We start from the raw sequence: 72089 nt of genomic DNA, 5'->3' as shown, positions 1-72089 counted from the left end.
GAGATGAGAATCACTACCATATGTCAGCAACAGACCAGAAAAGAAATATCTAGCTATAAATTCAATTGGATCAGCCTGACAGTTCCACCCAAAATAGCTCAGGAGTGAAGGAAATCCTAACCTTTTACAGTACAGGCAAAAGCAAGGACCTTTCAAAGAGACTTTTCCCAGCAAAAGCTCAGCATAACCACAGCGTCAGTGAGGCTGAGAGAAGATGGCAGTGGGCATTCAGCAAACGACGTTGTGTGGCACAGGACTGAGCTAATTATCCTCTCTGTGACGTGTTGTCATTGTTGGTCCATGCAAGGTCCTGCTCTTGTTGTATTTTATGTATTTATTCTTTCAGTCTCATTCCTCATTCTCACACACATGCCCTCAGGTTTTCTTCCTCCCTCAGCGCTATGTTTTTAAGTTATCTGTGTAACTGTGTGCAACTGGTCAGATGCTTCTGATGACTGCACGGGATTCCACAAGTTGCACCCTTGACATGTGATTAGCCGTTCTCCAGGGGTGCGCATCTGGATGACGCCCTCGTCCCCACTCCCACAAATAACGCTGTGATGAGCATGTCTGAATGCAACCACCTCAAAGACCTCCATGAGAACTCCCTGGGACACAGAGCCAAGAGTGGAACTTCTGGTCGTAATGTATGTAGATTTCTAATTTGGTCAAGAACTGCCGTTATTTCTCCCTAGAAGAGCTGTAGCAATCTATACCCCATACCCCCTCCAGTGATGTATGATGGTACCTATTCTCCCACAGGCTGTACTTTCCACTCTTTTGATGCTTGCCAAAGTGCTAAGTGCAAAATGACTTTCCTTTTATTATATTTTATTTTTAGTATTTATTATTTTATTATTTTTATTATTTTTATTTTATTTTATTTCTTTTATTTTGCACTTACTAATTACTAATTACTAATGATTTGGAGCATATGTTTATATATCTGATATAGTCATTTGCTTCCTTCTGTGAATTGCTACTTCTTTTCCCTTTGCATTTTTTTCTACTAGAGTATCATTTGCAGGAGTTCCTTGTAGTTTAACACTGCAAATATTTTCTCCCAGTTTATCATCTGTTTACTTTGTCCACATTTTCTTCACTGGACAGAAATCCTTAATTTTTTTTTAAGATTTTATTTAATTATTTGACAGAGAGAGAGAGAGATCACAGATAGGCAGAGAGGCAGGCAGAGGGGAAGGGAGAAGCAGGCTCCCTGCTGAGCAGAGAGCCCATATGGGGCTCAATCCCAGGACCCTAAGATCATGACCTGAGCCGAAGGCAGAGGCTTAACCCATTGAGCCACCCAGGCACCCCAGAAATCCTTAATTTTTATATAATCAATCTTCTCTCTCTCCCTCTCTCTCCCCCCTACCCTCTGTTTTTGTTTTTGCTTTGGAGATTTATTTAAGAAGTCCCATTCCCTGTGGACTCAAATCTCCAGCATTATCTTAGTTTAATTTTATAGCTTTATCTTTCACATTTAGTTATTTTATATACCTGCAGTCTCCTTCTGAACATGATACTTGGTAGGGACACAGTTTTCTTTTTCTCCACATAGTGAGTTGTTTTTCCAGTACCCTCTCTCTTTTTCCCATTGATTTCTGGGGCCATTTGATCATACATTAAATTCTCATGCATACAAAGTCTGTTTCTAAATTCTCTGTTCCATTCCATTGATCTATTTATTCTTACACCAGTATCACATATATTTTTCTTGCTATGGCTTTGTAGTCTGTCTTAATATCTGAATGGATAACTCTTCTCTTTGTTCTTCCTTTTCAAAATTAAGATATTGGCAATAATAGGGAAATTTCTTCCCTATTAATTTTGGAGTAAAGTTATTGAGTATTTAAAAATATTCAGATTGATTCTGGATTGGAGTTACATTTTGTAATTATTTTAAACAATTGTTTCATCAATTTAATAATTGATGTAAACTAATTTAGGGGTAACAACATTTTAATAAAATTTAGTCATCCAGGCTAAAAAAAAAAAAAAAAAAAAAGAATCACTACCCTAGACAATAGGGAGGGATTGAGGGATCTGGGACAAGAAAGTGGCATGACAGAGGTGTTTGATGAAGATTCATCTACTAGGGGGCAAAAGGGAGATCAACAGAACAGAACAAATGAGGTCAACAGGACAAAACAAAATTGCTACATTCTTCCATGCATGAGATAATAAAAACCACAAACATTAGGAATAGTACAAAGGGCATAGAAGGGGTGGGCATGGAATGCACTGAGCAGGAGGAATCCCCAAACTTGGTGCCTGAGTGCTTGTTGGAGAAGAAGCGGGGAGGGAGAAATAACTCCCATGTCTCTAACCCAAGGAACTAGAAGAACAGCAGCAGTAACCACTAACACGTCTCAGTCACTGTAGCCTGGCTGCTTCCACAACCATGCCCAGTCACCTTCTTTCATATGTCTTTCTTTACAAAAGGTAGAAACCAGAAATGGTCATTACTAGAAATGTTAGGGCACGTGGGTGGTTCAGTCGGTTAAGCATCTGCCTTAAGCTTGGATCATGATCTCAGGGTCCTGGGATTGAGTCCCACAGTGGGCTCTCTGCTCAGTGGGGAGCCTGCTTCTCCCTCTCCCTCTGCCCCCCACCCGCTCATGCTCTCTCTCACTCTCCTTCTCTCTTGCTCTCTCAAATTAATAAATAGAATCTTTAAAAAAAAGTAAGAAAGAAAGAAAGAACTGTCAAGTCTGAAGCATAGAATATAAAGGATACTATTTAGAATAAGGAGTCATTGGCATTGAAATAAGATTTGATTTAGAAGCTACAGAAGTTCCACATTCTCCTCTTCAATCTATAAAATGAGTTGAACAGAAGCAGCTACGTAGCAATTCTAGTTTAGCCCAAATAATGATGTTTGGAGAGAATGCCCTTGACTATCCAAAGACTGGCTCCCTTAGTGTGGCATCTGAGTGCTGGTTGATGAGTGCATAGTTGAAAGGAATGCTGCGAGGTGGGGTCCGGGGCTGTTCTTAACTTCTCACTGCCAGGCAAGATCGTTGGCTGTACACAGCAATTCCCCAGTGTAGGCCAGCGCAGAACATGACCTCAATCTTCCAGCTAGCTGCCAGTTTGCAGGCTGTGCTGACCCAGCAAAATTACCTGGAAACTGGAGGAGGGCTTCCAGGGCCACTGACTATGTCCTGTCACCTTCAACATCAGGGCAGCATGTCCTTAGAAAGAGAATGAATGTTTTTTACCTTCCTACCACTGAGGCTCAGAGGAAAAGGGCAGATATTCCTGAGGACCAAAGTGGGAGAAGGTAGGGGATTAGGTGACATTCATTCCAAAAAATAAAGAGAAAGGTAATAAGAGATTGCATTTGTTGACCACTGGCCCTGTGCTGAGTGAGTGACTTTCTTCTACGCATTATCTTACTCAAAGCTAGCTAATCTCTGTCTGGTCTGCTTCTATTTTAACAGAATCACAAAGTGTCTAAAGAAAATTGTTAATCACCGAAGGTACCTTGGCACTTGTCAATTTGTGCTTTGTTTTTATTTTTGTTTTCCATCTTTTCTCAAAGGCCTAACAGGTCAGCTGGAACAATCTACTGATGCCTGTGACACTGCGATAATTCTTGTGCAAGGCTGACAAGGAGGACAATAGATCAGCCCTGCAGAAGACAGACTGGCCTGCCTGGAGAACAGAGTGGTCACATGTATGAAATAGATACATCTATGAACTGTCAATCACCAACGTTGAAAGATTCATATTTACAGAGTCCTAGAAATGGAGCTGACTTCATCCCTACTGATCCTTCTAAATGTTCTGCTGCATTGAAAAAAGACTGAAGAAGGGAACGAGGTCTATTATACAATCCAGGTATTGGTCAGAATGTTTTGTCCTTTCCTTGGTGATGAGCTCCAATTAGCCCAAATCTGATCTGGACATGCTGATCTTCATCACAAATTACAGATAACATGGGAACAATTTCACTGCCGTTAAATGCTTAAATGATGTGACAATCACTTAAGCAACTAGAGTATACATATTAAAGCTTTAATTTACCATCCTTTTGCCAAAGCATTTCCGTTAGAATTTAATTTAACATTTCTCTGGACTCACACTCCAAGTCCAATCATCACAGTTAATCCCAGTCTCCCTAATCAAGGACGCATGTCTTCACTTATTCTCCCTAAAAGTAATGGGGATAATAAGTAGACGAATGTCATTACTGTTCATGACTGTGGTCAGTGGCTCTCAGGTTCTCGGTCTGGGACCATTGCCCTCTGGGAGACTATTTGAAAGTTAAACAACCCTATGTTTAACTGCAAACAACAACAATAAGAAAGAGAAGATTTTATTAAGAGATGATGATGAGACAGGCTGAATCACTATTGGAGTCAGGAGTCCAAGGCCCCTCATGCCTCATGACTGGCAGCTGAAAAGGGCTCCCTCTGCCAAGCCCATTGGCCAGAGGTCAAGGGGTCACATTCATGGCACACTGCCTTAGAGAAGTGGCTTGCCCAGCATTAGTGGCTAACTTCAGGCGGACTGGAATAACACTTGCACATGCGATCTGATCTAGTATCTGAAAGTACACAGACAGGAAAGTAGTCAGCAAGTCCTCTCACAAGTCTGCAAAAGTTGGGTGTTCAGGGTTTTTCTTGTCCCAAACAAGAATGAAGAAGAGAATTCCTTCCTAGACATCAAACTCCTTGAGGATAAAGATATAATGGAATATCGGCACACAGTAAAAGATTAATAAATGGATGTTGGAACTGAAACTAACTTATATGTCCTATGATGGAATGTGTATAACTATTTGACAAAGTAAGTACTCTTGTCCCCATTTTACTATGAAGAAACTGAGAAAGGTAAGTTTGATAACTTGTTAAAAAGGAATAAAGCCAGGACTCAAACTCAGATCTTTCTGGCTACAAAGTTAATGTTCCTTCCATTACATCAGGCTGCTGCATACCACCTGCCTTGCTAAATTAAGAACCCTCCTGAATCTTTTCAAATTATAAAATTTACAAGACTGTTCTATAAATGTAAAACCCCTTCCATCCCATCATCTTATTCCCTGTAGATGATCACATTCATTCTTTTATTAAATATGTAGAGGTGATTCCTCATTAACGTCACTTCTTTGTCTCTTACCCATCCTCCCTTCCCTCACTAGAGTCACACCTAGAGAAGGGACCCTCCAGTTCCGGGTAACAAACTTCCATGCTAGAACCACGATCCAATCTGTTCATAACCTCGTGGAGAAGCATCCACTCCTGGGAAAAGCTGCTGTGACTCAAAGCCTAGACTTGCCATATTTTGGCAGCTGCATCCATCTTAGGGTGGACCTGGTCCCTCTGATTCCTGCTGAGATCCCTAGGAATACTCAGAGCTGTAAAAAAATCATCACTAGTGTTCAGATTGGCAGCTCCAAAGAGTTCACGATTGAGGCGCCTGGGTGGCTCAGTGGGTTAAAGCCTCTGCCTTTGGCTCAGGACATGATCCGGGATCAAGCCCCCGCTCTCTGCTCAGCGAGGAGCCTGCTTCCTTCTCTCTCTCTCTCTGCCTGCCTCTCTGCCTACTTGTGATCTCTATCTGTCAAATAAATAAATAAAATCTTTTAAAAACAATGAAATGAAATAAAATAAAATAAAAATAACTGGAGTGAATTCAAGTGGTCTTAAAACTTTTGAGGGGCTTAGGGCTCCGCGTTCAGTACAGTGTCAGCACAGGACCCAATGGAAGTGGGAAGGCTAGAACTGTCACACTACCCTTATGATGCTGAAAATCCAGTTTGAATTATCTTCTCACCAGAGTGACTACAGTGTGGACTCTGGGTATTTTTAACACATGCTGCTGCTAAGCCACATGTTCCCCACCATAAGCTCCTGCAACTGTGTCTCTTGGTCCTAAGTACAAGACTATTAAGTTACTAATACTAAATTTCTCTTACTGGTTTTGTCTGTCACCTCTGGCTGTCAAAATCATTTCTGGGTTCTGATTCTGTTTTCTGGTATTGGAAAATGCCTCCCATATTTGAGAAAATTGTCCTCTCTACTTATCCAAGTCACTGATCAAATATATATAGATATGGAATATATGTATCCATATATATAGAACAAGAGCAGACCATGGGGAGAACGCACCACTAAAAACCATAATTTCATTAATCCATTTGGCTGTAATCAATCAACAAGAAATTGATCCCCTTAATTGTTCTTAATTCTAGACAATCCAAGATTCTGTGGGAGAACATGACAAATGCTGTGCTGAATTCTCAATATGCTAAAAGCATATTCCTGTTTTCTCCAATAATCTGTAACAATCCACTCATTCACAGCACTGAGCTGGAACAAGACAATCAAATCCCTGAATTCAGGGAATTTAGTCAGTGAACAACAGAGTTCACAGTTAGTTATCAGATGATAATTATAAGGCCAAAATTTTAGTAATTAAATTTTATGGTGTCTAAGATTTCCTTCAAAATAATCAGAGGATGGTATATAGTTCAAACAAGCCTGAAATTGAGTCAATTGTTAAAATTCAGTGATATAAACACAGGGATCCGTTATACTATTCTCTCAACCTTTTTCTAAGTTTGAATTTTCATTAATATTTTTAAATTGTAATTATGATAAATACCGTGGGAAACTATGAAATATTAAGAAAATTTATAACAGTGAGGACCTATTTCTAATCTGATAAGGCAGACAAAGTTTCTCTGAAGTAGTGACTTTTAAATTTAAATTTGAAGAATAAGTAGAAATTATCTAAATTGGATGGGAGAGGAAAAAAACCTTCCAAATAGAGAGAACATCATGTGAAAGCATCTTAATGCGAGAAAGAACAGAGAATGTTCAAGGAGCTGAAAGAAACCTCAAGTGGCTACAGTACACAGAGTAAAGAGAGTTGCTTGATTTAAAATGAAGTGGTCAAGGGGCGCCTGGGTGGCTCAGTGGGTTAAAGCCTCTGCCTTCGGCTCAGGTCATGATCTCAGGGTCCTGGGATCGAGCCCCACATCGGGCTCTCTGCTGAGCAGGGAGCCTGTTTCCTCCTCTCTCTCTCTCTCTGCCTGCCTCTCTGCCTGCTTGTGATTTCTCTCTCTGTGTGTCAAATAAATAAAATCTTTAAAAAGAAAAAATGAAGTGGTCAAGTAAACAGATGCCAGGCCATGAAGATCATTTGAAGATTTTTTTTAACCCTAAGAACAATGAAAACTTACTGAACAGTTCTAGAACAAGGAGTGAGTAACATGACTATATGGACACTTCTAGAAGATCAATGTATGCATATATATGCTACCACTTATCTAATAGATGAACCTAGAAATCTTATCTATATTTGCACACATACATGCATATATATGTATATATGTCAGTATACATATTATTTCAAAGCTAAGTATATATAATACATATTTATTTTTTAATGGGAGAATAAATTTTTAAAAATGGTTATCTACATGGGGAGGGAGAGAACAGGGTGATGGAGGAAACAAGTTTAAAACCTAAGACTTTTTAGGGACACCAGGGTGGCTCAGTGGGTTAAGCCTCTGCCTTTGGCTCAGGTCATGATCCCAGGGTCCTGGGATCGAGCCCCACCTCAGGCTCTCTATTCAGCAGGGAGGGTGTCGGCTTCCCCCTCTCTCTCTTCCTGCCTCTCTGCCTACTTGTGATCTCTCTCTCTCTCTGTGTCAAATAAATAAATAAAATCTTAAAAAGAAAAAAAACTATTAAAAAAAAAGAAACTGACTTTTTAAATACATTTTATTTTATTAATTTAACCTTGATATTATGTAAATGTATTTCATAACTATAAAATAAAATTTAATTTAAAAACCAATCTCTAAAAATTGAAAGCAAAATAAAATAAATTTATCTACGTACTGAGTTTGTGGCATGACCACACAGAAAAGAACATTTGCAAGTGCTTTAAAATGTATTTTAACTATATATCATTAGTACAATATACTGGAAAGAAAACAGAATTGAAGCAAAATTTAAAGTCTTAAACAGTTCTCAGTAATTATTTTGTTAGTGGTTGTTTTGGTATTGTTACATTGAGACTCTTGTGTGTATGTTGTGGAATAAAGCAACTGAATTATTATGTTGGTGAGATGCCAATGGGAACTGGGATTTTTGAGGCATGGAGAAAATATATACAGTAGTAAAACACATGAGATTAATGAAAAGCCTGTGTCCTAAATTTAAACTGCAAACATGCTGATGTATTTTTTATTATTAACATGTAATATATTATTTGCTTCAGGAATACAGGTCTGTGATTCATCAGTCTCATACAACACACAGTGCTCACCACCACTCATAATGTATTTTATCTTACAAAAAGAGGTATTAAATTTTCCTGGTCTTGAACTTGACAATACTTGAAAAAATAATAAACTCTATAGCAGAGTGCTCCTGGTGCCCAGATTATGGTCACTAGATACCATTTTCCACTAAAAGAAGCAAGGGCTTCTGATAGTAATGGTTATTCCAGGTCTAAGACAATGAAGATACAAGATGAGCCTGGAATATCTTGTTACCAAAGCTGTCAAAGACTACCAGAGTCATATCAAAAGTGCACAAGAACCACCCTGGGGACAACTGGGTGGCTCAATCTGTTAAGTGACTGACTCTTGATTTCAGCTCAGGTCATGATCTCAGGGTCCTAGGATCAAGCCCTGCATCAGGTTCTCTGCTCAGCAGAGAATATATGCTTCTGTCCCTCTCCCTCTTCCTCCGCCCCTCTCCCTGTTCAACCCCCCTCTCTCTCTCCAAAATAAATACACAAATCTTTAAAACACACACACACACACACACAAAGATTTCATAAATAAATAAATGGTTCAGGAGCCATTCTGAAAAGAAGGGTGCTGGTCAAAGATGGACAATTTGAGTTTCAATAAGAATAACTTCAGCGGATTGGAATACATCACACATTTCAAATCCATTAAGTTTATAATGATAACAGAAAATAATTAAAAAAATGAAAAATAGCTCACCAGTCACTGAAGGATGTTAGGAAGACAGCTCATTATTTTGAAACTGACAGAAAAATAAAAGAGAAAAAAATCAAGCATTTATCCTGTCTTTCCTATATAATTTGTATCTCAGGGTAACTAAATAGTTAATGAGTACAAAAATGTTTCTCTTACAGAAGTATTCTAACTAATAAAAAAGGAGGAATTATAGAAATTAAATATCATTTTTGCAACCCTAATGAATTAATGGATCTAAGAAATTATCATGAATCACAAACCTATTCTATAAAACACTCTATATAATAAATATCCTGATTTATTCAATCAACAAACTAAAAAAAAATGGGGGAGAGGATCAAGTTATATGGATTAAAGCAGAACAAAGGAACATATTGACCATTTGTATGTATGGATCTTAGTTGAACATTGATTTGAATACATTTTTTTTAAATGGGGCAAGTAGAAAAATTTAACTACTAGCTGGATATCTGACTATATCATTTTTAAATGTATTAATGGCATTCTGGTTATGTTTTTCAAAACAGAGAAATATATACATATGAAATGATGTGATATCTGGAATTTGCTTCACAATAATCAGATGAGTAAGAAAGGAAGATAAAGGTGAAATAAAACTGTTTTGAGTTGATAACTGTTGCCACAGATAATGGCATCATAGAGATTGATCATGCCATTCTCTCCACTTTTATGTGTTTGAAATTTTCCATAATAAAGATTTTTTTCAAAGGCACTTTAGCTGTTTTGTGGAGAACATAAACAAATGAAAGAGGTTAGTTAGGAGACTACATATAATGATATTCTAAGTAATAGGAAGTTCCTGGTGGTTCAAATTATTTCCAACTGCTGAAGTACAAGTCTTCAAACTGAAATTGACAAGTGCCCAATAAGATGACTTTTTTAAGACCCATATTCAAACTCACCATGGTGAAACTGTAGAACACCAAATAAAAGAGTAAAAAACACTTCGCTTACAAAGGAGGAAAAATCAGATTGAAGTTAGACTTCTCATTAGCCATCCGGATGCTAGAAGACAGACTTCTCAAGGAAATTTTTAATCTAGAATTATATACCCAACAAAATTAGCATTCAGTATGAGTGGGGGGTGGTGGTGATGAGAACCATTTTCACATATTCAGGAACTTAGAAAAGCTAACAACATCAGATTATTACAGAATGCATTACCTGGAGGCCAAGTCTAACAAAATGAAGAATACAAACATGGATATATGAAAAAATGGTGAGCAAAAAACCAGTAAAATATTAAAAAGTATAAACTTAATGATTTATTAATTGTTTCTTAAATGACAATCTGGAAATAAAAATCTTAAGTAAATTCAATATCAGAGATAGCAGAAAAGGATGGAAAAATTAAGACAGGGCTTGCTAGAACCATTATCTTGTTAAGGGGGAAATGTAGATAATTATTAATCCTGGGTTCCAAGAAAAAAATAAAAATTTAAGTATATATGTTAAAGAATTAAGGGTAACCATTATAAGAATAGAAAAACAATACTCGGGCGCCTGGGTGGCTCAGTGGGTTAAGCCTCTGCCTTCAGCTCAGGTCATGATCTCAGGGTCCTGGGATCGAGTCCCACATCGGGCTCTCTGCTCAGCAGGGAGCCTGCTTCCTCCTCTCTCTCTGTCTGCCTCTCTGCCTACTTGCGATCTCTGTCTGTCAAATAAATGAATAAAATCTTTAAAAAAAAAAAAAAAAGAAAAACAATACTCAATCCTCAAATAACTAAAAAAAAAAATTGAACAAAGAAAGCATATTAACTCAGAAGAGACAAAAAAGAGACACAAAGAAGGAAAGAAACAATAAGATAACATTAAATAAGCAGAAAATATAAATGATGTCAGGGAAAGTACAAATCAATTAGTAACAGCAATAATGTGAATGGGTTACATTATCATAATAAAATTCAAGGATTTTAGGGTGAGTTAAAAAAATTAATCCAGTTCTATTCTACTCACAGGAGACACATCTAAAACAAAATCATGTAAAAAGACAAAAAGTAGGGGTGCCTGGGTGGCTCAGTCTTTAAGCGGCTGCCTTAGGCTCAGGTCATGATCCCAGGGTCCTGGGATGGAGCCCTGCATCAGGCTCCCTGCTCTGCAGGAAGCCTGCTTCTATCTCTGCCCACTCCCCCTGCTTGTATTCCCTCTCTCACTGACTCTCTCTCTGTCAAATAAATAAATAAAATCTTTTAAAAAAAGAAAAAAAGTAATGGAAATGACAGCTAACTACAGCAGGTAAACTTGGACCAGATCCTTTACCAGAGAAAAGGTTATTTTCTTTGCTAAATAATATTAATGAAAACACTGGTGAAACATCAATAAAATCTGCAGATTAGAGAATAATTTTTATACCAATGTTAATTTCCTAATTTTGATAATTGTACTTTTTGTCCTTGTTTTTTAAGAAATAAATAAAGAATTATTTAGGCATAAAAGGGCATCATGTCCACAACATAGTCTTCCAAATTTCAGGGGGAAGAAGTATTTGTCTTTATCCCACACATGCAAGGATAAAGCAATGGTAAAATACTAATTAGCATTTGGGGATTCTGGGTAAAGAGTATACAGTTGACCTTTAAACAACTCAAAGGCTGGGATACTGAACCCTTGTGCACTTGAAAATCTGTGTGTAACTTTTGACTCCCCGAAGACTCAACTACTAATAGCCTATGTTGACCAGAAGCCTTACCAATAACATAAGTAGTTGATTAACGCATTATGTGTTTTGTACATTGCATGTATTATATACTGTATTCTTACAATAGAGTAGGTGACAGAAAAGAAAATATTATAAGAAAATTATAGGAGAAAATACATTTAGTGTACTGTGCTATATATATATGTATACATAATAAAATTTACATATAAGTGAACCCATGCCATTCAAACCCATATTACTCAAGGGTCAACTGTGTGGAAATTTTTTTAATTCTTTTACAACTTATCTGCAAGTCTAAAAATATTTCAAAGTAAATGTTTTAAAAGGATTAAAGAATAAAATGCTATCAAAGAGAAAGCAGATACACCACTATTAAAGTCAGACAAAATAACACTCAAAGCAAAAAACATCAAACTTAATAAAAAAGAGCTACTACATAATCATTTGAAAATTCTAAGAAGAAATTATGTCACCAATCTTTTTGTACTTAGTGGTATAACTTTTAAAAACTAAAAATGTGGGGCGCCTGGGTGGCTCAGTCGTCAAGCATCTGCCTTCGGCTCAGGTCATAATCCCAGGGTCCTAGGAACAAGCCCCACATCAGGCTCCCTGCTCAGCAGGAAGCCTGCTTCTCCCTCTCCCACTCCCCCTGCTATATTCCCTCTCTCACTGTATCTCTCTCTGTCAAATAAATAAATAAAATCTTAAAAAAAACCTAATCAACAAAAATATAAAGGAATAGACAAATCCCAATTAGCTGAGGACTTTTAATTGATCTATCTCAGAAATTATTATATAAAATATGTAACTTTAGAAGTATGAATATGAATGGGGTGCCTGGGTGGCTCAGTAGGTTAAGTATCCGACTCTTGATTTCAGCTCAGGTCATGATCTCAGGGTTCTGAGATCAAGCCCCACATCAGGCTCTACTCTCAGCATGGAATCTACTTAAGATTCTCTCCCTCTCCCTCTCCCTCTCCCTCTGCTCTGCTCCCACTCTTGCTCTTGTTGTCTCTCAGATAAATAAATAAATCTTTTTTTTTTTTTCAAGTATGAATATGGGGCACCTGGGTTTGGCTCAGGTCATGATCCCAGGGTCCTGGGATCTGGGATCAAGCCCTGCATTGGGCTCCCTGCTCAGGGAAGAGACTGCTTTTCAATCTCACTCTGTCTCTCCCTGCCTGCTTGTGCTCTCTCTCTCTCTCTCTCTGTCAAATAAATAAATAAATCTTTTTAAAAATTAAAAATATGAATATAAAGAATTTGAATAAAAATAATTAAATTTGAATAAAAATAATAATAAAAACAACAATGAGAAAACTATACAAAACATAGAATACAATATCTCATATGGAGTACAGCAAAACAGAACACTCAAGGTACAGTTATAAGAAAATAAAAAAGCCTAAAAATAAGTGAATTTGGTATATAATTTTAAAAGCTAGAAAACAATAAGACAAATCTAAAATATAAAAGATAAAGAACTAAATAAACATAAATGTTGAACTTACGGAAATGGAAAATAAAAATCTATGATAGAGCAGATCAACAAAATAAAAACAAAAGTTTGTCTTTTAAAGAAAATAATTAAATAACAACACTTAATAGGTTTGATTAAGAAAAAGAAAAAACACAAAAACATAAGAAAAGCATAGGGAGAAGTGGGATTAATATTATTATTACTATTATGAGAGAATATAAGAGGCAAGAGGCAAAGAAGCATTACTCATGGTTAAGAACACTCACTCGGGGGCACCTGGATGACTCAGTCAGCTTCTGACTCTTGATCTCAGCTAAGGTCTTGATCTCAGGGTTGTGAGTTCAAACCCTGCACTGGGCTCCACAGTAGGAATGGAGCCTACTAAAAAAAAAAAAAAAAAAAAAAAAACAAGGGGCGCCTGGGTGGCTCAGTGGGTTAAAGCCTCTGCCTTTGGCTTGAGTCATGGTCTCAAGGTCCTGGGATCAAGGCCAGCATCAGGCTCTCTGCTCGGCGGGGAGCCTGCCTTCCTCCTCTCTCTCTGCCTGCCTTCTCTGCCTACTTGTGATCTCTCTCTCTGTCAAATAAATGAATAAAAACTTTTTTTTTTTAAGTAAATAAAGAAATAAAAATAAAAACAAAACAAAAAACCCCACACACTCACTCTGAATCTCAGCCTGAGTCAGAATCTTGCCACCTACTAACTGTGCAATCAAGGGCAAGTTGCTTAACCTCACCGGAACTGTTCCTCATCTAAAAAATGGGAATATAATAATATTTACTTCAAATGTTTATTGTGACAATTGAGTTTAAAAATGTAGAGTGCAAAAAAAAATAAAAATAAAAAATAAAAATGTAGAACGCATAAACATATGCGCTCTAGAGCTCATGAACATATGCCTGGCACACAAAAAGTGTTCAATATATGCTGGCTATAATTATTACTAAAAATAAAACTGTGTGAATATCCTTAAATATACATATTTTGTCATTTGTCCAATTATATTATTTTATTAATTACACAAAGAAGAAATCAATATACTATCAAGTATTCACAAGTTTAGAAATGTGAGGAAAAAATCAAAATAAAGAAGAAAAATTGGCCTTGGGAAATATAAAGACAAGTGATTTCTTTTTCAATCAGTTTTTCCTCCTTTTTTCAAGGATGAAAAAAGCTTTTTTTTTTTTTAATATTTAATTTATTTATTTGACAGACATGGATCACAGGTAGACAGAGAGGCAGGCAGAAAGAGAGGAAGGGAAGCAGGCTCTCCACTGAGCAGAAAGCCCGATGCGGGACTCAATCCCAGGACCCTGAGATCATGACCTGAGCCGAAGGCAGAGGCTTTAACCCACTGAGCTACCCAGGAGCCCCTGAAAAAAGCTTTTAGAGTTATAATCATATTCTTAGGGAGATTTCAGAAAATATTGGGTCCATAAAATAAAAGGATGCTAAGAAAAGAAAAGGAAAAAAGAAGAGAAAATGAAAGAAAAGAAATAAGAAAAGGAAAGGAAAGAAAATAAAAAAGAAAAGAAAAGAAAAAGATGCTGTGAGAAGAAAACAATTTGTGAATAAGAAATCACTTTGGAAATTAAACTACACTGAAATTTAGTAGTGAGTTAGAAGGTACATTGAGGAAAATCTCCCAGGAGCAAGAACAAAAGGCAATATAGAAAAAATATGAGATGTGTAAAAGAGAGAGAGAGAGTCAATCTGAGAAGCCTCACATTTGGGCGCCTGGGTGGCTCAGTGGGTTAAAGCCTCTACCTTCGGCTCAGGTCATGATCTCAGGGTCCTGGGATAGAGCCTCACATCGGGCTCTCTGCTCAGCAGGGAGCCTGCTTCCTCCTCTCTCTCTGCCTGCCTCTCTGCCTACTTGTGATTTCTGTCTGTCAAATAAATAAATAAAATTTTAAAAAAAGAAGCCTCACATTTGATTGATTGATAAGGCTCTGGGAAAAAAAGAGAAAAAAACGGAGGACAGAAGATTATCAAAGATCCTATATAAAAAGAGCGACATTGGTCTTCATTTTGAAAAGTCCCACCAAGTATCTTACAAAATGAATAAAAAAAGACATAGGCCTACACACATCTCTATGAAATTTCAGAATGCCAAGATGAAGAAAAGATCCTAAAATCTTCCAGAGTGTGAGAAAGTATGCACCCACTTGCTTAACAGCAGCCCAACCTTCTAAAAGTCAACAGGGCAAGCCCTTCAAATTTTTGAGAGAAAATTATTTTCAATTGAAACTTTCAATTAAATATAAGAGGAGAAAATAGGGGCGCCTGGGTGGCTCAGTGGGTTAAAGCCTCTGCCTTCGGCTCAGATCCTGATGCCAGGCTCCTGGGATCAAGCCCCGTATCAGGCTCTCTGCTCAGCAGGGAGCCTGCTTCCTCCTCTCTCTGTGCCTGCCTCTCTGCCTACTTGTGATCTCTGTCTGTCAAATAAATAAATAAATTAAATAATTTAAAATATATATATATATATATATATATATATATAAGAGAAGAAAATAAGGATGTCAGCAAGCATGCAAGGACTCAGAAAATTTAACCACTTCATATATAAAGGTAACTTCTTTGCAAGTTACTTTCAGGTGTTCTCCAGCAAGACGAGGAAGTAATAAAGCAAAGAGGAAAATAAGAGGAATATTAAAAAGGGAAATCCTGAAATGATCACCCTGCAGTAATCCTAGAAATCAACTAGTCCAGACTGGAGCAAGAACATGGAGGCCTCTGGGAAGGAGTCAGTTGTTTGCTATGGCCAACTCCTACCAGCTCACAAGAGCTCACTGTAACTTTCAGGAATATTATAAGCCAGTTATTTAACATAACATTATTAAAAATTAATTTATATAGGGGCACCTGGGTGGCTCAGTTGTTTAAGGGACCAACTCTTGGTTTCAACCAAGGTCATGATCTCAGAGTCATGAGATCAAGCCCCATGTCAGGCTCCGAGCTCAGCAAGGAGTCTGCTTGAGATTCTCTCTCCTTCCCTCTGCCCCATTTCCTGCTCATGTGCTCTTTCCCCCTTCTCCCTCTCTCTCTAAAATAAATAATATCTTTTAAAAAGTTAACTTATATAAATTTACAGTTAAATTATATTTTAAAATAAAGATAACAAAGATCCAAAACTCCTCAATTCCTAATTATTTTTACTATTATCTATGCTTTTGGAAGTTATTTATATCTATTTTATCTGTTTGATAAAAACAATATGTAATAGTGCACTCTTTTATATCCCTTCCCAATTCCATATTCAGTGCCATCATGTCAGTAGCTTAAATGAACCACAATGGAAATATTTACACCATGGAAACTGGCAAATCAGGTCTGTCTTTATTGTTTTTGTTGTCTGTCTAGAATTTATAAGTGGTGCATAAAATGTTAAAAACACAGACTAAACTTAAAAGTGTGTCATATCTATCTGTAGCTGTTACATTACAAATAGCACAAAAATTGTCAAATCATGGTTGAGTTGCACCCATAGGTTGGTTACGGATGCATGCATTTGACAAAAATCAGCATCTTATGAGAATCAGTTGCCTATATGGAATTTACAATAAAGAGTATTTTCTGGGGCACCTGGGTGGCTCAGTCAATTAAGCATCTGCCTTTGGCTCAGGTTATGTTCCCAGGGTCCTGGGATGGAGCCTGGTATCGGGATCCCCGCTCAGTGGAGGGTCTGCTTCTCCCTCTCCCTCTGCACCACCCCCAACCTCTCTCTCTCTCTCCAATAAATAAATAAAATCTTTTTTTAAAGAGTATTTTTATTTTATTATAATTTATAAACTGTGTGCTATGCATCTCTTTCTTAAGTAAAATCCATAAATAAATATATATATGTAATATATATGGGAAAACTGGGGATCAAAGAAATTAGAGAATTGCCAAGGACACATGCTCTAATACTACCACTTCAAAGCTCAAAGTTCTCTCTCCCCTGTGACACTGAATCAGACTTTTCCTCTTTCAAAAGAATATTTGCTCCATTATCAGTACTGGACCACCAGTCAGTAAACAACTTTATTAAAGAGTTGAAAATTGAATGCCTTATTACTGTCATTCACATTAAGATGTAAAGGCATTTTAATAGAACAACTTCTTAAGTCTGCAGAATGGTGGAGGAGAGAGAAGAATTGCTTTTTGTTTTTGTTTTGTTGTGTTTTGTTTTGTTTTGTTTTGTTTTTGTCACATACATGATGGTGGGGTAAGATGAAGATAGCCAGGAGGTTCCTTCTTGGTGCCCCAAGATGGAAATGGTACCCATTTCTATTCCATCACAGGAAGAGAGGAGTCAGGAACTCATTCTCCCTCCAGAAAGTTTTTGAACTCCAAGAATAAAGCCAAAACAGAAACACTCAATACACTTCTTTCCCATTCTCTTTCTACCTTCTACTCCTACTTCCCCTACCTCCATTCATAGTGAAGTGTTAAATGTTTAAAAGCTCTCGAGTAAATAGCTTGATTACATTTAGTGATGTTGATAATGTAAAATTACCAGGGGCCATCTGACAATGTGTATTTCCTGGAAATAGAACCTAATGAAAACATCTTAGTCCTGTGCGTGCGTGCACGTGCACGCACACGCACACACACACACACACACACACACACACACACACACACATACACACACACACACATTAAATAAATCTGGCTTCTGCAACTCAGCTTCACTTCATTAGCCTCCAGGTTCCATAAAGAGCCAGGCCATTATGGAAAAGTAAAAATGGCGAAATACATCTTTAAACTTGATTTGTGTTGAATCTTTTAAATACACTGAATCTGATGCCCTGAATTTCAAAGTTACAATGCATACCAACAGCATAAATTCTCAGATACATAAAGAAAGATATACCAAATTTATTGAATTTACTTGTCATAATCACCTTTCTTTCACTCCTAATTGTTAGAGTATGCTCTAAAAACATGGTGTCCTATTGTTCATGCCAGTGTTTGAAAACTATTTAAGACCATAATCATGAAAGACAGTTCAGGAAAGATGTATTTTTTCTTTTGATCAGATCAATCAGCAAAGACTTTCGTTAATGGTAATAACTTATGTAAGCATATGAGAGGTTGAGAAGCCACAAACTCTTAAACACTCCAGGTAGGAACATGAACTGGAAAAACTTTTTTTTCAGTAATAATAGCTGTTTTAAAATAATATATTTCACATTATCTCCATCTAATGGATGATGAAACTGATGTTCAAAAAGTTTAAGTAACATGCCCAAGAAACAAAGTTGGTAAAACAAATAAACAAAAAAGAGCTAGAAGGCAATTTGGCAACAAGTATCAAAAGTCTTTAAAACTTACTTTTTTTTAAGAGCCAGCAATTTTCCTTGGAGTTTATCATAAAGAAATAACTAGAGAAATGTATAATGATACTTGGACAATGATGTCCACTGTACTATTAATCATAAAAAGCAAAAGTGGAAACCACCTAAAGCTAAATGGCCAGTTTCAGTGTATTGTGCATTGATGCAACAGAATACTATACAGCTCTCTAAAATGATGGTGTAACTCTATACTTACTAAAACAAAAAGTCCCATGTTAAGTGGGAAAAGCAAAATATACTACATATAGTATAACTTTTATTAAAAACAGTATAGGTATGGGACGCCTGGGTGGCTCAGTTGATTGGACGACTGCCTTCGGCTCAGGTCATGATCCTGGAGTCCTGGGATTGAGTCCTGCATCGGGCTCCCAGCTCCACGGGGAGTCTGCTTCTCTCTCTGACCTTCTCCTCACTTGTGCTCTTTCTCACTATCTCTCTCTCTCTGAAATAAATAAATAAAATCTTTAAAAAAAAAAAAGTATAGGTATAAAAAAGGCAAGAAGAATACTCTCCAAAATGTTCACAACAAAAATTAATGAAATCTCAATATATGTCTGGATAAAGAACATGGATAAACCTCCAAACCATTATGCTGAGTAAAAGAAGCCAGACACAAAAAAGAGTACAAATTATATGATGCCATTTACATAAAATGCAAGAGAATGCACACTACTATATAGTGACATAAAACAGACCAGTGATTACCTGAAGCAGGAGGGATAGACCACACAGAGGCATGAGGAAATTTAAGGGGAAGGGTGATGATGGAATTGTTCAGTATCTTGATTATGCGGTGTTTTCATAGGTATATATAACTATCTAAACTCAACAAATTGTCCTTTAAAAGAATGCAACTTACTGTACATACAATATTCTTCAATAAAATTAAGTTTTTAAAAAGTTTACAAGAGGGGCACCTGGGTGGCTCAGTGGTTAAGCCTCTGCCTTCAGCTCAGGTCATGATCTCAGGGTCCTGGAATCGAGTCCCACATCGGGTTCTCTGCTCTGCAGGGAGCCTGCTTCCTCCTCTCTCTCTCTCTGCCTGCCTCTCTGCCCACTTGTGATCTCTCTCTGTCAAATAAATAAAATCTTAAAAAAATAAAAAATAAAAAGTTTATAAGAGCTTAAGTCATATATTTTATTTGTTTGTTTTAGTAATTTTTTCCTCAAGTTCTGTATATAGGAATTCCAGGTCACCAGAATGGTTTTAAACTTAATAATAGTAACAATGACAGTAATAATTTCAGTTAACATTTATAATATTCCAGGAACTATTCTATTAAAATCCCAATGGTGTTTTTGTGGAAAGAGAAAAATCCATCCTAAAATTCATTCGGAATTTCAAAAGACCCCAAATAGCCAAAACAATCTTAAAAAAGAATAACAAAATCAGAGGTTTCACAGTTCCTGATTTCAAAACGTATTACCAAGCTGCAGAAACCAAAACAGAGTGGTATGGTCATGAAGACAGACACGTAGAACAATGGCACAGAATAAATATAGCTCAGAAACAACCCCTTGCATACATAGTCAAATGATTTTTGGTAAGAGTGCCAAAGATCATTCAGCACTGTTCCAATAAATGGTGTTGAGAAAACCAGGTGGGGTGCCTGGGTGGCTCAGTTGGTGAAGAGTCCATCTCTTGGCTTCTGCTCAGGTCCTGATCTCAGGGTCCTGGGAGTGAGCCCCGCCTGGTGCTCTGAGCTCAGCACAGAGTTTGTTTGTCTCTCTCCCTCCCCCTACACCTCTCCCTCCCACTTGTGCTCTCTCTCTCTCTCTCTCTAAAATAAATAAATAAAATCTTAAAAGAAAGAAAACCAGATATTCCCATGCAAAAGAATGAAGTTGGACCCTCATATACCATACACACCATAGGGAAAAATTTAGATCAAAGACCTAAATGTAACATCTTAAAAGAAAACATTATTGGATATAGAGTTCAAGAATGATTTCTTAGATATGACCAGAAACATAGGCAACAGAAGAAAAAATAAATGGGACTACATCAAAATTAAAAACTTCAGGGCATCAAAGGACACAACCAATAAAGTGAAAAGGCAACCCATGAAATGGGAGAAAATACTTAGAAATCACATATCTAATAAGAGATTAATATCCAGGATATATAAAGAACTCCAGCAATTCAACAACAACAACGAAACCCAAATTAATATCAACAAAGGACTTGAATAGACATTTCTCTGAAAAGATGTACAAATGGCCAACAGGCACAAGAAAAGATGCTCAACATAACTAATCATCACAGGTTAAAAGAAATACCCAACAATTACTGTTTATTATTGTTAGGCTCAGAACTTAATACCATAGTTTGTGTGGAGTTCCCACAGATAAATTGTGTCCGTCTTGAAAATGTAAAATATTCTCAACATTAGTTCAACGGAATGCCTGGCATATTTCAGCAAACAATTTGGGAACCATGGATATAGCTAATCATTAAGAATAGGGAAGAAATGTAAAGTGAAGATGAATGTAACAACTCATACTAAATTATATCAAGGTTTCAGACTTGTCTAAAAACTGTGAGGCTTTTAGAAGCTATAGTCACAGTTTTAATGTTGCTACTATAATATGGGATATCTTCTGACTATAATGTTAAATTGTGCTGCTCAGTCTTTGGCTTGGCCTTCCAACTCATGAACTATTTTCTTCTTCTAAATTCAGCAAAACTATACTTGGTTCACTATTCTACAAGACAGCTTCAGTAAGGAACTATTGGTTGAGCTAGTATTAAATGTACTCATGATTTTAGTTTATAATTTAAATTTAAATTTAGTTGATAATTTAAATTCAAAAGTCCATGGGGTCTAATTGCAGTTGTAAGCAGAAATGATTTGTGTCACTTCTAGGCAAAGTTAGTTAAGAAAGAGGAATGCTTTCACCACTCTTTCTTGCTGTGGTGGCTAGTTGCAGAGAACTCTGGTGTCTTAAAGGCTAGCAGAGCCACAATATAGACAAAGCCTGGGTCTCTGAATGAGCTCTAGAACAGCACCCTGCTAATAAGGAATATCCACATTGTACTGTTCTATTAGCAAGAAATAAAATTCTATTTTGTTAAGCCACTGAAATCTTGAGATTGGTTTCTTACAGCCATGAATGTAATTCAAACTAAGGCCCACTCTTGACATAAATGAGAATGCTTTTCAAGTTTTTACTAGTCAGTGTAATACTTACCAAAGTCCTCTGGTACATCCTTTTCATCACTTTGGGTAAATTCCTTCCATTCCTAGATTGCTAAGAGATTTTATAAACAATCATAGATGCTTCTTGAGTGTCATTTTTGTCAAGATCTGTGAAGGGTCTACTTGCAGCGGAATACTGCTCAGCAATAAAAAGGAATGCTTTTTATCCTGGATATCCACTGGAATAGTATCCACTGTTGACTCACACATGGATACATCTCAAAATCATTACATTGGTAAAAAGCAGTCATATACAGAAGTGTGTGTGAGTACTTCTTTCCTTTTTATGGACAAAGAGTATTCCATTTTATAGATCTACTATATGTCATCTATCTATTCATCAGTTAATGGACATTTAAGTTTCTTCAACTTTTTAACTATTATGAATAATGCTGCTATGAACATTCATGTACTTTGATGCATAAGTCGTATACTGTTTGACTCCATTTCTATTAAGTTCAAGAACAGCCAAAACTAACCTACGGCAGTAGAAGTCAGAAGCGTGGTTACCTAGGGACAGACAACTGATGTTTACTGAAAAAAAGTGCAAAAACACTTTCAAGGACAATGAAAATGTCAGATATCTTTATCTGGGTGGAGGTCACAAAGGTATAGATATGTAAAAAATCACTGAAGAGCAGCAGGGTGGCACAGTTGGTTGAGTGTCTCACTCTTGGTTTCAGCTCAGGTCTTGATCTCAGGGGCGTGAGGTCGAGCCCTGTGTTGAGCTCCCCCCTAGATGCAGAGTCTGCTTGGGATCCTCTCTCCCTTTTCTTTTGCCCCTCCAGCTTGTGCATGCTCTCTCACTCTCTCTCAAATAAAGAAATCTTTTAAAAAATCATCAAACAATGAGATGCCACTTCACACATAATAGGATAGCTGTAACCAAAATACAAAAAAATGTTAGCAAAGATGTAGAGAAATGGAAACCTTCATACATTGCTGGTGGAAATGTAAAATGTTAAAACCACTTTGGAAAATAGTTTGGCAATGCCTCAAAATGTTAACCAAATCTACCATATGAGCCTGCAATCTTAGGTATCTAATCAAGAAAAATATATGTCCACATAAATGTTCATGGCAGCATGATTCATAACTTAAAAGTGGAATCACCCTAAATGCCCATCAACTAATGAATGGGTAAAGTAAAAAAGTAATATACACATAAAATGGAACACTATTTGGCAACAAAAAGGAACAATGTAACTACTTTTTTTTTAAGATTTATTTATTTATTTGAGAGAGAGAGAACATACACATAGAAGTGGGGACAGGAGCAGATGGAGAGACTCCCAGAACCCAACTCAGCTCAGACTCCCGCAGACTCCAGACTCCCAGAACACGCAGACTCTCAGAACCCAACTCAGAACTCAGTCCCGCAGAACCCAACTCAGAACTCAGAACTCAGAACTCAGAACCCAACTCAGAACTCAGTCCCACAACCATGAGACCAAAACCAAGAGTCAGATACTTAACTGAATGAGCCACCCAGGCACCCTTGGGTACTTTCTATAACATGTCTATACCTTAAAAACATTATACTAAATGAAAAAAGCCAGTCACCCAAGATCAAGAGTCACATGAACCATAGCAGTGGTAGTCACAAAAGACTATGTATTATGAGATTCCATTTATATAAAAGATCCAGAATAAATAAATACATAAAGATAGAAAATAGATTAGAGGTTGTCAAGGACTGAGAGGGAAGGAGGGAGGAAGAGAACCGGGAGTGGCTCCTAATGGGTACAAGTTTTCTTTTCTGTGGGGATGGAGATTTTCTAAATTTGATTATGGTAAAAGTTACAAACAGAATAGAAACCATTGAACTGTACACATTAACATATGAATTTCATCATATGTTAGTTATATCTCAAGAAAGCTGGGCTGTCATCAAGCAATATATTTAAAATTTGTGTATTTAACCATATGTAAATCATATACCTATAAAATAATGATCAAAAGACATATTAAGAACTACTGAAAATAAAATAGGAAGGGCTGGATGATAGAACCAAAACTTGTTGGAAGGAAGGTCTTAAAGATGATCTGGTCCAGCCTCTTCACTGTAGAAATAGGAAACTGAGGTTCTAAGGAATATGACTTGTTCATTCTCAATGGCAAAACTGAACAGAAAATCAAGGACTTTAGTCAATGGTCAGTTGACAGGATGTATGCTGAATATTCAAAATCAGGTTTCTGGTTTTTAATATATAGATTATAATATTCAAACATACAGGTCTCAGCTAAGAATTTACAAAGAAGTATTTGCTGGAAAGTGTTAACCAGCTATCAGCATGGCCATCTTATTCATTCCATTTATAGAAGTCGCTTAAGAAAATTCTTCAGGGGATGTCTGGGTGGCTCAGTAGGTTAACAGGCTTGCCTTTGGTTCAGGTCATCATTCCAAGGTCCTGGGATTGAGCCCCACCTAGGGCTCCCAGCTCAGCAGGGAGCCTGCTTCTCCTTCTCCCTCTGCCACCCCCCACACCTGCTTCTGCTCTCTCTGTCAAATTAAAAAAAAAAAAAAAAAAAAAAGAATAACCCTTTGAGGGAAAAGGATGAAAGAACAAACATTTTACGATGCCACATTAAATCACCTCACTTTCCTATTACTGTTTATTTCTCCAAATGATATTGTTCTTTTTCATTGCACTTCTCTGAAAAAACATTTTTAGTGGCACCGGGGTGGCTCCGTTGATTAAGCCTCCAATTCTTAGTTTCAGCTCAGGTCATGATCTCAGGGTCTTGAGATCAAGCCCAGTGATGGGCTTGAGCTCAGTGCAGAGTCTGCTTGAGATTCTTTTCCCCTCCCTGTCTTTCCCCTCTGCTCCTTCCCCCACTCAAGCTCTCTCTCTCACTCTCTCTAAAATAAATAAATAAATAAATAGTCTTTAAAAAAAAAAAACCCAAAACAGATAAAAACAGATCCTAAATAAGTCAAATAATATATAGTAATTAATGATTGAATAAGAGGATGCAAAGTGGAATAATCCAGACCAGAGATAACCTGATTCATTTCAGAATCATCTGCCAAACTAGTTAATTAGGAGCCATGTACTTAACCAGATATCTTCTGAGTCTTTTAAATGAAATAGTCCAAAATACAATATTTCTGTTATCTCCTAGGATGTTCCTAAATGCCTTAAGATTTCATTGTAGTGAATTTAAAGAGAAAACAAGAGCAGGAAGCTTTGGAGTGGATTTCCTGGGATTTAATCCCCACTCCATTGTTAAATAGGTTATTTGCTTGTGCCAATGTTTCTAAAACTGTAAAATAGAGGTATAGGGTTGTTCTAAGATTTAAATGAGATTATTTGTTCCTCTCCAAGATGATGAGCTGTATGCTTTTCATTAGTCCCTCCTAAGACCTTATTTAAATAACAGTAAGATTTATGTTTGGGGTAAAAATCCACAACATTGAAGAGAAAGGAAGGAAACCCATCAGCAAACAAGTGATTTTAACAAATTTCTAGGAAAGGCAAAGAGGATGGAGGATTAATAACTGATGAAGAGAGCAGGAGGAACCACGACTTAGAATATATTTTGACCAGAAAAAAATGACCATGAAGGAGAGCATCAACTTTATCTAGAGAAACTCAAAATGTTTAGAACTAGGAAATTCTAGTTAGGAAGGACACAGGAGAAAGAGTGGGGTCTGAAAGCAGGGGTATTACGTAAAGCCAGCATATAGAAAGCACCTACTCTCCTCTCAAAATCCAGAGAGCAAAATATTTATCAGGCAGGTGATTATCTTCTAGGCAAAAAAAAAAAAAAAAAAAAAAGATAAATTAAAAAGCTATTTTCTATAAAGAAATGTATTGGACCATCTAAGAAGAGCTAGGGCAGCTGAACTGGGCACTGTTGTCCTTAGAAGTCCACCCAGGTATACAAAGTTTAAAGTCAATCTTTCTACTGCCTCATTCTTAAAAAAGTAAGTGGATGCAAGGATTGCTAGACTTAAGGAAAATCTGTAATGTAAAGGAAACAATCAATAAAACTAGAAGGAAGCCTAAAGAATGGGAGAAGATATTTGCTAATTACTTATCTGGTAAAGGGTTAGTATCTAAAATCTATAAAGAACTTATCAAACTCAACACCCAAAATACATATACTCCAGTTAAGAAATGGGCAGAAGCTCACTCAGCAGGGAACCTGCTTCTCCCTCTGCCTGCCACTCCCCCTGCTTGTGCTCTCTTTCTCTCTCTGACAACTAAATAAGTAAAATCTTGGATGGAAGGAAGGAAGGAAGGCAGGAAGGAAGGGGAAGATATGAATAGACACTTTTCCAAAGAAGACATACAGATGGCTAACAGACATGAAAAGATGTTCAGCATCACTCATCATCCAGGAAATACAAATCAAAACCACAATAAGCTACAACCTCACGCTAGTCAGAATGGCTAAAATTAACAACACCAGGAAACAAGAGGTGTTGGTGAGGATGCAGAGAAAGGGGAACTCTTTTACACCGTTGGTGGGAATGCAAACTGAGGCAGCCACTCTGGAAAATGGTATAGTGGTCCCTCAAAAAGTTAAAAATAGAACTACCTTATAATCCAGCAGTTGCACTACTAGGTATTTTCCCAAAGGGTAAAAAATATAGAGTCAAAGAGTACAAGTACCCTAATGTTTATAGTGGCATTATTGACAAGAGCCAAATTATAGAAATAGCCAAACTATGGAAAGAGTCCATTGACTAATAAATGGATAAAGAAGATGTGGTGTGTGTGTGTGTGTGTATACATATATATATGTATATATATGGAATGGACTACCATTCAGCCATCAAAAAGAATGAAATCTTGCCATTTGCAGTGACGTGAAGGAAGCTAGAGTATATTATCATGCTAAGTGAAATAAGTCAGTCAGAGAAAGACAAATACCATATGATTTCATTCATATGTGGAATTTAGGAAACAAAACAGATGAACATGTGGGAAGAGGAAAAAAAGAGAAGGAGAGAGGGAGAGGAAACCATAAGAGACCCTTAATGACAGAGAACTGAGGGTTGATGGAGGGAGTTGGGTGGGGATGAGTTAAATGGGCAATGAGTATTAAGGAGGGTACTTGTGATCATGAACACTGGGTGTTATATATAATGAACACTCACTAAATTCTATTCCTGAAACCAGTATTTCACTATATGTTAACTAACTAGAATTTAAATAAAAATTTGGAAGAAGAAAAAAGAATAAGTGTAGATAGAATATGAAGTTTTAAATTATGCCAGACTTAGAAAATTTACCTCAAATACCTCATTTTTAGAAAGCTACTTGAGGATGTACTCCCACGAAAATTAGAGCATATAAAATCAGATCTCGGAAAGAATAGATCCAAGTCAGGAGATAAATGGGAGATAATCTAGGATGAAAGCTGAAAGGCAGTCTTAGAAAATACTAAATAGATTCAAGCAATGACTCTGAAAAGAGGTACCTAACACCCAGTGTCTCAATCTTTGTTTCTAATACCACTCACTAATAAAAGGAAACAGAGCTTTTTGAGAAATGGCTGATCCTAGGTCTAGAGCAGGAACTATATGTTTATAGTTTAGAGCAGCTCATAGTATCAGAAAGTACAGAAGTATTTTTTTAAAAACTTGGGATTTGTCAAAGGGACACAGGAGCCAAGAGAAAGAGCTCCCAATAGCCAAAGCTGGAACGATTTGAACAACAAAATAAAGTAATACTGAATTATAACCCACGGTATAAAATGAATATCCATAAGTTTGTACTGATATGGTTGAATAAATTAATGAGAGAGAAGAGATAAATCTCCATGCAGAGGAATTTTGAATAATTTATACAGATACTCTGCTCTCAAGGAAGAGATCATAAATCCCCACTTCTTACATGTAGGTTACACATAGTGGACTTCTTTCCAAAGTATACAGTATGGGACGTTGTGGGGAGAGAGAAAGAATACCTCTATAGTGGAGAAATTGACAAACACTATCTCAGCCAGATGATCAAGGTGAATGTGAGCAGGGCTGAATCATGCTGGTAGTAAGCATCCTTAATATGGTGTGATGAAAATGACACTTTGTCTCTGTGGTCTTTTTCCTCAACTCCTATAGGCTCAGTATAATCAGGAAAAAAACATTACAAAAACTCCACTGGAAGAGTATCTGACAAAACACTTGACCAGCACTCTTCAGAACTGTCAATGTTATCAAAAACAAGGAAAGTGGTAGAAACTATTACAACCAAGGAAAGCCTAAGGAGACATGACAACTAAACATAAAGTGGCATCCTGGAGGAGAAAAAGACATTCAGTAAAGCTAAAAAATCTGAATAAAATATGGACTCATAGTTAGTAAAAATGTAGCGGTGTTGGTTCATTAATTGTAACAAACGTACCATCCTAATAATCTAAGAGGTTAATAGGGAAAACTAAGCGTAGGATGTTTAACACTGTGCTATCTTCTCAATTTTTCTGTAAATGTAAATGTCTAATATTGGGATGACTGGGTGGCTCAGTTGGTTAAGCAGCTGCCTTCAGCTCAGGTCATGACCCCAGGGTCCTGGGATTGAGCTCCTCATCTGCTCCCTACTCAGCAGGGGGCCTGCTTCTTCCGTTCCCTCTGCCCCTCCCCCTGCTTGTGCACACTCTCGCTCTCTCTCTCTCTCTGACAACTAAATAAAATCTTTAACTTAATAAATGCCTATTAAAAAAAGAAAAGAGGTATTTAGGAAAAGGGAAGATTCAAAAGATTTGATACTGTCCCTAATAAGTTGGAAGAACGTAATAATGAGATAAAGGTGAAAAACTTCCCTAAAAATGGAAAGACAATTAAACTCTCCAACTCTATAAAAAGAGTGGCAATTCCAATATAGTACATATACCCATGCAATGATATACCATACTTACATAGCTATAATAATGTGATTACTGCTTAATGATTTTTTTAAGATTTTTTTTTTAATTTGACAGAGAGAGAGAGAGATCACAAGCAGGCAGAGAGACAGGCAGAGCTGGGGTGGCAGGGGGAGGGGAGCAGGCTCCCTGCTGAGCAGAGAGCCCGATGCGGGACTCGATCCCAGGACCCTGGGATCATGACCTGAGCCAAAGGCAGAAGCTTAACCCACTGACCCACCCAGGTGCCCCTGCTTAATGATTTTTAAGCTTTATAGTAAGTTTCTAGACAAAAACAGATATCATAAATCTGATTAATCAACAGAATACAAATGCTATCAGTCTCATAATGGTAAGTAGAGGTATTACTGCCCAAAGCTGAGAGGTGGAATGGGGAAATATGAAATGGAAGGGAAAGTTATAAGTACAAATGAACCTACTGTGTAATGAGGAGTTAGAAGAAATGGTCTATAGTTGAAAGAAGAAATCAAGGAGTAAGTCCATCATTTCATGTTTTAAAAGATAATGAAGGAATTCAGAACATGCTACCCCAAAATATGCCACTTTGGTATACTGATTATTTTGACCTGAAGGTATGTGAGAAACCGCAGATACAGGAAAGACTCCCTAACTCCCCTTTTCTACCTAAGAGTAGGTCTTGAAATTTCCCACAAGAGAGGTGCCCTCCCTGTCCCAGGAAGAGAAGTTTGTTGTCACTATGAGAGTCGACACCAAAATGGACCTGTACAAACAAACTTACTAAAATGACCCTTATCTCCCATTAGTTTCCCAGATGTATTTCCTAGTCACTGTTCCACAATTTCCTAGCTCCTAGCCAAGCCCCTATCTTGTCCCTAACCCACAAATTACTGTTTTTTGTTTTAAAAGGTGTATAAGCTTTGGGGCCTAACAGCTTCTTCAGGTCTTCATTTTCCTTTAGAAGATTCCTGTGTACACGTTAAAAATATTAAACAAAATTTGTATGGTTTTCTCCTGTTAATCTGTCTAATGTCAGTTTAATTCTGAGCCCCAACCACATGACCTAGGAGGGGAGAAGTTTTTCCTCCCCGACAATAACCAACCGAGAAATTAAAAAGAGTGATAGACACCAGTTTAAATAAATAAATAGATAAATAAAAAGAGTGATAGATACCGTTATACAGAGGGAGGGAGGGGGAGATTGGGAACTCAAATAAACTAAAACTTTATCAGAGCTGGACTATCCTAGATAGATGTCTAAATGGTGGAAAATCTCATATTATTTAGAGAGTAGGGAAAAATCAACAGATATACTAAAAACAGAGTTTAGGAGTGAGGAAACTGAAGGGAGTGGGGGTGGAAATGAATGAAAATAGGATTGTTGCTTTTCATTATGGGTCTTTCTATACCATGTAATTTTGTTAAATATGTTTATGTACTACCTTAGTAAAAGGATTGGTAATGTTCTGAAAAGCTTTTAATGTAATAATCTTTGTAAAGCATTCAGCACAGTGCCTGGCATTCAGCAAGGAGCTTACAGCCTGGGCAAATTTTTTTGTATGTATTCTTCATACATACAGTGTGGCACAAAATCTTCAAATCCTACCTACCTCTAGGTTGGGACAATAGAGTATATTCTGTTAACCAGCTCTTCCAAATATTCTGCTCAAAGCAAGACCTCCCAGGACCTTTCACTGGGACTCAGTAAGAAATGAAAATGCAGGAGAAAAAGTGCTGTTCATACTTTTAAATACTGTCAAAGGTACTAAAATACAAAGCTGTTTCCTTTCTCTCAACTTCTTTTGCATTTTTTTAATAAAGATTTTATTTATTTGAGAGAGAGAGAGAGAGAGAGAGCACAAGCAGGGTGGAGAGGAGAATGACAGGAGCAGGGGGAAGCGGCAGAGGGAAAGGGAGAATCGACTTCTCACTGGGCAACAAGCTCCATGTCGAGCTCCATCCCAGGACCCCAGGATCATGACCTGAGCCGATGGCAGACGCTTAACCAGTTGAGCAACACAGGTGCCCTCAAGGACAGGTTTTTTGTTTTGTTTTGTTTTTTAAAGATTTTAATTATTTATCTGACAGAGAGAAATCACAAGTAGGCAGAGAGGCAGGCAGAGAGAGAGAGGAGGAAGCAGGCTCCCTGCCAAGCAGAGAGCCCGATGCGGGACTCGATCCCAGGATCCTGAGATCATGACCTGAGCTGAGGTCAAGGACAGTTTTAAATGCAAATATAAGAACATGTAACTCATCTGTGGAATCACCAAAATTACAGAGTCCCTATTTTGTAGCTCATTGATGTATATGTACTTTATTCTTACCAGAACAGTGGAAACACTGCAAATGGTTTTTATTTCATTCAATATGCACACATTCTATCAATACTTTACCCTCAGTTTACTGCTGAATAAGGAAGAACTGATAGAAAAAAGAACTATGGTTGCCCTATCTTTCCCTCTCCTTCTGTACCATCTTTCTCAGGGTAGGTTGACTAAAATAGGGAAGTGACACAAGTAAGAAAGGATGATAGCATTCCTAGGTTGTTTGTGTTTACTATGTCTTCTTTCTGCCAAGGAAGTACTGGTTCAAAAAGAAAGCATGGGCTCTAGAACTGTCAGCCACCCCACCTCACCTCTGACTCAGCGAGACCAAACACTCTTTGTATTCCTTTGAGACTTGCTGACTCATGCATTGTGTGTCCACTGGAATTCACGGGCACCTCAAATGCCATGTGCCAACAGGGCAGCAAGAAACAGCATCGGATACGTGTACTGTGCCTATCCCCTCTGTTCCAGCACATGCTCTGCAGTCCTGTTGGATTCAGTTACAAAGCATAAGTCCAAAGATAAAATTATCACGAATTTCAAGACAGGAACAGCAGAGCACTGAACCAAGTGTGGAGGGAACCCTGCTGGGTAGTCACACACTCATGTAGTTGACTTTGCTAGGTTCACAGTCAAAATTTAATTTGATTTCAACAACACACAAGAAGGTGACATCTCACACACTCACGTTTGTGGAGTAAGATTCATACCTGCAACAAGTGAGAGTTTTGTCCAAAATTATATTAATACAAAACTAGAACTTGGGTTGTCTCTTAAAAAATGACAAATTGGGGGGCACCTGGGTGGCTCAGTGGGTTAAGCCTCTGTTTTCAGCTCGGGTCATGGTCTCAGGATCCTGGGATGGAGCCCCGCATCAGGCTCTCTGTTCCGCGGGGATCCTGTTTCCTCCTCTCTCTCTCTCTCTCTGCCTGCCTCTCTGTCCACTTGTGATCTCTCTCTGTCAAATAAATAAAATCTTAAAAAAAAAAAATGACAAATTGGTCTTAGGAATTAGGTTTGAACTTATTTATAACCTACCCAGATAGCAGAGATTCTGTGATATAAACTGACTTACTCATGTTTGTAATTATACTTTTAACTCTTAAACAGCTGAATTTCCTTACAATTATCTTACTGCATGTTTATTTTAAAATATTGCATTGTCACTTTGATTACTCCTTTGACTATCTCCCAGACTATAAGATCCCTAGATGAAGCATTCATTATAATTCCAGCAGCTAATACAGGAAATGTTCAATAAATGCTAAATGTTTGAGTGAATAAATGAGGATATATGGTAGAAAGATACTCTTGTTAAAGAATTTAAAAAATGAAATAATTTTTTTTTTGTTCTCTGCATTTTTCCCCTTTTAGATCCCCTGAGTAACCAGGAAAGCTTTCCCTTGCTTCAGCTTCCCTTCCTAGTTTTTGTTAAGTGTGTGCCTGGAATCATTCAGAGAATTAGGTTAGAGGGAGGTAGAGGAGAACAATGAGAAATTGGAAAGGGGAGGAGGAGAATTCCCTGAGACTGGAAAGCAGATGGTGGGCTACGGAACCCCAAATAATGAGACAATGTGCCCCTTCCTGCCCTAATAGGTGATAGGACTCAAGAAGAATGACTGCTTGGACCACCTAGGAAAGTTGGACTTGACAGTGGGCTCAAACACCTAAAGAAACCAGAGTACAGGATCAAACAGCCTAATGGCCAATCTGTGGGGAAGCTGAAAAAAAGCAAGACTTTAAAAATTCTGGTGAAAACAAAAACCACTACATTCTCCTTCATCTTCCTGCACCATTGATATGTCCTAAGCTATTGCTGGAGCTTCTATCCTTGGCAAACCCGGATGTAACTCACAGAGCACAAAAGGAATCATTTGGATTTACCATAAATATATCAGCAGTAAACAGTATAAGGGACCAGGAGGTTCTCACCAAGCATTCAGCTCTTTCTAAAGCCATCTGGAAATGTCACATGAATTAAAGGAATGGAAATCCAACTATTATCCGTGTTTGAGTCTTCTACCAGCTCAAGGACAGGGGCTTAAACTCAAATTAAAGATATAGGAGAAAATGTGTGCAACAATAGAAAATTGACTTGTTTGGAGAACACCCCTCCTTGTTATGATAATGATAATTTTGTAGAAGCTATTTTACAAGCCTGTAAGTTGTAGATAACTGATAGCAATGCAAAATAATTCTTGTCTACAGACCTGCCAAATTCTGTCCTACCTGACAGAAGTTCAGATGCATTCCCCCTCCTCCTGCACTGTGGGAAGATCAGTGTTGCCTCCATTTGTGCATTAATTCCACCATTCTTTAACTACATATAAATCTGTGCTTTTTTCCTAACTTTTCCTCTCAACCAGTTATACCATCTGCCTGGTTCCTTCATTGCTTGAGTTAAATAATCTATAAAGTGCCCAATTTTATATCTGTATGGGAGCCTGAATTTACTTTTTAAAAAATTATCTTTTCACAGAAAGTAGTAAGTGTAAGATTTCTTGTATCTCTGAGTTTATAAAGATTTATGTCAGCAACAAATATGTAAAAAATAAGCCCTAGAAAGAGCTAATTGAAAATGACTTAAGGTAATCAACACTGGAGAATAGAATCACAGGTTGTTCTTACTAGTTCTGTTATCCCTTTAGGATACAGTTCAGTCTGTATTCTACTTTAATTTCTTCTCTGAGCTACAACTGATCTTGGAAATAAATTGATATTATAGTTCATACTCATTAAATAATTAAAACGTACCATTCGTCAACATAGCCAAAAAGAATTTTAATCTATTATATAAAGACAGGTCTATACCAGTCACTGAATTAAATGAAGCATATCCAACACAGAATATTTAAAATTCTGTATCTTTCTCCAAACCCTTCCATGCTACTTGGCATCATTGTACTGGCTGATAAAGAACAGACTAGCAAGGGACAAGGGGAAGAGAACATCTGTTAGAAGACCATTACCTGAGCATCCCTGATCAAGAGATAATGATGGCTTAGGGTTAGAATGATTCAAACGTGGAGAAGAGTAAATATATTAGAGCTCTGTTCTGGAGGTAAAACTTAAAAGAATATTGCCTATTATCAAGCCACTACTATAGATATGCAGATAATAGCTATTCTTCCCTCCCTTCCCCACTTTTAAACTTTTAATTGTGGTAAGAGAATAGCAATTCTTTTTTTTTTTTTTTTTTTTGAGAGAGAGAGAGTGAGAGCGCAAACGGTGGTCGGGGTAGAGATAGGGGTGGCAGAGGGAGAGAGAGAAAATCTTAAGCAAGCTCCACACCCAGCACAGAGCCCAAAACAGGGCTTGATCTCACAACTCTGAGATCATGACCTAAGCCAAAAATCAAGAGTCAGGTGCTCAACTGACTGACCACCAGGCACCCCAAGAGAATAGCAATTCTAACCACATGTTAGATCAAGAAAACAAAACTCAAGGCAGGTAATTCATCAGAAAAACTCAAATATGGAAAATAGTTACAAAGGAGTTAAAAATGCTGACAAGCCTGAGGGAATCGTGAGGAAACCCAGAGATAAGCAAAGAAAGCAGGAAGCTTTAACCTTGGGGCTAGAGGGATCAAGACAGGAAGTAATGACCTAATTAAAATCTGGGTGTCTGGCTGGCTAAATTGGAAGCGCATGTGACTCTTGATCTTGGGGTTGTAAATTCAACCCCCATGTTGGGTGTAGAAATTACTAAAATAAATAAACTTTAAAAACAACACTAAAATCAATTGGAAAGAGATGAGTATTAATTTTCTATTGTGTAACAAATTAACACTTAAACTTAGTGACTTAAAAAGACACATTTATTATCCCACCATCTCTATGGGTGAAGAGTAAAGCACAGATTAGCTGTGTTCTATGCTTAGGGTCATAAGACTGCAATCAAGGTGCTGGCCAGGGCTTGTTGCATTTGAGGCTTAACTAGGGAAGGATCTATATGCTACAAAAAAAAACCCAAAAAACAAAAAACCCCGTTATTGAAACATCTAGCAAAACTGGAATGACTGGGTGACCCAGTCGGTTAAGTGTCTGCCTTCCACTAGGGTCATGATCCCAGAGTCCTGGGATTGAGCCCTGCAACAATCCCGGTTGAGCAAGGAGCCTGCTTCTTCCTCTTGCTCTGCCTCTCCCCAGCCTCCCACCCTGCTCATGTTCTTGCTCACTTTGCTCTAATAAATGGAAAAAAAAAAAAAAAAAGAAGAAGAAAAGAAAACAACTTAAAAAAAAAAACTGGAAAGAAGTCTGAGAGTTAAATGGCAGTAACACAGTATTTCCTGATTTTTATGGTGCTATTCTGATTATGTACATTTATTATAACTGAAGTGCCTGCTAAACAATTTGAAGGTAATATGACTTGAGTTTACATTTCCATATAAATTTTAGAATCAGTTTGATTGCTCCTGCTGAGAATTTGATATTGCTTTGAATCCATACATCAATTTGGGGAGAACTGACATTTTTAAAATATTAAATATTCCAATTGAGTATTCAGTGCATAACTGAATTTACTCAGATCATTAGTGCTTTTCAGTGTTTGGTAGTTTTTAGTGTATAAGCCTTGAATATCTTTCACTATACCTATTCCAAACCTTGATTTTTTTATGATGCTATAAATAGTAGTTTCTCTTTTCATTTTTGTTGTTGGTATACAAAAACACAACTTTCCTAAAAAAAATTTTTAAAGATTTATTTATGATGGAGAGAGCAAGCAAGCATGAGCAGGGGGAGGAGTAGAGGAAGAACCAGACTCCCTGCTAAGCAGGGAGCCTTACTCAGTTGGGGCTTGACCCCAGGACCCTGTGATCATGACCTGAGCCGAAGGCAGACACTTAAGGACTGAGCCACCCAGATGCACCACTTTTTTAAACACAACTCTTTCTATATTATTCTATATATAGGAAACTTGCCAAGTACACTTAATACTTCTAATAGTTTATAGATTTTAATTTTCTACATACACACTCTGTCATTTACAAATAAGGAGGTTTATTTCTTCCTCAACAATACTTGTTTTTTGTTTTTTCTTGCCGTTCCCTATGGCTAGGACCTTCAGAAGAGTATTGAATAGAAATAGTAATAGCAGACATCCTGATCTTATTCCCAATCTCAAGTCTGATGTCTGCTGTAGGTTTTATGTAGACACTCTTAATTAGAATAAATTCTCCTTTATTAGTTTGGTGAGTTTTTACTACAAATACATAAATTTTATGAAATGCTTTTTCTGTGCCTATTGATATGACCATACAGCTTTTTTCTTTTGATGTGAATTACATTAATTGGTTAAACTATCCTTGCCTTCCTGAAATGAACTCCACTTTGTCATGTATTCACATTTTCATATTTTTGTATTTAATTTACTAACGTATTTAGGTTAAATTTGTATTTTGAAATTATATTCATGAAAGGGTTGGTCTGTAATTCTTTTAATTTTCTTTTAAGATTTATTCATTTGACAGACAGAGATCACAAGTAGGCATAGAGGCAGGCAGAGAGAGAAGAACGGAAGCAGGCTCCTCGCTGAGCAGAGAGCCCAATGTGGGACTCGATCCCAGGACCCTGAGATCATGACCTGAGCCAAAGACAGAGGCTTAACCTACTGAGCCACCCAGGCACCCCTGTAATTCTTTCTTTTAATCTCCAATGTATGTTCAAAGTTATGTCAGCCTGGTAAAGTTAGGAAATGTTCTCTCACTGTCTAATCTCCAGAAGAATTTATGTAGACTTCATAATTTTTGGAAGAATTCAATGGGGATGCCATCAAGGCCTGGAATTAGTGGGAAGATTTTAAATAACAGATTTGATTATTTTTAGATATATTTCACATACTATAAAATTCACCCTTTTAAAATGTAAAATTGTGTGGCACTTGGTATATTTATTAAATTATACAATCACCACTAAGTCTAGAACAGTTAAATCATCCCAAAAAGAAACTCTATATCCATTAGCAGTTACTCACCAATCATCTTCCTTCCTACCCCTGGTAACCACCAGTTACTTTCGGTCTCTATGGATTTAACTATTACAGATTATTTCATGTAAGTGAGACTATAAACTATGTGGTCTTTTGTGTTGCTTCTTTCACTCAGAATAAGTTTTTTGTTTTGTTTTGTTTTGTTTTTTAAAGGCAGCCCCTTAACTGGCTGAGCCACCCAGGAGTTAGTGATTTTTTTCTTTTTTTTAAGATTTATTTGTCAGAGAGAGAGAGAGGAGCGAGAGCGAGCACAGGCAGACAGAGTGGCGGGCAGAGGCAAAGGGAGAAGCAGGCTCCCCACCGAGCAAGGAGCCCGATGTGGGACTCGATCCCAGGATGCTGGGATCATGACCTGAGCCGAAGGCAGCCGCTTAACCAACTGAGCCACCCAGGTGTCCCAAGAATAAGGTTTTCCAAGATTCATCCACATTGTTGCATGTATCAGAACTTTATTCCTTGTTATGAACAACATTCCATTATGTGTTTTACATACACACTTTATACATATGTATATAATACACACATACACACACACAATTTTGTTTATCCATTCATCAGTTGATAGACATTTGGGATGTTTCGATTTGGGGGTTATTATGACTAATGTTATGTTCATGTACAAACGTGTGTGTGAACACATATGCTTTCAATTTTCTTGGATATGAATGGAATAGCTAAGTCATATGGTAACTATGTTTAACTTTTTGAGGAACTGCCAGACTGTTTGCCAAAGTGGCTGTACCATTTTACAGTCCCATCAGTAACATGAGGGTTCCAATTTCCCTACACCCTTGCCAACAACTGCCATTGTCTGTCTTTTCAATTACAGTCATCCTAGTGGGTATGAAATAGTATCATATTGTGGCTTCACTTGTATTTCCCTAATGACTAATGATGTTGAGCATCACCTCATGTATTTATTGGCAATTTGTATATCTCCTTCAGAAAGATATCTTTATCTACTCAGGTATTTTGCCTATTTTTATTGTCTTTTTACTGTTGAGTTGAATACTTGTTTATATATTCCAGATACTAGTTTCTTACATATATGTGACTTGCTCCCATTGCTCCATTCTTTCAGTCTCCCATTCTGAAGGCTGTCTTTTCACTTTCTTGTCTTTTGAAGCACATCTTTTTTAAATTTTGGTAAAATCCAATTTCTCTATTTTTTATTTGGTTGCTTGTACTTCACATGACATATCTAGGAAATGACTGCCTCACCCAAGGTCACAAAGACTACTTACAACTATGTTTTCTTCCAGAGTTTTATGGTTATAGCTCTTACACTTAGGTATCTGATCCATTCTGGGTTAATTTTTGGATAAAGTGTGAGGTAGGGATTCAAGTTCATTCTTTGGCATGGGGCTATGCAGTTGTCCCAACCCCATTTATTAAAAAGACTATTATTTCTGCTCATCAAATAGATGCGATTACTTAACAAATATGGAACTATTCAGATTTCTTTTCCCTTCCCCTTCTTCATCTTCCTCTTTTTTTTTTCCCTTAAGTAATCCCTACACCGAACATGGAGGCTCAAACTCACAACTCTAGATCAAGAGTCACATGCTCTTCCGACTGAGCCAGACAGGCACCCCAAGATTTTTTTCTTCTTATAGCTGCATTTCTTCAGGTATTTGACCACTTCACCTAAAAAAATTTTTTTTTAAGATTTTATTTGACAGACAGCACAAGCAAGGGGAGCAGAAGGCAGAGGGAGAGGGAAAAGCAGGCTCCCCACGCAGGGAGTCCCATGCAGGGCTCAATCCCACATCTCCAGATCATGACCTGAGCCAAAGACAGATGATTAACCAAATAAACCACCTAGGCACCCCACTTCATCTAAAACTTTAAACACATTAGCATGAGGTTATTCATAATACCTTTTTGAAAGATTTTTATACCATAATACCTTTTGAAAGAATGCAGAAGCAGTGAGGTCTCCATTTCATTTCTGGTATTTGTGCCTGCACACTTTCTTCTTCATTTGTTTTATTGGAGATTTGTTTTCTCAAAGAAGCAATTCTTTGTTAATCCTATCATGTTTGCTTTCTATTCCAATAAATTAAGCTCTTTTTTTCTTGTCTTAGTTTTTATAACTTGAGATAAATTCATTTTTAGCCTTATTCCTTTCTAATAAATTAAAATATTAAGTCCCCTCTACCACAGCTTCATCTATTCTTCGCAACATTTGATGTTCTATTTTTGTAATAGAATTTTTTCTAACTTCCGCTGTGATTTCTTCCTTAACCCAAGATTACTTTGGAGTATGTTTTGTAGTTTCTAAACATGAGGGGTTTTTTTTTTAACTTTTTTTTCCCTAGCTTATTTTCCTTTTTTCTTTTTTTTTCTTAAAATAAGCTTTATGCCCAACATGGAACTTAAACTTACAACCCTGAGATCGTGAATCCCATGCTCTACTGATGGATCCAGGCAACCCCTCCCCCACCATTTATTTATGGTCACAGAATATACTCTGTATGGTTAATAATTTTTTGACACTTTAGATTTGCTTTCTATTACGTATGTGGCCAACTTTTGAAATATCCAACATGTATTGGTTGAGTACAATAACCTCTACATGGTGGTTAGATCTATTGTATTTTCTATAACTCTACAACTACTTTTTTTTAAACTGTAATTGTCTATGATTGTGCATCTCTATTTCTCCTTGTTTTCTTATAAATTTAGAAGCTACTGAATTCTATAAATTTAAAATTGCTAAACTTTGGGGCTCCTGGGTGGCTTAGTGGGTTAAAGCCTCTGCCTTCAGCTCGGGTCATGATCCCAGGGTCCTGGGATTGAGCCCCACATGGGGCTCTCTGCTCAGCGGGGAGCCTGCTTCCTCCTCTCTCTCTCTGCCTGCTTCTGCCTACTTGTGATCTCTATCTGTCAAATAAATAAAATCTTAAATAAAATAAAATAAAATTGCTAAACTTTACTGGTGAATTAGACCTTTTCTCATTATCAACTGTCTCTCTTTACTACTAGTTTTTTTTGCCCGAAACTGATGTTAATATAGCCACATTCAGTATCTTTTACTTACTGTTTACGTATCTTTCTACGTCCTTTCACTTTTCACCTTTCTGTATCCTTACATTGTCTCTCTTGTATAAAACTGCATTGTATCACTATCTGAAAATGTCTTTTATTGGAGGATCTTACCCTATTTACACTTACTGCAATTTCTGATCCATTTGGATTTAAAATGTACCACCTTGCCAATTGTTTTCCCTGTCACTTTTCCTTTTTTTCTGTCCTTTCTTTTGGGTTGAATACCTTTTTTTTCCTGCTGTTCCATTTTACACCATTAGTATATAGTAATACACTTTTACAAATCTTTTAGTGTGGTAACCCCCTAAATATTACAACATACAACTCTGAATATTCAAGTTTAATATAAAGTGACAGCTTAACCTTTCCTTAGGCATAAAGACCTTAAAACACTTTCCCATTTATCCCCCTCTCAACTTACATGCAATTGTTTTCATGTACTTTAGTCCTCGACTTTTTAAAAATTTTTGTTTCAAAATCACTATTAACTTAAATCCCTGTATTTACCCTGTTGTTCATCATTTCTTCTCACATCTCCAAGCGTCTATCTAGTATCATTTGCCTTCTGTTTAATGACTTCATTTTTGTGTAGTTTTTTGGGGAAAATTATTTTTGTGTGATATTTTTTTTTTATTTAAAGATTTTTATTTTTTTTTTATTTATTTCACAGACAGAGATAGGCAGAGAGGCAGGCAGAGAGAGAGGAGGAAGCAGGCCCCCTGCTGAGCAGAGAGCCCGATGCGGGGCTCGATCCCAGGATCCCAGGATCATGACCTGAGCTGAAAGCAGAGGCTTTAACACACTGAGCCACCCAGGTGCCCCAACTGTGTGATATTTTCTTAATTTTACCTTTCCAACTCTTATTAAGGACATTTTTGCTTTGTACAGAACTCTAGATTAGCAGTTATTTTATTCCATCACTTTGAAGATGCCATTCCATTGTCTTCTGATTGCCATTGTTTTTCACTGAGCAGTCAGCTGCCAAATATTTAGTCTTTTGAAACATGCCTTCCTCCTTTCACTGCTCTGACTTTTTTCTTTTTGTAGTTTTCAATAATAGTAATATTTGCATAAGCATGATTTTCTGAATATATTTTGTTTGAGGTTTGTGGGACTTCCAAAACCTGTAGCTTGATTATTTTCATAAATTTTAGCTATTTCTTAAGCAGTAACTCCACAAATATTCTCTTTCTTCTCTTTCTGGGACTACAGTTACATTAAGTTAGCCCATCTCTCTGTTATATTCTTTTCTGGTTCTTTTTCATCGTTTGGACTCTCTATCATTCTGAATTTTCTTCTGACCAAACTCAATTCACTATTCCTACAGCTATAGTTCACCTGATGTTAAACTCATTCACTAAATTCTTAATTTTAGCATTGTTTTTTTATTTTTAAATTCCTAATTTCCTACTGAATTTTGTTCAAAAATTTAACAGAATGAGAGAAGCAAATATGTACAGCAAAACATACATATTATTATTCTATACAATGTATAGAACAGCATGAAAGTAGACACGGAAATATTTTAATGGGCAACTAAAGCTTACATTGAGCTGGAAATCCATATGAATGAATCTGGGAGGGAGGGGGATCACTATGAGCTTCAATATGCAAACATAAGGTATATTCCCCCACATGTTTGGGGAATTACAAATTGATATGACTAAAATTTCAGGACTAGGTAGGTGCAGAGTAACAGAGCAAGATGAAGCTGAAAAAGAAGGCAAGAGCCAGATCACAAAAGACTTTACACACTAGATGAAGAGTTTGTACTTCACTTTGTAAGTAGGGGGGAGGAGGTGGTTAATTTAAAGATTAACAAAGAGAGGGCGCCTGGGTGGCTCAGTGGGTTAAGCCTCTGCCTTCAGCTCAGGTAATGATCTCAGGGTCCTGGAATCAAGGCCCGCCTCGGGCTCTCTGCTCAGCGGGGAGCCTGCTTCCCCTTCTCTCTCTGCCTGCCTCTCTGGCTACTTGTGATCTCTCTCTGTTAAATAAATAAATAAAATCTTAAAAAAAAAAAAAAGATTAACAAAGAGAAAACAATAAATTCATTCTAGAAAGACCATTCAGACAGAATTATGGGCAAAGGTTTCAGAACAAAATAAGTCACAGATAAATAAGTAAACCTACTGGAATAATCGAGGCCAGAGAAGACCAGAGCCAGAATCACAGTACCAATATAGAAGGATATACCCAGTCTTTAGTGACTGAATATGAAGAGAAAATAAGGTCCAATCCCAGCTTTCAAGCACTAGTCACAGAGGTAAAGAACATTTAAAAGATCACAAAAGATAATGGCATCTCACCTAGATCTCTTGTAGTAAAAGAGTTATGCAAGTATACAGAAGAGGTAAAATCTGTGTTGTACCTTGAATTCTGATCATCATCCTTCAAACACAATGGCAAAGATTTTTAAAATATTTTTTACATCTAAAATTGTAAATATGTATTTCTCTTCCAGATATTTTCCTATTATTTTAACTCAAAGAAAACACCATGTCTTCTCTTAAGTATTTGTGTAATGGTTTAAAAACTTAAGATACTTTAGGGCACGTGTCTGGCTCAGTCCATAGAGCATACAACTCCTGATCTCATGGTCAGGAGTTCAAGCCCCACATTGGGTGTAGAAGTTACTTTAAAAAAAAAAAAAAAAAAAAAAAAAATTAAGACACTTTAAATTTCTAAAGGCAAAAGATTAATAAAAGTAATTTTACCTTTCAAATGTGACTTTTTAACAGCAAAGTGGAAAAGTGGTAAACAGTCTCCATTAAAAAAAAAAAAAAATCAGTACTCCAACAAAACTAAAGGTAGGTCTACATGTAGAACTAATTCAGAAAGGGGATAGGGTCACCTGGATGTCTCAGTCAAGTAAGTATCTGCCTTCAGCTCAGGTCATGATCCCAGGGTCCTGGGATTGAGTCCCCCATCAGGCTCCCTGCTCAGTGGGAAGCCCGATCCTCTCTCTCCTTATGCCTGCTGCTCCCCCTGTTTGTGCTGTCATAAATAAGTAAAATCTTTTTTTAAAGGGGGGAAGGGGGACATAATACCTAAGATAAGAACAAAACACCTATTTTGATCCAAAAAAAAGTATTTACTGAATCTTATATTCAAGTTTTCAATATGCTATTTGAAATAAATTATCCTTGAAAATAATTAAACCATTCAACCTGAAACATATCAGGTTGACATTATATTTGCCTTAAGTATACCAGACAAATATTTACTATCAGTAAAATAAAAACCAACAAAGCATTTTTGCATCTGAAAGCCTGACATTCTGATCCACTGGATTTAGATTTTTTCCTAAGTATAATAATATAAAAAAATCTTACTGAGTAACTCAACATATTAGAAGTACAACTACCTATTTATAATTGCTAACTTCCAACAATATGACTCATCAGTAAACACCAACACAATACTTTAGCAATCGTCTTATGTGGAAGGACAAGCAGAAAACAAAATTCTCGATAACAATGGGTCACCAAATTCTTTCGTCTAACCGTTACAATAAAAAATTTTATTAAAAAAACCTAAATATACAAACATAGTTAAACAGTTTAAAATTAAACCAAAATAAGGTATAAGACTTCCTTTTTCCCTTTTACAAAAAAGTTTCAAACATAAAAGGTAAAATTTAATTCTAAATATTTTCTTGGTTAATTGTTTTCTAATATAATTTTGGTAAATTATTTATTCAGTCGCTTCTTCAGGTTCTCAAGGTGCTCCATTTCAACATCTTGTAATGCCAGTACCATTGCTTTAGACAAGGAGGGATTAAATGAAATAGTCATTAGACAGCATAAATCTATTAAATCTCTCTGACACTTCTGCAAACCATCCAGGAACTTTTGGTACTGAAGAGGATCCTTTTTTAACTGTTTCATTTCTGGTACTGAAAACCCTATCAAACTAGTAAGTATTTCATCCACAAAGTCTACATCGAGATAAGCAGTGCCATCGGAAATCTTTGCTGTTATACTCCAAATGCCACGAGAACTTGAAAGATTTCCAGTTAAAGTTACAATAAATGCTTTGACCTTCACTGTTGTAACTTCCTTTGGTTTGCTGGCCATTAAAACAGACAAATAGATAAAGGGTGGAGAATATAAATCCATAGCAACAGAAAGGTTGGTGCTGTTCTCTGATGATCTTAAAGAACAAGTCTGTACATGGTGATCATTTTCATTAAAAATGTGTGAACTCCTTTTTGGTAAATAATTTACCAGCTCTCCATTTGATATTGACATTTTATTATTTAAGGAATGTCCATCGGCACTACTGAAGGTTTGTTCTGTTTTATTATCTGTCTCTGAGTCTTTAATTGTAAAGTCATGGGGAAGGGGTACATTATGAACTGAAAAAATACTACTGTCTTGGTCTCCGGTAGATGGACAAGATTTGCCTTCATTAGTCATTTGTTCAGATAAATTTTTCTCGTTCCAAATATTGTTTCCATTTTTGCATATCAAAGAAAAATTATCCTTAGTATTAGGTTTATGTGAAAATCTCTCTATACTTTCATCTGGGGTTCTGTTCAAAGTCAATGGCTGCAATTCTTTAGTCTTCATTTGTTCTTTCTGGACAGTTTCTTCTAAAAGCAAAGCCTCCTCCAGTGAAAAGTCATCTAATTCCCCATCACTGAAATGCATAGATTGATTTGGTGCTTCCACCTCTGGTTTTGGAGAAACAATTTGTTGTGGTTCAAAACTTGACTGCTTTGTGGGAATAGTATTTGAGGAACTACCTGTATTGAAACATCTTCTTTCTAAGGAGGTGTCACTATTTGCTATAAGCTCATCATTTTCATCAAGACTTGCCAAGAGTTCTTCATCAGAAGGTCCTAATGCAGAATCTAGAACATCTGTAATTCCAGGGATGTTTTGATTAGAATTATTTGGTATTACTGAAACTATAGGGTCAGGTTCCCCAATTAATCTTGCAAGTACTTTTTCTTGGGCATATTCCTCTAAAAGAGCATCTACTTCCCCTCCCAACACCTTAACATTTTCTGGTTTCAATAAGAGAACACCAAGACGGAAAGAAATGTTTCCATAAATCAAAATTTTTGTACCTGGGGGAAGATCACTATGAAGAACTGGAATAGACTGATATTCCATTCCCTGCATTTGTATAATTCCATCAGTAAGCTGCAGCATCAACATTCGTGAAGGCTTTGCTTCCCAAGGTTTTGGGGTTACTTGTGTTTCAGCTGTAATTAAGTCATTTGTTGTATTCTTTCCTCTCAACTTTTGTATCTGGGAATATGCAGGTTGACTGACATCAACCAATGAATTAATCTGCAGAGCAAAAAATCCATTCAGTTCTCCTTTTGGAACTTCTAAAATGCCATCAGGTAAAAGAGGATGTTCCAAATCTCTCAAATCAGTAAGAAGCCATTGCTCAAACACTTGTTTATTCATTTGTGCCTGACTTAAATTAACATTACCATTTTCTTCTTGGATCCAGTTAATACAAGCTTCCAGCCACATTAGAGGTACTTTAACATGCCATGTAGCTAAAAGCCAGGTTTCAACTCTTAATGCAATATTAGTTACACTCATTTCTTTTAAAATAAAAGAAATAATATGCATGTATTACCTGAAAACAAAAAAAATTTTTTAAAAATTATAATAGTTCAGTACATTTAAATATAGTTTCTATAATTTTCTACAACCCACAGGCATAACCACACCCATTAGATTTTTCTCTCTTTAGCATCTTAAAATTCTTTGACTTTCTACATGGCCAACATTCAAATTAAATTAATTAAATTAATGACCACAAGTCATCAGATAAATGAGAAAAGCAAAAGGTTTGAGACAGATATATTCAGGTTTGAAAGCTAACTCTGTCAAATTACAAGCTCTGTGACCTAATATAAATTTCTTAACCTCTCTAACCCAGTGTTTTCAACTATAAAATGTCAATACCACTAATATATATTCAAGGGTTATTTTCAAGATTATATGATTAACATTTGTGAAGCACAATGTCAAACCTATGAAAGACAGTTGGTATATGACAGTTATCATTTTATTAATAATCAGATTTAGTCACTTAAAATTTAGTCCAAAATAAGTAGTCAATAAGATTCTCTTCATATCATAATTCATATTCTATTAAAACTTTTACAACTGTGTTTGTCCGTCTAGCACTTAAATATGTGGCCCTGGGCGCCTGGGTGGCTCAGTGGGTTAAGCCTCTGCCTTCGGCTCAGATCATGATCTCAGGGTCCTGGGATCGAGTCCCACATCGGGCTCTCTGCTTGGCAGGAAGCCTGCTTCCTCCTCTCTCTGCCTGCCTCTCTGCCTACTTGTGATCTCTCTCTGTCAAATAAATAAATAAAATCTTTAATAAATAAATAAATACATGGCCTATGATAAAAATATAACAAATAACAATAGAATCTGAGCTGACGTACAGTATCTTTTTTGTTTGGCTAAATAAATCTCAACAGTCCTATACTTCTGATTTCCTCCATATAAAAGTGGTCTCAAAACACTAAATACTAATTAACCTTGTGTTCATAAGTTTATTTTTTCCTCCCACAGATGAAAATATCTAAAGTTAAAATTCATAAAAGTTTTAATATGACCACAAGAAAACTTACCATTTGGAACAGGAACATAGATTTGATGACAGGATTTGGAACTGGTTGTTCAGTGGAGTCACTGTTACCTCTACTGTTCAGAAATGGCCCTGGGACAAGAAGCAGTAAGGATTAAAAGGCAAAGCTGCAGAAAGACTCACTGGTCTACTTGCATGAGTGTTAAGAGTTTGGTGGTATGGTTTTGGGAGTTCCTATTATCAATCAGGGCAGAGTGGAGGTAAAATAATAAAAACTTAAGGTTTGGGGTGAGCTAAACAGAAGCAAGGGACCATAAGAAATTTATACAGTCCCTCTTAAGTGTGTTTCCTTGTCTATATGCTTAACCTCATAGGATTACTGGTCAAAGTTTAAAAAGATAGGAGAGAGGATGGCCCACAAGGCACTAGCACAGGCACGTATCTTGGGCAGCTGGGTCAGGTGACCCAAGGGGGTGATCCAGCTAGCCTCAGCAACCCCACCACCATGGCCAGTCAGTCACAGGGTTTACAGCAGCTTCTGTAGTCTGAGAAGCAGGTACCCAGAAAGTGTCCAAGGTCCACATGCAAAAAGAAATGGAAGCTGAAGCAGGCCAAAGCAGCTCAAGCTGAAATAGAATAGTACAATCTACAAAGAGAAAAAAGTGTCCAAGCTTGATGAAACTGCAGCCCTGAGATCCCATGGCAGGGGCAGTACTGTACTGAGAGATAATGACCATCCTTCAGACCTAATTCCAGCAAACAGGGATTAAGTCCTAGATAACCTCTTAGACTTTGAGACATCAACCAGAAATCCATAAAAGGTACCGCATAAGTGGACACGGGAGGAAGAAAGAAGTGCCTGTTCCAAGGCTTAGAATTTTAGATGCCTTCATGGAATACAAAATTTTAGCAAAGCCTGAATTCTATTCTTGTGAAAAGGCAGTAAATTATTTCTGTATTATACAGTAGGTCCTTTCACTTTTTGGAGAATAACAAATCTAGCTTCTTTGTCTGAACTTAAAACTTATCCTAGGGGCACCTGGGTGGCTCAGTGGGTTAAGCCTGTGCCTTCGGCTCAGGTCATTGTCTCAGGGTCCTGGGATCGAGCCCCGCATTGGGCTCTTTGCTCAGCAGGGAGCCTGCTTCCCTTCTCTCTCTGCCTGTCCCTCTGCCTACTTGTGATCTCTATCTCTGTCAAATAAATAAATAAAATCTTAAAAAAAAAAAAACTTATCCTAATGTACATGCAGTCTATAGCTAATAATACTTGAAAACTGCTAAAAGAGCAAATCTTAAAAGTTCTTATTACAAGAAAAAAAATTCTGTGACTATATATGGTGATGAATGTTAACTAGACTTCTTGTGGCCATCATTCCACAATGTATACAAATATCAAATCACTATGTTGAACCACTGAAACTAACAGAATGCTATTTATCAATTATACCTCAATTTTTTAATAACACCAAAAAAAATGACCTTTCATTTTTTTACCTTGTATTTCTTAGAAATTTAATAGGTATACACTGTCTGGTTCCCCATCTTTTAACTCAACAACATACATATCAAGAGTGACTTTTTATTTATTAGATGTAAAATAAATGTTCTGAAAAAAGAAAAGGGATTAGGGGCGCCTGGGTGGCTCAGTGGGTTGGGCCGCTGCCTTCGGCTCAGGTCATGATCTCAGGGTCCTGGGATCGAGCCCCGCATCGGGCTCTCTGCTCAGCGGGGAGCCTGCTTCCTCCTCTCTCTCTACCTGCCTCTCTGCCTGCTTGTGATCTCTCTCTATCAAATAAATAAATAAAATCTTTAAAAAAAAAAAAAAGAAAAGAAAAGAAAAGGGATTAAATGGGTTTTTATTCTCCCTAAAGCTTTCTTGAGGGTCTGTGGCTTTATCTATGAGAAAGTAGTAAATAAATATTTGTAAACTGTGTTAAGCAGCAGACAGCCTTAAAATAGTCTTTTCTGGCTGTGGATTAGAACAATAAGGGTGGCTCAGTCAGTTGAGGGCCTGACTCTTGATTTTGGCTCAGGTGGTGATCTTGTGGTCATGGGATAGAGCCCGCCTTGGGCTCCATGATGTGTGTGTGGAGCCTGCTTGGGATTCTCTCTCTCCCTCTCCCCTCTGCCCCTTGCACACATGCATGCTCGCTCTCTCTCTCTCTCTCTCTCTAAAATACATACATACATACATACATACATACTAGTATAATTGTTTGGGCTGCTTTGTGTTCCTCCTAATAAAAATTACTAGATGACAGAATTCAAGAACTGGTTACATGTTATTACATGTTATTACTGGGTATACTGAATCATTTAAAAGTAAAGACTATCATACACAAAAATAAAATAAAACAAACAAAACAAAACAGGAGAGCCAGTATATAATCTAGTGGGGTTCAGAGTATAACTGCCAAACTGTCTCACACTTAATAAACTTTGTGACCCTAAACAAGTGATCACAATATTAATTTAACAAATGGTTACAATTTAAAGAAGTTATACTTGTGAGTTTTATATGAATAACATTTTAAAGGAGTAGCTAAGAAGGTCATTATAATTACAGAACTCCTGAATCTTTAGAGTGAAAAAAATAAGAATACAGATATATGGTTTTTTAACTATATACAAAAAACAATATAAAATTTCAAAGGTAGGAAAGGTCCTTGGCTCATTGTGATGAAAACTGACCACATAGAGATTGATCAAAAGACTCTTTAAGACATTTAAGACTATGGCACCCCTATTGCAACTCAGAGAGACTGCTTCTAGAGAAGGTAAAAAACAAAATCTCTGGACTGGGGGATACCAGAGTACAGCTGAAGTGGAGATAACATACTGAAAATAGGGGGAACATATAAATTCCTAATTCCTAAATGCTGAACAAATACTACTCTCTTCCCCTCTAAAGCACCCAGAAATACCAACAACTAGACCTATACTCTCCCAGAAAGAAGATTAGAAAATCTTTCTCTGAGCAATCTTACTACCTTAACAGAAAAGACCTAAAGACCTATATTATTAACCCAAGAGGTTCTCCAATTAAACTGCCCATTTGAGACTGCAGACAGACTCAGAGTTTCAACCAGCTTTCTAGTTCTATTTCCCCTCTCTTTACTATAACAAGATACGTGAGAAAAGCTTCTAACAATAAGGCACATCAAGCAAACAAAAAAAATGCAATGAAGTGACTATGGAGAAAGACAAGAACTTCAAAAAAGCTATCATTATTATCGTAACAAAGATAATATCTGTGTAGTAAGAAAAGAAATATTTATCTATAAATAAATATATATATCTATATATAACAAAGATAATCTGTGTAGTAAGAAAAGAAATATTTATCTATAAATAAATATAGATATTTCTTTTCTTACTACACAGATATTATCTGTTATATATATCTAGATATAGATATATATTATAGATATTATATATATCTATAAATAAATATATCTATAACAAGAAATATTTATAGGATAAAAAACAACTCTTAGGGCATCTGGGTGGCTCAGTGGGTTAAGCCACTGCCTTCGGCTCAGGTCACGATCTCAGGGTCCTGGGATCGAGTCCCGCATCGGGCTCTCTGCTCAGCAGGGAGCCTGCTTCCCCCTCTCTCTCAGCCTGCCTCTCTACTTGTGATCTCTGTATGTCAAATAAATAAATAAAATCTTTAAAAAAAAAAAAACAACAACTCTTAGAAATTTAAAATATGATAGTGAAAAACGAAAGACAGCAAAGGAAACAAATGAGTGAAAAAGCAACCTAGAATATGGGAGAAACATTTGCAAACCATTATCTGATAAGGGATTAACATTCAGAATATATGAACTCAACTCAATAATAAAAAAATTTTTAATGGGCAAAAAACATGTTTTTCTAAAGATATACCAATGGCAAACAAGCATATGAAAAGATGCCCACCACTGGGGCGCCTGGGTGGCTCAGTAGGTTAAAGCCTCTGTGTTCGGCTCAGGTCATGATCCCAGAGTCCTGGGATCGAGCCCCACATCGGGTTCTCTGCATGGCAGGGAGCCTGCTTCCGCCCCACCCCCCTGCCCACCTCTCTGCTTGTTTGTGATCTCTGTTTATTTAAACAAATAAAATCTTGAAAAAAGAAAAAAGAAAAAAGAAAAAAAGAAAAGATGCCCACCATCATCATCATGACAAATGCAAATCAAAACTGTAATGAGGGGGCACCTGGGTGGCTCAGTGGGTTAAGCCTCTGCTTCAGCTCAGGTCATGATCTCAGGGTCCTGGGATGGGGAATCTCTGCTCAGCAGGGAGCCTGCTTCCCCCATCACTCTACCTGCCTCTCTACCTACTTGTGATCTCTCCCTCTGTCAAATAAATAAATAAAATATTTTTTAAAAATAAAATAAAATAAAAATAAAATTTCACAATCGGGAGAATGAGGTATTGGCAAAAGGATTAACATATAAGGGGTGCCTGGGTAGCTCAGTGGGTTAAAGCCTCTGCCTTCAGCTCAGGTCATGGTCTCAGGGTCCTGGGATGGAGCTCCACACTGGGCTCTCTGCTCAGCAGGGAACCTGCTTCTCCCCCTCCTCTCTCTCTGCCTGCTCTCTGCCTCCTTGTGATCTCTGTCTGTCAAATAAATAATATCTTAAGAAAAAGGATTAACATATAAGTCAATGGAAAGAGAAGACAGCCTAGAAATAGACCCACACATAATATAACCAACTGATTTTCTACAAAGTTGCAGATTCAACTTATACAAAGTTGCAATTCAATGGAAACAGGACAGTCTTGAACAAATGGTGCTGAAACAACTGGACATTCTTTTGCAAAACATGAACCTGAACCAATACCTCACACCTTTTATAAAAATTAACTCTAAATGAATCATAGACCTAAATGTGAAAACTGCAACTATATAAAAGCTGTAAGAAAAGTTAAGAGAAAAATCTTTGTAACCTTGGTTTCTTAAAAGTTTTCCTAGGAACAACATCAAAACTATAATCAAAAAAACTATCAAAAAGAAAGAAATAACCTGGACTTCAACAAAATTTTTAAATTCTGCTCTGTGAAAGACACTATAAAGAATATAAAGACACGCGCGTACACACACACAGACATACTACAAACTGAGAGAAATTGACAAAAGACTTTTATCCAGAATACACAAAGAATTTATACTTAAAATTCAATAAGAAAACAAACTTATTATAATATGAATAAAACATCTGAATAGGCACTTCACCAAATAAGATATGCAGATGGCAAATAAATACATTAAAAGATGCTCAATATTATCAGACCTTAAGGAAATGCACAATTAAAATCACAGTGTGGTACTACACATCTATTAGGATAGCTAAAATAAAAAATAGCTGAGAACACCAAATATCAGAATTTTCATACATTGCTGGTGTGAATACAAAATGGCACAGCCACTTTGGAAAACAGATACGCAGTTTCTTAGAAAGAAAAACATAAACTTAACATAACAATCCAACAATTGCATTACTAAGCAATTACTCCAGAGAAATGAAAACCTACACTAATTAAAAACCTTTTTTATGAATGCTTATAGTAGCTTTACTCATAATCGCCAAAAACAAGCCAGATGTCCTTCAACTGGTGAATGGATAAATAAATTATGGTACTTCATTATAATGGAACAGTATTTAGTAATAAAAATGAATGAACTACTAACAGGTACAAAAACCTGGGTGAATACTACTAGAATGTAACTCTCCCAAAATTCATATGTTGAAATCCTAATGCCCAATGTGATGGTGTTAGGAGTAGGACTTTTGGGATATGCTTAGATGATGAGGTAGGAACTCTCATGAAAGAGATTATGGCTTTTATAAGAAACCCCACGACTGTCATCACCACCACCTCAGAGCTACCTTGCCCCTTTAACCGTGGGAGATTACAGTCAAAAGATGGCCATCTACGAACATAGAAGTGGGTCCTCCTTACCAAACACTGAAACTGCTGACATCCTGATCTTGGACTTACCAGCCTCTATGAAGTAAATTTCTGTTATTTCTAAGCCACCCAGCTTATGGTATTTTGTTACAGCAGCCTGAACTAGACTAAGACAAATGTCAATTGTAGTATTTGAAGTGAAAGAGGCCAGACAAGACAAAGACTGCAAAATTCCATTTACATGACATTCTAGAAAAAGCAAAATTAGCAATGAAAAACAGTTCAATGGTTGCCAATATAAGAGGGACTGACTATAGGGGCATAAGGAAATTGGGGAGGAGGGGATGATGAAACTCTTCTATATCATGATGGTGGTGCTAATGGTGACACAGCTGTGTTTGCTAAAACACACAGAGCTATACACCAAGAAAAACATAAATGTTACTGTATATAAATTATATCTCAATAAAAAAACTGAAGGTAAACATCAAAAGAACAGATATATCATAATTTCCAAACTAGCTAAGGGAAACAAATAAAGAAAACAACCCAAAAGAAGGCACAAAGGAACAGCCAAACTACTATGACTAGAAACAATAAAATGGTAGAAACATGTCTAAATAGATCAGCAATCATCATGAATATAGATTAACTCACCTGTTAAGAGATACTCTCAAAATGAATAAACCAAACCCAGTTGTATGGTTAAAAGACAGACCTAAAACAAAAATAACATCAAATATGAAATTAATTAAAAGCATGTTAAAACTTCCAAGCAAGATTCCAAGAAGCCATAGCTTAGTGACATTTTATCCTCAAGACTAAAAGATCTGTACAGTTGACTCCTGAACACAGGTTTGAACTGCACAGGCCCACTTTTATGCAGATTTTTTTCAGTAATTATAGTACTGTAAATGTACTTTCTCTTATGATTTTCTTAGTATTTTTACCGTCTTCTTTTATTGTAAGAATACAATATATATGGGTGCCTGGGTGACTCTGTCAGTTAAGTGTCTGCCTTTGGCTAAGGTCAAGATCTCGGGGTCCTGGGATCTGGCCCCATGACAGGCTCCCTGCTCAGTGAGGAGCCTGCTTCTCCCGCTCCCTCTTCTCCACCTCACCTACACCTCTTCTCATGCTCTCTCTCTCCATCTCAGATAAAGAAAATGTTAAATAAAAAAAAAAAAAATACAGTATATAATACATGTAACATAAAATATGTGCTAATTGCCTACTTATGTTATCAGCAAAGCTTCTGAACAATAGTAAGCTACTATTAGTTACATGAGTCAAAAGTTATAAGGGGATTTTCAACAACGTGGGGTCAGCATCCCTAACCCCAGCTCTGTTCAGGGGTCAATTGTACTTACACAACCTAAGATTCCAAAGTGCTGTTTTACTGCATCTGTTGTCATTTTTTTAACCTCAAAAATTAAGCCAGATCCATGGCTCCTAGGTGTGTTCATTCAATAAGTTACCTATATTCTCCACTAAAATGTAAATCCATTAGCAGATGGACCCAGTATAATTTGCAAAGGTGTGGTAAGAATATAATGACAGTCATTAAGTAAACTGAAATTAGGACAAAGCGTACTTTCAGTTGAGTTATAAACTGTTTAAGTAAATTATCAAGTGTAAATTCCACAATTACAATTAAGTTGTTGTTGCAGAATGTTCTGTACTATAAATCACTCTGGATACAGTATATACACCTAAAATTATGACATGCAGCCACATAAATACAAATGTTGCTTTCTAGTTGAACCTGTTAAATACTAGGAGACAATACCATGGATACTTCTAGGAGGAGAAAGGAACAAATGAGAAAGGAAGAAAGATCGACTGTCAGTGAATTGAAAAGGTCAAGGCTAGACAGAAAATGAAATGAATGAGGATGAGTTTCAGAGACACCCATCCTATATCCCAGCAGGTACAGCTGTATAAACAGAGATGGAGATAAGGGTTTGCTGAAAATAAAAACAAAACTTTTTATCCGTAAGATTTTTAGCTTTTTTCAAAATACTTGTACATCTGTAATAGTACACCTAAACCTCAAAATAATAACATGAAAGAATAAGTATCGTCATCTATTTAAGATAATAAAACTAAGGTTTGAAGATTAAAACATAAAGATCATATGTAGTAACAGACCCAGGACTGGAACATAAGTTCTTCTAATATCCATTCCTAGGCCTTTGGCTAGACCCTGCTGACTTCAGTGAAAAGAGGAAGTATAGCCAGTCCCTCATTTGCATACAAAACCCACTTACATACAAAAGGCAATCATAAAAAGTCATTCTACAAGAGCACTACACTGCTATTATAATGAACAGACTTTTCTCAGATCTCATTTAAATAAGCTCATCTAGTGCATTCTAAATTATTTCATTTGCAATGTCAAGTGAAAGAAAAACTTAACATCACCCACTACATCTATCTGTAACAGCTTCAAAACAGCAGTGCCATGGTTAATTACTACTTTTCCTCTGCTATAACTCTGCAAAATTACCACATAAAACAATTTCAAATTTTTTAAAAATTACAAACTAATATTTTAAAACATTTATCCATTTATTTTTTTTTTATTTTTCCTTTATTTCAAACATGCACTTCCTTGTTATTGTTGTTAACATGACAAGTAACAACTCCTTTCAAATGACAGTTGGGACAAATTCTGAGAAACACTGCTCAGTGAAACACAACTAAATTGTTCTATTAATGTTTGGCAGTCCTAATTAGTAATTCTCTCCAAGTACTATCTTCTTGGATTTAAATCTCCACTTCTCAAGGTAACTGACATAGTATAATTTTATGATGTTACCATAAGTAAGCAAAGAAAAAAACTCTAATGACTAAAACCCCAAATGATAACCAAGACATATTTAAAACACAAGTAAATGTGATAAGAGATACTTAACATTGGGCCTCAATATAGCTAATTTCAAATATTTTACCAAAACAGTCGAGAACTTTGGGGGAGGGGCACCTGGGTGGCTCAGTGGGTTAAAGCCTCTGCCTTAGGCTCAGGTCATGGGGATCGAGCCCCGCATCAGGATTTCTGCTCAGCAGGGAGCCTGCTTCCTTCTCTCTCTCTCTCTCTCTGCCTGCCCCTCTGACTACTTGTGAGCTCTGTCAAATAAATAAATAAAATCTAAAAAAAAAAAAAAAAAAAAATTGGGGGGAGAAAACTGACTACTAAATGAACATTGTTACACAAAATTCTTCACTTAAAAGCAAATTAAGTGTAGGGTTATACTGATCAGAGTATACTGCAGAGTATACCCCCCACAACTGCATGTTCTAACAAATATAATAAAAAGATGATTCTATATATAATGGGTTTTCTTCTACAGGTTAGAAAGAAAATTTTATTTTAAAATTTAATCAAATGGAGGGACACTTGGGTGGCTCAGTCAGTTAAGCATCTGCCTTCAGTTCTGGTCATAATCCCAGGGTCCTGAGATCTAGTCCCACATAGGGCTCCTTGCTCAACAAGGAACCTGCTTCGCCCTCTGCCTGCCATTCCCCCTGCTTGTGTACTCTCTCTTTCTCTCTCTGACAAATAAATAAATAAAATATTTTTAAAAAATAAATAAACATTTAATTAAATGGAAAAGGTATTATCACGTGAGATCTGTATTTATTATGAAGTTCAGACTGGGTTTCAATAACCAAGTCCCTTAATAATTTAATAAACTGTATTACCTGCATCTACTCCTGAGAATTCTTAAGGTTTTCCTTCCTCTTTTTCTGGAGAAATTGAGCAAACACAGTCACTGCAGGCAGAAATAATTTACAGGGGAGGTGTGAGCTGGAGAGCACTATTTCCCAACTGCTCAGACACAATGAACAGCCCGATTCTCAAGACATCACTGCCCAAGAAAAGAAAAAAAATATAGAAATGTTTTTTTAAAATGTACATTAAGAAATGTTCATACCATCACTTCTTTTACTCTCCAAAATGAATCTTAAGAAAACAAGGAGGACAAAGATCTATGCACCCAAAGTGTTTATCACTGCTTGTATAGTATGTAAAAAAAAAAAGAAACAAACTAAATGTTCAAAAACGGGTGGGGGAGTGGATTACACTACATTGGATCCATGAAATGAAAGGTTATAGTCTTTAAAAAAAATTCCTAAAACCCTATTTAATAACATGAAAATATGTTCGCAATTTACTTTGTTAGGAAAAAGGCCAGATACAAAATTACACACATCTTAAACCCCATTAATTTCATAATCATGAAAAAAATGTTTTCTAAAAAACAGATTTTATACACACAAAAGTTAAAAAGATAATCTACACTTAACTTCTTGACTGCAGGAACCGACCAGGAAAAGAATTAAGTAGGATTCACCACTATCATTCACCACAAAGACACAGACATGGTGGATTTGTAAATTAGTTTTCAGTAAGTCTTACCTATTCCATTTCTAAAAAACTGAACAAATGGTAAAAGCACCATCCTTTTGGACATTGTATGTGGCATTCAACAAACAGCTGAGATTTAAAAACACTAACAAATATTGAAATCATAATCATTCCATGTTCACACTAGCTTTATCTAAAAAGTGTGTCGTAACTCATTGAGAATAACTTCAAAATTTTGAGACGGGATTCTCTGAAAATTAGGGGGGAAAGTTATATTTAATGACTGAAATTAGAATGAAGTTATCAGTAGGGCTGTTTATGGATCCCCCATAACCTATTGTAAGGAAAAAACAGAAAGAGAATAGGTTTAGGAGCTTGAATCCCACCTCTGCTATGTGACTTCAGACACATTCTTTAACTTCTTAATCTTAATTTTCTTATCCATAAAACAAAGATAACCATAACTTACTCGCAGAACTGTAGTAAGCATTAAACTGCCAGTACAAGGTAGGACACATAGTTTGGAAATCAGGAAATGGTAGTTGTATTTTGAAACATCCAGCTGGCTAGTGTGCAATCTCAATTACATGAGCTTATCTAAAGTTAAGTAAATAGTAGCTCTAAATTCATTGAGAGTTCAAAATGACCATAAAATTATACAAGACAGGAGCCACTAAATGTATCCATCAGGTTGGCAAGTCCTTGAATAAGCAAAAGTGCAATATAGTAGTTTAGCTGAAAACAACAGATGAAAAAAATGGTGAAAAGATAGACTTTCCTGTTATTTAAAGAGTAACCCTAAAAAAGTAAATTAAAACACGTTAAGAAAGAAACACATGGAAAAAGAAAACAAAAAACAAAAAACCCTATCAGGCTCTGGCATCTAAAAAAGGTCAGTAACAGCTTTCACCAGTTAGGGTCCAGTCAGAAGAATGCAAAACTGGAAGAAGGAAGTTCTTAGATAGGGCTGTTTACTTTGTATTCCTTCTCTTCCCTTTATCAAGGTAGAAAGTGATGGCTATCCAGTAGCTTGAAAGAAAGCAGCAGTAGTAGTACAATATCCCATATGTGCCTGTTAGTGTTAGTAAAATATCTCATGTTTTAAACCGCAATTAAATGTTCCAAATCCTGACTTACATATTAAATCTCTATAATCCAAGTATTCCCCCCTACCTATAGGCATCAATTCTTGGTTGAGTATTTAATAAAGACCTGAACCATGTAACACAGATCCAAAACATAAACTAAGCTTTACCTCCTAACAAGACTCTTGATGAGATACACTCTTCATGGAGGGGGACATTCGCCAAAAATTACATTATCACTAAAAGGGACCTACAAACTCCACAATCCCAGGTGCTATGCTCTACTAGTATTTAACTCTCCTCCTAGGCAGTAAATGTTCACGCTTCCTGAAGTCTTCAGTTCCCTCAAACAAGAGTTTCTTCCTAATTAGGCAAGTAAAACATAATGGATGAACGCAATCATACAATAAACGATGCTGGTTACATCCATTTTCCGAATTATTCAAGTTACAATAGGATGAATCAGCACAAATTCATCATTACAAGATATATTATGTGTGTGTGTTGTGCTAATGGTGGACTTCGCTTTATATGTAAATTGTAACATCTTTATGCTTCAACACGTATCTGGGGGGTGTGAGTGCAGGCTAGATGGTCGAAGAGGAAGGACCTGGATACTGGCTACTACCAGGCTAGGCGCTTTCCCAGGGTCGTCACCGATTCGAAGCGACCTTAAGGGCCTTAACAAAAGAAATCATCAAAGCTTGGCACAAGGGCCTCTGAAGATACCGAACGCAAAGCAAGTACAAACTTGAACACGCTACAGCAGTAACATATTTGAGGACGAGGTTTTGGGTCTGTTTTCATCACTGCCGAATACCGACTCACTCGGTCGGAGCTTCAAACAGCTGAACGAACAGAACGCGGACGTCTACAACTTGTGCGATTTGCATGAGACTGAATGCAACACTTTCAGAAAATTTTTCACAGATAAAATGCAGCGACAACACTACAAGGCACTCTTCTCCTAGGCCCCATTAACAAAAATGGGGGTGAGGAGGGGGGGAAAGAAGAAAAAGAGACCCCCCCCCCCCAAAAAAAGTGTAGTCTCCTCAGAACGCCCGTGAAGACGCTTGGGATCTCCAGGAAGCGCCGGCTGAGGGTCGGAAACAAGGGATAAGGTTCTCTCGGCTCCGAGGCGGACCCGCCACAGGCCAGCGGACCGGCGCGGGTTTCCTGGGATCCCGCCCGAGCCGACGGAGGATGGCGGGCTGCAAATTGCCAGCTGCGCCCCGAACCCGGGCCGCGCCTGATGGGCGCCACCACCCGTTACAAACAGCGGGTTTCCCCGCCGGGCTGCACTCACCGACGCGCAGCTCGCCCCGCAGGCCCGGCGGGAAGCGAGGTGAGGGGCGAGAGGGAGACGCGAGTGTGGACTGAGGAAACGGGGCATTCCTCTGGACCTAGCACCAACCTGGGCGTCCCGCCTTCCCTCGCGCAACAGCGGTTCCTGGGCCGCGCGACTGTAAGAACAGAAACCGCCCCGGTGCGCGCCCTAATCCTCTTTTTTTTTTTTTTTGGCCTCTTCCCGCTCGATTTCCCGCGCGCCGACGCCCCTCCTCCAAACCTAAAAGACTCCGTCGGCCCTGAAAACGCCCCTTCCCCGCCCCCCTCCCCGTGCGCGTGAACGGGGTAGCCTTCAGTTCTCGCGAGAGGTTTTTTCCCTCCCTCCCCTCCGCCGCTAGTGAGTGCGCGAACGAGAAAGGAGGAGGGCTCTCCAGGCGAAAGAGCTGCAGACGCCATTATCCTCTGTTTCTCTGCTGCTGCAACCTCGACGTCTTACCTACGTCCCGCTTTCTTGCGGCCTATAGGTAATTGGGGTTTTCGGCGCTAGGATATTATAGATTCAGGCATGGGTTTGGCCTCCCTAAGGGCTGCGTTGACTTCTATCAAGCCCGGCTTTTCTCGGGCCCTTAGCGGCCTCACAAGCTGAAGGGAGGCGCCGGCGCGAGGCGTGGCGTCGCCTCCTTCGGCGCTTTGATTGACGCGGCCTTGGGCCAATCGCTTTGCCCTCGCGCCACCGCTAAACCCCGGGCAACCAATTGGGCTCGGCGGCGGGGTAGGAGAGTGCGAGGAGGCGGGGGCAGGCGGCGGGGGCAGGCGGCGGGGGCCTGCGCTCGTTCTCTGTCTAGCTGTGACCGGCTGAGGCGGCGCGGCGGCACAGGGACGGCGGCCTCGCGCGGTGAGGAGCGGGGCTGGATGAACGGCGCGTGGGGGCGAGGGTCAGAGACGAAGTTTGCCGCTTGAGGGAGGCGTTTGGGGGCTGCTTGGTGGTTGGCCGATTCTCAGAGAGGGAACGTTGCCCGGTTTCCCCTCCCCCCACCTCCGCCATTTCCCTGAGCGTATATCCGCAGTCCGCGTTGTAGTGCTAGAGGCTTCGGGTAATTGCGAGGTGTGTCCCTGTAGGATGATCAGTAGTTCTGTAGTCTTCAGAACTAGACACCTGGTGTACGAATGAGAAGCGGCCGGCGGGCGGGACCCGAGGGCAGCGGAGAACGCCGCCGTTCTCTTTGTTTGGGTCCCGCTGCACTTGGGGCCTCCCGGCCCGGGAGCGGAGCTGGAGCGGGACAGATGGAATGGTCGAGGCTGCCTCCGTTGCTTTGTCTCTCCCGCGGTGGGGGGAGGGTGCGGGGGATGAGATCTCGGGACCGCGTGGTGGGTGGGGGAGGGGGGGTCCGCGCTCGGCTCCGCCTAGTAGCACGTAGTCGCCATTACGCGGGCCGCCATTTCCTGTCGGGTCCGGGTGAGGAGCGGCGCGGCGCTTCTGCTCTCTCCTTCGGCTTTTCCACTCCTGTTAATCGGCTGTTGCTGATCCCTGGTACCGTTGAGGGGGGTAGTGGGGGGGCATGTGTGCGTTCTGCTGCTCTCCCATATTTAGCGATTTGAGGAATGGTGACTAAAGGACCTGAACGGGGAACCGCGGCAACGTTTTCCTTATAAGTCGAGCCCACTGTCTTCAAGTTATTTACCTGAATCTGTGATACCTCTACGTTTAGCTGAATGATGGGCGGTGAGGTAGCGTTTCAGTTAGTCGTTAAAAGGTTTATCGACAAACGTTACGGAAGAACGGGGGCCATAAAGGTAGCTCTGGGCTGTATCGCTATCCGTCTTCTGCCTACCAGAGGCCACTTGTCGGCTCTTTCTGCTAGACCTGTGAGGGCTGGTGAAAGGCTGTTTGCAGTTCCATTACTCTGGCGTTAAAGGTATAATTGCTAGGTTATAGACTTCTAACTTAAAATGTTCCTGTGGTGGCAGTATTAGCATTCTAGGGCTTCATTAGCTCTCTTGGAATAATCGGGTATGATTGGCAGTTGGGGTCTGCTCCTGTATGAGGTTTTAATTTTTATTCTTAAGTACATTGACCTTATTGTTGTATATAGCTTGAATTTGCCTTCATGTTTGTAAACTTTTTAGAGATTTTAGAGAATGGCATTTCAAGTCACCAACGGGAGGAAACCCACACGCAATTTAAAAATCAGTATAATTTTATACATCTATAAATGTGTACCTTTAAGGACAAAATTGAAGGCTTTGGGGCTTATGTATGTTTTAGAGACCTTTGGTCTTTATTGTATTGTAGAAAACAATTAGTTATCATGGTGGGCACTCCGTCCAGTGGCTAAAAACTGCATGGTTTTCTTTTTGCAAAAAATCAGATAAGGTCTTTTCGTTTTTGGTTTTTCCTAAGGCAGTCGTTTGAGAGTGTAAGACCCAGTTTTAAAGCTGTTTAGTTTGTATTTACATCACTGTTAAATTAGTATTCAGTAATAAGCAACCAAAAAGCAAAACTCAATTTATGTTGGTTTTTATAGGCTACTGCAGCACTAGGGTGTCAGTTGGTCCCGCCCAGAACTTCAATTCTGCTCTGCAAGGATATATAATACCTGGTACGTTCTAGAAGCAGAGTCATTTTCCTTGACTTTTTTTTTTTTTTTTTTTAAAGCAGACACAAAGCTTACTTTCCAGTAAACCAAATGTACTAGTCTCTTTATCTTTCAACAGATTGGTGTGTCCATTTAATATAAGAAAATGGAAACTGAACAGCCAGAGGAAACCTTCCCCAACACTGAAACCAATGGTGAATTTGGTGAGAAGACATTTTAATTTTAACAATTTCTGGATTTTCCGTTTTGTTGCTTTCGTTATTTGGAACTGTTTAGTCTGATATACCTGTCAGCTTTCTCTTTCCTTTCATTTATGAACTAGAGGTAACTAATTTGCATTGGTGACTCTAAACTTAAGATATCTTGACAATAAAAATATTGTTTCTTTGCATTTTATAAGTTTAATTCTTGCAAGCATCTTGTCGCGTTGTTTTGTGTTTAGAAAGTATTATTGGAAGAGAACATGCTCTAATTGACTTAGCAACAAATCTCCAAACAGAACAGTTACTTTCTCTGACCTATGGGTTGAAACTAAAATGTAATTGAATTAAAGGAATTTTTTTTGTTGATAACCGGTGCTTGCTCTGAAATCTGAACTGTTAATTTCTAGGTAAACGCCCTGCAGAAGATATGGAAGAGGAACAAGCTTTTAAAAGATCTAGAAACACTGATGAGATGGTTGAATTACGCATTTTGCTTCAGAGCAAGGTATAAATTTTATTCGTGAAAATTTAAAAGGGGTTCTTAACTAAAGTAGAAATTAAAGTGAGTTCTGATTTGGCCCTCTGGGAAGCATTCTAAGTCTTACAGATTGAAGGGTATAAAAGGTTTGTGTGGCTCTTTCAAAGCAGATTTATAGGCCATGTTATTTTGATCAAATGAAAGTACTTAATACAGTGAGTCACTGCAGGTCAAAGTAGCAGAGAGGGTGTAGGTAATGCTTTTAAAGCATTGATGAATAAAAGTTTATACCTTGATTGCATTGTGGGGAAAACATCTAGTTAGCTGCGTACTTGATTGTTGCCATCACATCTCACCTTGTAAAGATACCTGATATGTTTTAAATTCTCAGAAGGAAACTGTAAATTTAATCAGTGCTTAACTTTCATGTTCCATGTACTTCTTCCCATGCTGAATATCCCAAAGCTATCTTAAATGTTTAATCCCCAAAGCACAAATTCCCTGATTTTTATTTTTCTATATTTTTTTTGACCTGATGATTTTTTGAGTTTATCATCTCTGGTTTTTAGCTTTATGGCCCAAAAAAGAGAGGTTAGGGGTTTTCGCTTTTAGTTTGGGGTTTTTTTGCTACGGTTTAAGAGCATAGGAAGACATTTAACATAGGGAAAGGGGAAGGTAAGCTTATTATCTTTTTCTCTCCTCCAGAATGCTGGGGCAGTGATTGGAAAAGGAGGCAAGAATATTAAGGCTCTCCGTACAGACGTAAGTATTAAAGAGTTTAAACTACTACACGAGCAGCTTCAGTTTATGTGTGTGTAGAAATTTTAAAGATTTTGTGTCATAGAAATCATTTAATAGCCTAGATACAAGCCATTTGTAATAATCGATTACATAGATGGTTTCAAGGTTTGCCATTCCTGATTTAACAAAGCCCAGATTGAGTTTGGGGAGGGAAGGGTCTGTATTAAACCTCTTCACTTTCTGATAACTTTCCACCAAATTATTCACTTCAAGATAACATTTTAATTAGAAAATAACAGTGTAAAAACCCTTAATAGCACCATTTACTGTGTGTGAGTCAATTACAGTATATCAAAAACATTGCAGGTGGCTGATTAAACTCAAATTTTTATTTCCTTTTTTTAATCCGTCCATCTGTTTAACAGCTTGCACATGGAGCACAGATTAATGTTGAGGTTGCATGATTTAAATATGGGTAAAGAATAGAGTAGACATGGGAAACCATTTGTCAATGCCAATGATTCGTTTGAGTCTTCATATTTTATAGTGGGTTGACTCTTGTGATTAGACACACTAAATGTTGGTATCACCAGAAGTAAGCATATTTCTAGGACTTGGCTACACCAAAATTCCTAAATTTTTTTCTCATAGTGTACACTCTTTTAATGTTTCCTTGCTGAAGTTGAGGCAAATAATAACTTTGTGTTGAATACTTATTTGATAGTATTTCATTTCTCTCTTGGTCGCAGATCTTTGTATGTTCCTCTTGTAAACTGAACTTGAAATTTTGTTTAAAATTTTACTTGCCTTGCTAGGATCTAGGAATGCGTTTTAAACCTCCAAGAAACCAAACTGGTCTTTTTTAAGAGTTAGGGCTTTTGGTGGTGTGGGAATTTTTGTTTTGTCTTTTATAAACCTCTCTCCTCTTAATCCAGATGTTCTATATAAGTATCTGGGTTATTAATTTCCCCATTTCCTCAAGAATTTCAGTAAACTGAGTCATGACAGGTTTTGTGTCTACCCTCATGAGCCAGCCTGCTACTGAAACATCGTTTGTTTTTAAAAAAAAAAAAAAAAAAAAAAGCTAGTACCATCATTTAAGGTCCTTAAATGTTAAGCCACAGTCAGATATAGAGAAGTCCATTATTGTGTTAGTCTTCAGAACAACTTAAGCTTGTTTCATTAATTGAGAGTATGAGTATAGTTTGTATTAAATTAAAATTTATTGCTTTTCCCCCTTTTCCCTCTCCTTGTTTTTTTGGCCATATATCTCCGTTGCCCATGTACTGGATCGACTTACCCCTGCGTTGCCCACCATGACGTTGGCCCATCCGCCCCTGAACGCCCATGTGAAAACCCTGGTTGGCTATGCCCAAAAATGTGCTCGTTGCCAAACGGGTACCATACTTGACAACTTCTGATTGAATGCCCATGCCCAATGCCAACATCCACGAACGCCAATGACCAATGCAGTACAATGCCAGTGTTTCAGTCCCAGACAGCAGTGGCCCCGAGCGGTATGTCCCAACAGTTTATGCCTCACTGCCTGATTAGAAAGAGAGAAATGTATTTTATTACCTGCCTTTTATATAATTAAATAGTATCCCCTTTAGACGGTGTATTGTTTTTCAAGTTTCTGTCTTATTTTCCCCATTAAGTCTTTTTGTCACTGAACTTTTACCGTGAGTTGCCCACCCAAACGATCCACTAATTTTATTTCGATGGAAGGAGCACAGCTTCAAGTGTTGCATATTTGCTGCATTGTAAATCAGATTGTTACCAAAATAGTCTCTCGCTCTGTCTTTGTGGCCCACCTTGCTTCCCAACATTGCCTGTTCATAATTTTTTCTGATGAAATGCTAACTCTGGTTCACTTTCTTTCACTTCTCATTTGTGTTGTCTTTGTTTTGTCTCGCATTTGTATTTGTTTTCTTGCAGAGCCCATTAGTGATCTAATTTCTAACTGGTATCCATAACCTTACTCCAGATATAATGTTCACCACTTGCATATTCCCCCACTTTTGCCTAAGAGAAGGTGTGCCAGTTTTACCAATGTAACAGCGAGGGTATCCTTAATTAACTTAGTGGTGGCGGGGAACATAAATATTCAACTCTGCTTCAGTTCTGGTCAATTTATTGCCCACTTAATCTGAGCCCTTCCAAGAGCCCATTCTCTCTGTCTCTCTGCAAGTCTCCTAATACTGTTATCATGTCTGTATTGGGCGTAAAACAAAATGCATGTGAAAAATCTATAAATAGGCTACTTTAAATGGGGAGATTAAATAATTGTATGTTACTTCTCTGTAAAAGTTTGTATGACTAATGATGATGAACATAAAACTCATTTTTCTTTTCCACCTTTTTTGTACTATCTGGTATTTGTGATGTTTGACAGCATATTGAGTATCAGTGCTGATATTGAAACAATTGGAGAAATTCTGAAGAAAATCATCCCTACCTTGGAAGAGGTAGGCTCTCTTTTTGTTCTTAACGTATTTGGCAATTGAGGGGGGATTGTTGGAAGTGTTTTATTGGGGCTTAATATGGGGGTGGTGGAGAGACAGTAACAGTTTGTAGCAGCAACATCTTGCACTACATAATGTGCATGGTTATAATTCCACATTGTTTTAAAACATAATCTTTAAAGAAATTTTTTTTAATGTAGTCTGGCCACTCCAGAGTAAATATGAACTATCTGTGGTCATGCACATGGGTTTAGCAGGTATTTTACGGGCTGTGGTTACAGGGGAGGGTTTGTTTTTTTTTGTTTTTTGGGGTTTTTTTTTTTGTTTTGTTTTGTTTTTTCATTATTATTATTAGAATATTGGTTGTGGGGCTGTGTTGGAGAAGACTATGATCTAGTTCAAGGATTGTTTTAATTCTATGTAATCCTGTATTTACTGGGTATATAGGAAAAGGTTACATGTTGATTCTTAAGAGTAGATAAGTAGTTTTTCATTTTATGGTATAGATAATGAAATATGTTGTAGTAGCTTTACCAATATATGCGACAATAGCCTGATCACACTAGACACTTAACCTATTACTCTTATTTTTCTACTTTCAGGGCCTGCAGTTGCCATCACCCACTGCAACCAGCCAGCTCCCGCTCGAATCTGATGCTGTGGAATGCTTAAATGTATGTCATAGTGCCATTGAACCCCACTGAAGTATGGAGCCTGGCCCATAGGATCAATTTTATTTTTAACATAGTGTACTTTTCCCGTCTCTATAGAAAAAGGCTTAAAAACATGATAAGTGAATGGTCTTACAACTCACTGTTGACCCTGCTCCATGCTGCAGTGGGAATTAACTACATTTGCAAAGTGCTTTGCAGTCATTTTTATTATGGTGTTATTTGAATGTTATTAATAATTTTGTGGTAACAGCGACATGCTAAATGGCTGCAGTGTGGGTATGGTGTTGCAGGACCTGAAAATAAAATAGTTTTTTAAGGTGGTGCAGAATGTCCTTTTTGGGCCTGGCTATTGAGGATAATAAGCACATAACTGGTAAAGTTATTGAAATATAAATTCAGGTTGCTCACTGCAACAGTATATTGTCATGCTTATAGCAGATAAGTGTATTATTGGGGATTCCTTGATACGGAACTAAAATTTTATAATTCTCCCTCTGCAGTACCAGCACTATAAAGGAAGTGACTTTGACTGCGAGTTGAGACTGCTGATTCATCAGAGTCTGGCAGGAGGAATTATTGGGGTCAAAGGTGCTAAAATCAAAGAACTTCGAGAGGTAAAGGCAGTTGTTTTTTGCTGTATTACTAGACAGTAGTGTTTCCTATAGAGCTGGGTCATTGGGGTTCTCATTCCCCCTTTTTTAGTTCTTTCCCTAAAATCTTTATCACTTACATCTAGTTCACTTTTAAAATATAACAGAAAGGCCTGGGCATGTTAGGACAAGTTCGTCCTTTTTGCCAATACCATGGCAAAGTCCTGGAGTTCCTAATAGGGTTTTTATGTTGGGGGTGGGGGCAGGTTTCTGAATGTGAACCCCGGAAACTTTGTTTTTTCCCTTCTGATTAATGCTTCCCTTTTTCGTAACTTACCACAGAACACACAGACAACAATCAAGCTTTTCCAGGAATGCTGTCCTCATTCCACTGACAGAGTTGTGCTTATTGGAGGAAAACCTGATAGGGTTGTAGAGTGCATCAAGATCATCCTTGATCTTATATCAGAGGTACCTTTGGAATATTATACTTACTATTAAATAATTCCATGAAACAAACAAATGTTTTATTCTAACTTAGTTTCACAATGTTGAGACAAGTGGTTTTTATTTGTCCTTAGTTGTTTAGTTATCACTGTAATTTAAAAATTTTTGGGGAGAGTGGTCATTTGATCATTGGTGAGGATTTTTAATAGCCTTTGATCCTTCAAATGAAGTTTTGTGTAGTTTTGTAGTTTTTCTATAGTACCTCATTGCACAGCTTCCCAACTGGTATGCTTCAGTATGAGTTACATGCTTACATAAGATAGTGATTGCCCCAGTCCTTGAGATGGGGGCAAGTTCTTTATAGACCGCATTGTGAAATGTGTGAACGGGGTTTCTAGTCTCTTGAGATGGATCAGTAAAAGCAGGCTGCTAAAACTTTGTATAGGACTCAGCAAAAATAATGCATTTTTAAAAATTCTTTTTTTCCTACTATTAACCCTTGCCTGCATTCCATTTCCTGACATAAGTACCTCCCAGGAGAAATAAAGGACTTGAAATGTTGGGCTTGTTATCATTTGGTATGAAACAAGGCTCTTTTCTTTCCGTCTGTAACGTTGTTATATTTTTGTTTTAGTCTCCCATCAAAGGACGTGCACAGCCTTATGATCCCAATTTTTACGATGAAACCTACGATTATGGTGGTTTTACAATGATGTTTGATGACCGCCGTGGGCGCCCTGTGGGATTTCCCATGCGGGGAAGAGGTGGTTTTGACAGAATGCCTCCTGGCCGGGGTGGGCGTCCTATGCCACCATCTAGAAGAGATTATGATGATATGAGCCCTCGTCGGGGACCTCCACCTCCTCCTCCTGGACGAGGTGGCCGGGGTGGTAGCAGAGCTCGGAATCTTCCTCTTCCTCCACCACCACCACCTAGAGGAGGGTAAGTTTCTTCCATTGACACATTGCTGATCTGTAAGAGGCTTCACTTTATGGGTAGATAGGGTAGGTTTTTATTTGGTGTATGTGACATGTATGCAAACTGAGATTATAACAAGTACTATGCTTGCAGAGATCTAATGGCCTATGACAGAAGAGGAAGACCTGGAGACCGCTACGATGGCATGGTAAGAACTCTTCATTTATCAGTGTATACATGAAAGCTTCTAGGAGTCTAATGTCACATAGTTGACATTTTGTTGAAGATGATTATTAATTGGAAAGTTTGCTTTACAAATGAATTTTGTAGACAACTAGTTAAATCATTTCATTTGTTAGCTGGAATATTAAGACTTCATTTAGCCTTTTTTGTTTCTGGAGAATACGTGATTTCTGCCAATATTTTAGTGATGGAAAATAGAAATCAGGCATAGAAAAATGGGTTACGTTAACAGTTCTGTCTTTGACACAGGTTGGTTTCAGTGCCGACGAGACTTGGGACTCTGCAATAGATACATGGAGCCCATCAGAATGGCAGATGGCTTATGAACCACAGGTTGAGTATCATGGGTGTTTTTGTATTCATATCAGTAACAAATGCTTCCCTACTTGCCAGTAAGTGTTGACTTCCCTTCATGTAATGTTCTTGATTCTGTGCTATGTACCTGAAGGGTTTTCTTCCCCTAAGGATTGTCTTCCAAAACGTACTAGGGAGAATGTGGGAGGACTTTAGTTTCCTAAACTAAGACTTTAGGAATATTAAAATACCTAGAGAATAGTTTTGAAGGCAAAGTAATTTTTTATTTTTTCTTTCCGTTTTTAGGGTGGCTCCGGATATGGTAAGTTTTTTCCTTTGTAAAATCAAAACATTATTTCATGCTTTCTAAATGAACTTAATGCTCATTATTTAAATCAGATTATTCCTATGCAGGGGGTCGTGGCTCATATGGTGATCTTGGTGGACCTATTATTACAACACAAGTAACTATTCCCAAAGATGTAAGTATTCTTTAAATTTTTACGTTCTTGTAATGTTACAAGGAACGTTTAATGAATCATTTTCTTAAAATTCCCTGACACTTAACTAAAAGGTCTTAAAAATTTATGTTAGGATTAAAATTGTGTTTCAGACTTCAGTGAGGTGTCTTTCTCTGGTTTGACTCTTGTACTGTTTTTAAAGCAGAGGGTTCTGAGCCCCTGATTTGCTTATTAAAGGAAATGTTGATGTGCAGCATAAATACATTTTAATTCAAACCTTGATTGGTTGGAGGTCTTTAATCCTAGAATGGACTGTGTATTGTTAATACTTGATATTCACTGAAAATACCAGTAATACGGTTAATAACAGTTATTTTTAAAGTATATCATAAACACTTGTTTCTAAAAATCCTTTCAGTTGGCTGGATCTATTATTGGCAAAGGTGGTCAGCGGATTAAACAAATCCGTCATGAGTCAGGAGCTTCGATCAAAATTGACGAACCTCTAGAAGGGTCTGAAGATCGGATCATTACCATTACAGGAACACAGGACCAGATACAGAATGCACAGTATTTGCTGCAGAACAGGTCAGTTTGAGTTTAGCTTTATGTTAGCATACCTATACTAAAACTTTAAAAAGCTTTTCTTCTCAGTTGATTTTTCTTTTAGAAGCCATGGTGTCTCAACCTTTTGGGGACCTAACTTCTAAACATCCTAATAGCTTTGCTTTAATTTTCTTCTGCTTTCTTACTAAAAATGAAGACATTCAATACTAATCTTGCTGGAAGAAGCCTTAACCAAGCAAACTTCTCATTTCTCTGGTGAAAACTGCTGCCAAAACCACTTGTTATAAATTATACAGAGCCTGTAGAAAATATAGAAGATTCAGTGGATGTTGGTCTAGTTCTGTGTGGAAGACTAGTGATTTTGTTGTTTTTAGATAACTAAATCGACAACAAATCACAGTCTGCCATATGGCACAGGCCATGCCTCTACAGGACAAATGATTGGTGCTGTAAAATGCAGCATTTCACACCTTACTGGCATTTCTTTGTCTTTTCTACCAAGTATTAACAACTTTTAATTTCATTTTCCTAATTCTGCTCTACTAATGTCTGATTTACTATTAATCATTTTTCTGGAATTTTACATTGCTCTAATTTTTTAATTGCTAATGTTTTAATTCTTATTTCTAATTGTAATGGACATGTTTATCATTTGAATTTAGCATTGAAATTGTCTTAATGTTGATTAAGATGTTACGAACAAAAATTCTAATTCGTACTTTTTTTTCTTTTCTTTTATAGTGTGAAGCAGTATGCAGATGTTGAAGGATTCTAATGCAAGATATTTTTTCTTTTTTATAGTGTGAAGCAGTATTCTGGAAAGTTTTTCTAAGACTAGTGAAGAACTGAAGGAGTCCTGCATCTTTTTTTTTTTATCTGCTTCTGTTTAAAAAGCCAACATTCCTCTGCTTCATAGGTGTTCTGCATTTGAGGTGTAGTGAAATCTTTGCTGTTCACCAGATGTAATGTTTTAGTTCCTTAAAAACAGGGTGGGGGGGGGAAGGGCGTGCAAAAACTAACATTGAAATTTTGAAACAGCAGCAGAGTGAGTGAATTTTAATTTTTGTTCATTGTTGGTGGTTTAAAAGAAAAAATTCCCCCCATGTAATTATTGTGAACACTTTGCTTTGTGGTCACTGTAACATTTTGGGGGGGGTGGGACAGGGAGGAAAAGTAACAATAGTCCATTTGTCCCTGGCATCTATTCAGAGCAGTGTGCAGAATGTAATGCTCTTTTGTAAGAAACGTTTTATGATTTTTAAAATAAATTTAGTGAACCAATTTTTGGTGGTCATTTTTTTTTTTTAAGACAGTCATTTTTCAAATGGCTGGATCCTCAACCCACCCCAAACTAAACACTAAGTTTGATTTTCAGCTCCTCTGTTGGATATAAATAAATGTATCTCTTCTTGGAAATAGGCATAATATCTTGGCTAATTCCATTCTGGTGATTTCTTGATTTGAAAGTCCATTGCTTGGGAAGAAATTCCGTCATACACGTTTATGCTTATGATAAGCTGGGGATTTTTTTTTTTGTTTGCAAATGCTTGCCCCTACTCTGCAGCAGTTTTCTATGTTAGTAATTGTAAAGGAGAACCAAGGTGGGGAGCAATACTACAAATTGAGTAATGGTATAAGTATATGCCAGAAGCCTAATGGCAGCAAGTTTTATTAATCAATAATACTTGGTTATGGAAGTGACTGATGTTAAAAAATTCTTATTTTTTATTAGATGATTTCTCACCTATAGACAAACTGTCAGCCTGCTAGTGTCTATTAGTTAAACTTTGTAATATATATATATATATTCTTGTTTTTTTTTCCATTGTATGCAAATTGAAGGAAAAAGATGTACCATTTCTCTGTTGTATGTTGGATTATGTAGGAAATGTTTGTGAACAATTCAAAAAACGATGAAAAAAGTTCCTGTGGATGTTTTGTGTAGTATTTTGGCATTTGTATTGATAGTTCAAAGTTCACTTCCAAATAAATAAAACTCCCATAATGCTAGATTTGATGTGTGCCCAATTTGAACAAGAGTTAACTACCTGTAAAATTCGTTCAAACGTTCCTCTTACAAGGAAATAGAGTAATCTTAAATTACTTTTTTTTTTCCCATGTGAAGTGTGTTTCTAGAATTTATAAATTTGGTAGGGGTGGTAAATATAAAATCCCAATCATTAAGCTCTTTATTTGTTAAAGGGGGAGTCTAGAATGATGAGAGCTGGAGTCATTATCCAAATCTTTAATAACATAGATTACCTAAGAGAAATTTTGGGTTTCTTAGGTTTTTATCTTAAGGATAGCCCTAGTTTGATGTTTGAA

The 72089-nt window shown here is 37.4% G+C and overlaps 2 protein-coding genes across 12 annotated transcripts; one reads left to right on the top strand and one right to left on the bottom strand.

The window, feature by feature from the left end:
* Positions 1-43358: 43358 nt before the first annotated feature.
* LOC111153577 (RecQ mediated genome instability 1) lies at positions 43359-59372 on the bottom strand. 5 transcript variants are annotated; one of them, XM_022512697.1, is made up of 6 exons: positions 59106-59175; positions 56048-56214; positions 53000-53060; positions 46488-46576; positions 44949-45475; positions 43359-44738 (listed from the first exon to the last, which is right to left on the bottom strand). In XM_022512697.1, exons 5-6 carry the CDS (start codon positions 45466-45468, stop codon positions 43564-43566), a joined length of 1695 nt encoding a protein of 564 aa, XP_022368405.1. In that variant the 5' UTR covers positions 45469-45475; positions 46488-46576; positions 53000-53060; positions 56048-56214; positions 59106-59175; the 3' UTR covers positions 43359-43563. The 5 variants fall into 5 exon arrangements, with proteins under 5 accessions (XP_022368405.1, XP_022368402.1, XP_022368401.1 ...); XM_022512694.1 differs by lacking the exon at positions 59106-59175 and adding an exon at positions 59214-59289 and having other exon boundaries at positions 43359-45475; XM_022512693.1 differs by having other exon boundaries at positions 43359-45475.
* Positions 59373-59449: 77 nt separating this feature from the next.
* On the top strand, positions 59450-71776 carry LOC111153533 (heterogeneous nuclear ribonucleoprotein K). 7 transcript variants are annotated; one of them, XM_022512587.1, is made up of 17 exons: positions 59450-59610; positions 61612-61686; positions 61802-61886; positions 62294-62391; positions 63070-63126; positions 64579-64622; positions 65501-65573; positions 66173-66244; positions 66745-66858; positions 67177-67305; positions 67916-68223; positions 68353-68407; positions 68692-68775; positions 69043-69058; positions 69136-69218; positions 69616-69785; positions 70566-71776. In XM_022512587.1, exons 3-17 carry the CDS (start codon positions 61829-61831, stop codon positions 70594-70596), a joined length of 1392 nt encoding a protein of 463 aa, XP_022368295.1. In that variant the 5' UTR covers positions 59450-59610; positions 61612-61686; positions 61802-61828; the 3' UTR covers positions 70597-71776. The 7 variants fall into 7 exon arrangements, with proteins under 7 accessions (XP_022368295.1, XP_022368293.1, XP_022368294.1 ...); XM_022512585.1 differs by having other exon boundaries at positions 70506-71776; XM_022512586.1 differs by lacking the exon at positions 59450-59610 and adding an exon at positions 59886-59981.
* The last annotated feature ends 313 nt before the right edge of the window (positions 71777-72089 follow it).

Source organism: Enhydra lutris, unplaced genomic scaffold (assembly GCF_002288905.1).
Source record: "Enhydra lutris kenyoni isolate GAN:26980312 unplaced genomic scaffold, ASM228890v2 scaffoldscaffold33, whole genome shotgun sequence".
NCBI classification, from domain to species: Eukaryota; Metazoa; Chordata; class Mammalia; order Carnivora; family Mustelidae; genus Enhydra; species Enhydra lutris.
This window is presented reverse-complemented; position numbering and strand designations above follow the sequence as displayed.

Excerpts from the sequence above, each read along its gene's own strand:
- LOC111153577 (XM_022512695.1), bottom strand. The coding sequence starts at position 45,468 with ATGCATATTATTTCTTTTATTTTAAAAGAAATGAGTGTAACTAATATT.
- LOC111153533 (XM_022512585.1), top strand. The coding sequence starts at position 61,829 with ATGGAAACTGAACAGCCAGAGGAAACCTTCCCCAACACTGAAACCAAT. Across the intron at positions 63,127-64,578 it reads TTAAGGCTCTCCGTACAGAC|TACAATGCCAGTGTTTCAGT; the intron begins GTAAGTATTAAA and ends TGACCAATGCAG. Across the intron at positions 64,623-65,500 it reads GACAGCAGTGGCCCCGAGCG|CATATTGAGTATCAGTGCTG; the intron begins GTATGTCCCAAC and ends GATGTTTGACAG.